The sequence below is a fragment of the Euphorbia lathyris genome, chromosome 2, assembly GCF_963576675.1.
Source record: "Euphorbia lathyris chromosome 2, ddEupLath1.1, whole genome shotgun sequence".
NCBI classification, from domain to species: Eukaryota; Viridiplantae; Streptophyta; class Magnoliopsida; order Malpighiales; family Euphorbiaceae; genus Euphorbia; species Euphorbia lathyris.
The window spans coordinates 29,716,567-29,788,385 of NC_088911.1; the positions used below are offsets into that span (position 1 = coordinate 29,716,567).

The 71,819-nt window shown below is 34.8% G+C and overlaps 6 protein-coding genes and 1 long non-coding RNA gene across 10 annotated transcripts; 3 read left to right on the forward strand and 4 right to left on the reverse strand.

Moving 5' to 3' along the window:
* Positions 1–11,185: 11,185 nt before the first annotated feature.
* Positions 11,186–14,066, forward strand: LOC136220429 (GDSL esterase/lipase At4g01130). Its single transcript, XM_066008247.1, has 5 exons — positions 11,186–11,432; positions 12,669–12,887; positions 12,972–13,132; positions 13,274–13,544; positions 13,679–14,066. Exons 1-5 carry the CDS (start codon positions 11,186–11,188, stop codon positions 13,945–13,947), a joined length of 1,167 nt encoding a protein of 388 aa, XP_065864319.1. The 3' UTR covers positions 13,948–14,066.
* A 1,973-nt stretch (positions 14,067–16,039) lies between these two features.
* Positions 16,040–17,329, reverse strand: LOC136220492 (uncharacterized). The gene has a single exon (XM_066008310.1). It carries the CDS (start codon positions 17,110–17,112, stop codon positions 16,201–16,203), a length of 912 nt encoding a protein of 303 aa, XP_065864382.1. The 5' UTR covers positions 17,113–17,329; the 3' UTR covers positions 16,040–16,200.
* Positions 17,330–20,270: 2,941 nt separating this feature from the next.
* On the reverse strand, positions 20,271–23,587 carry LOC136217598 (uncharacterized). 2 transcript variants are annotated; one of them, XR_010683504.1, is made up of 6 exons: positions 23,291–23,587; positions 22,264–22,804; positions 21,988–22,154; positions 21,780–21,910; positions 20,944–21,705; positions 20,271–20,691 (listed from the first exon to the last, which is right to left on the reverse strand). It is a non-coding gene; the product is annotated as an uncharacterized lncRNA (long non-coding RNA). The 2 variants fall into 2 exon arrangements; XR_010683503.1 differs by having other exon boundaries at positions 20,944–21,910.
* Positions 23,588–23,625: 38 nt separating this feature from the next.
* Positions 23,626–30,379, forward strand: LOC136217597 (GDSL esterase/lipase At4g01130-like). 3 transcript variants are annotated; one of them, XM_066004189.1, is made up of 6 exons: positions 23,626–23,929; positions 27,557–27,769; positions 29,010–29,228; positions 29,318–29,478; positions 29,624–29,894; positions 30,018–30,379. In XM_066004189.1, the coding sequence occupies exons 1-6, from the start codon at positions 23,767–23,769 to the stop codon at positions 30,284–30,286; spliced, it is 1,296 nt and encodes a 431-aa protein (XP_065860261.1). In that variant the 5' UTR covers positions 23,626–23,766; the 3' UTR covers positions 30,287–30,379. The 3 variants fall into 3 exon arrangements, with proteins under 3 accessions (XP_065860261.1, XP_065860263.1, XP_065860262.1); XM_066004191.1 differs by having other exon boundaries at positions 29,624–29,905; positions 30,018–30,157; XM_066004190.1 differs by lacking the exon at positions 27,557–27,769.
* Positions 30,380–37,689: 7,310 nt separating this feature from the next.
* Positions 37,690–40,108, forward strand: LOC136217599 (protein CURVATURE THYLAKOID 1A, chloroplastic). Its single transcript, XM_066004193.1, has 5 exons — positions 37,690–37,962; positions 38,945–39,036; positions 39,140–39,247; positions 39,337–39,408; positions 39,839–40,108. The coding sequence occupies exons 1-5, from the start codon at positions 37,788–37,790 to the stop codon at positions 39,905–39,907; spliced, it is 516 nt and encodes a 171-aa protein (XP_065860265.1). The 5' UTR covers positions 37,690–37,787; the 3' UTR covers positions 39,908–40,108.
* Positions 40,109–40,197: 89 nt separating this feature from the next.
* LOC136217600 (eukaryotic translation initiation factor 1A-like) lies at positions 40,198–40,897 on the reverse strand. The gene has a single exon (XM_066004194.1). It carries the CDS (start codon positions 40,794–40,796, stop codon positions 40,362–40,364), a length of 435 nt encoding a protein of 144 aa, XP_065860266.1. The 5' UTR covers positions 40,797–40,897; the 3' UTR covers positions 40,198–40,361.
* Positions 40,898–44,703: 3,806 nt separating this feature from the next.
* On the reverse strand, positions 44,704–49,806 carry LOC136217601 (BTB/POZ domain-containing protein POB1-like). Its single transcript, XM_066004195.1, has 6 exons — positions 49,341–49,806; positions 47,489–47,614; positions 46,845–46,966; positions 46,649–46,712; positions 46,138–46,417; positions 44,704–45,942 (listed from the first exon to the last, which is right to left on the reverse strand). Exons 1-6 carry the CDS (start codon positions 49,591–49,593, stop codon positions 45,129–45,131), a joined length of 1,659 nt encoding a protein of 552 aa, XP_065860267.1. The 5' UTR covers positions 49,594–49,806; the 3' UTR covers positions 44,704–45,128.
* Between the last annotated feature and the right edge of the window lie 22,013 nt (positions 49,807–71,819).

A 71,819-nucleotide genomic window follows, 5' to 3' on the forward strand; every position in this document is an offset into this window, starting at 1 on the left:
ACAAGGTTGATCACTCCCGATGGTTTTCTAATGGATTTGTAGACGCTGAGAAACCGTTCTGCGAATGGATCTCTAAAAATGGCTGGACCGAGCTATTTTCTATCCGAGAAGCCACCTACCCAGAAATGGTAAAGGAATTCTATGTCAATCTGAGAGCCGCTGATGATGACAGGGATTACATGGTCACAAAGGTCCAAGGGAAAGATATTTTTGTCAATCCTCCCTATCTCGCCAAATTGCTCAAGCTGACCAATAGCGGAGCCAAACTCAGAACCACCAACGACTACACTAAAATTGAATATCCCACTGAGTTTTGCAAACCTGCCGGTCATGTAGGGGAAATCGCTAGCACTTCCATGGGTCAGAATCAGAAGATGGCCCACTACATCTTGACTAACTTTCTCTTCCCCAAGGTCAACTCAACATCCTCAGCGTCAAACTTTGAACAATGCTTTATCTGGCATATGTTGACCTACAAACAAATCAACATGCCAGAATTTCTCATCAGTGCCTTCCAACGGAGTACTGGTACCCTCAGGTTAGGCTCACTAATTACCAAAATCCTAAAGGACTACCAAGTAAGCTTAGTAGAGGAAATCAATGTCTGGGGTACGGAGATTACAGCTGGAATACTGTTCAGTTTAGCCTTCGACCAGCCGATCGTGCCCAAAAAAGGTAAAGGGGCCGCAGTTGAAGAAGCACAAGATGTGCTAACCAAAAAGGGAAAGAAACATGCTGACCATACTCGGCAGGATAAAAAGAGGAAAGCTGACCAGGCAGCAAGGGACATTAATTCAGCTCCGAAGAAGCTACGAATTGTGTCAAGGGGAAAGAAAAATGAAGCTGAGCAAGGTCAGGAGGAACCTAAGTCAGCAGAAAAACAAAAGAGGCAAGTTGAGCCTGAGGAAGAAGAGAAAAAAGACACTCCTGAGTAGCCTCTGCGAAAGAAGAAGAAGCTTTCATCTGGGTTGAAACCTATAAATGCACCCCCTCTTGCCTCGATGATCTCTGAAGACTCACACTTTGTGAGAAGCCAATGAATTGATCTCGAGAAACCACCTACTAACCAAGAAGAAGAGTTGGGTAATCTAGGAGGTCAGCTTCACATAGAGGAAACAGCAGATGTTGAGCAACATGTAACAGTGGCCGCTGAGCAGGTTGAAGAACAAGTTGAGCCAATAGCAAAGGATCATGCTGACCTAGGGGTAAACTCATCTTCTGAATCTATTGACTCTATTCCTGCTGACCCCTCTCCTCCAAAGGCTAAGAGATTCAAACGGCTCAAGAAAAAGGCTCATAAATCTCCAGTCATTGACCTTCTGGATGATTCTCCTCTACGGGATCCCATCACTGATCTCTCTGACATGCAATTCAAATTCTTCTCCAATCCCACTGAGCCTTCTCCAAGGAAACTCCAGAAAAAGCAAGCCTCTGTTTCTTAAGTTGAGGAACAAGCCGACCCCAAGACTCCAGAAAATCCAATCCTTACCAAGCAAGTGCTTGAAGTTCTTGCTGGTCAAACCTCCGAGTCAGTGCAGGAAAAGTCTGCTCGAGTCAGCTTTGAAATTCCTCAATCTCCAACTCCAATTCCAGCTGACACTGAGCAAGTGAATAACTCTGCAGATCAACCTCTTCCAAATCCGTTAACACAGAACGCAAACCAGTCAACTCCTAATCTAAATAAAAGTCCAGCCGCTGACCTCACTGGCACATCTGCTTCTGGACAGCACTAAACACAAAGTGCTACTCATATTCCGGCATCTGGGCCACACAATGATGAATCCTACGCTTACTTGCATGCTACTGAGTCTGGACGCCGAATCATCGACTCAGCTCAAGCCCTACTTCAGGATATTCACCACTCCAATGCCGAAGCCAGTGGGTCTGATCATGTTGAGCCAACTCAACTCTCCTCTGTCACTCAGCTCTTGACTGAAATCAAAGGTCTCAAGGATATTCTGAGTGTCATGACTTCTCTCCAATCTCAACAACCCAAGCAGGAATCTATTGTAAAGCTGGCTGAACTCCAGCTGACCATGGTGAATCATATGAACTCTCTTTAGGGTCAAGTCAACAACCTGGCAGCTGTGAACTCAATGTATGCAACCTCTGCTGAGGTTCATCAACCTTTTACCCAGCTAAATGCTGAGCAGACCAGAACACGTGAGTTAATCTCCTCTTCTTCCCAGTGTTCCATTGAGCAAATAAGTGAAGCAGTCCGCCTACTCAACTTGAGTAAGGAAGAAATGGAAACTGACCAAGTCAAGACGAATGAACTTTTGCAATACTCCCAAGCCACCTTCAAGCATGTGCGCCACACGAATGCTCAATGTCAGTTCTATGATTCGGCCTTGCTCAAGATGTTTCATCAAGCTTATGCCATGTTGACTGACACTATGACCTAGGTAGGCAAATCCTAAGAATATATTTTGAGTATGCTCAGTGCCTCTATTAGGATTCCTGGTTCTGTCTTGGACGATGGTGTTCCTGTTTTCGATGGTCTAAGTGAAAGCACGAAAAGGCTTAAGGCGTATTCCGTGCGCTTAACTCGTGCTGCTGTCAACGATACTTTCATTCCTTCTCCGCCCGATGCTGGCAAAACGGGAGAGAAAGAACAAGCTGATAGAACTCAGCACCACTCAAGGGAAACATGAGACGCATCTGGTAGTCAGCAGAAACAAAAGGGAAAAGGCAAAGTTAATCCTGCCCAAGTCAACAGGAATAAATAGTTTGGCTAGATTTGCAAATTTCTTGGCTTGTAATTTTTCGTATCTGGAGTATTTTGTCCTGCTGACCATCAATATACTTATGCATCTCTTATTCAAAATTGACTAATCTTATGTGATGCTTACTTACGTATTATGCTTTATGCTGATCTGTCTTAATTGAACAAACAAACAAAAGAAAAAAGAATATACTCAGTACACACTAGACTTGATACATCTACTCTGATAATGTTTTCCCATAACTCTGATATCAAACTAACCATGTATCAAAACTAAGTCATAACATATTCCACACATTGACCTCTTATGAAAGCTGGCCTAGGCTCATCTGAATTAGATCTTGGAAGGTCTATAACTGAACTAAGTCAGTATAAGCATGCCTTAATTTTACTCAATTGAATCTTAGAAGGTTTAGAGTTAAGTTAAGTCAATAGATGCAACCCTTACGGGGGAGTAATTTCAGAAACATAAAAAGAATTTCAATCATGGGGAATCTCAATACTGAGTTCCATCAATTAAATATTTTGCCAACATCAAAATGGGGGAGTTTGTTGAAACACCTTTCCACATGATTTTGATTTGACAAAATTATTTAAGTTAATCCATGATTAAGGGACAATTAAATTTAAGTGCTTTGATTTAATTGTACTAATATGTTTGTTCAATGTTGAGTATAAATATAAATGCAAATGGAAATAAAAAGTAAGACAGGACGAAGTCAGCATGAGAATACAGCACAAGCTGAGTGGAGTGTAACTCAGCGTGACAGAAGATAAGTCATCTTCAGAACAGAAGCTTAAAGATCAAGCTAATCAACGAAGCTGAGTGGAATGGAACTCAGTATTAAAAGTAGAGAAGTCTTCTTGGGAACTATATCTTGTAGAACTAAGCTGACCATGAAAGCTGAGTAAAAGAGAACTCAGTATCTGAATTGGCAATAATCAAAGACAACGGCTATCAAAGTCAAGCTGAGTAATCCTCAGGACAGCGTGAATGATCCGTTTGCTAAAAGACAAGATCCGACAACTGTTTGCACCAATAATAGAAATCTTGGAATTACGCAAAAGCCAATTTTGACATGCATGGGTCAACTATTCGTTAGCTAAAAGACGAACTGGCGCAAGAAGACGAAACCTGTGAGAAAAAGACAAACCTGACGACTGCAGAATTCAGACGACAAGATTGGCCTGCAAATCTGAAGCTGACCAGAGCCTTGTCGCAAAAAGGAGCCATTTGGATTCAATGGACAAATCCAGAATTCAAATGAACAAGTCTTCAGAATACAGCTATAAAAGGACAAGTACACTTCTTGGATCTTTTGCCGATTATGAAAACAAAAAGAAAATAAGAGCATACATACAAAAGCACATCAATACAAGAAAGAGATCTTACACCAAATTTCTATTCCTGTGTAAATGCTAGAGTGATTTTCTTTGTAATCATCTAAAGTGTTCTTTGTCTGAAAAAGAACAATTTTGTATCAATCGTAGTATTGAGAGAGTGTGCTGAGTACTCAATGTTAAGTACTCAGTAGTAGAGAAATATAGGTGTTCGGTTATAGCACTTAGTAGGAGTTGAGTAGACGAATAGAGGACAGTACTCTTGCATATTCAACTGCCTTGTAAACGGTTTGCGCTCTACCTTTAAAGAGCTCAGTATTAGATTTAAAAAACCCGGAGGGATTCTGGGGACTTGACGTAGGCGGAGAGGCCGAACCAGGATAAGTCGTGCTGAGTAATTTCTAACTCTCTTTCAATATATATTTGTATGTGTTGCTTGCTATATTTACTCAGTATATAAATTGTTTAAGCTGACACTGAGTAAATCAGAGTGCTGAGTTGGAAGCTGACCGCAAAAGTGTCATTTCCCAACTCACAAGTAAAACAGTTCTAGTCAGTATCTGACTAAAGCCGTCTTACGCCTCACTCGGCCGCGCTGACCAAAGCTGAGTTGTGAAACTCAAAGAATTGAATTAAGTCAGCGTAATTAAAGCGAAAAAGTTACATTAGTTCCTAACCCCCCCTTGGAACTAATCACACGGGACCAACACTTATGTTTTTGCTTAACATACTAGTAAGTCCATCCTATTATTATAAGGTCCTTAAGTTTTATTTTAATCAACTCTTTAGTCCTTCAATGTGTTTTTGTAGATAAAAGTCCAAATTGCCCCTAGTTATTCACATAAAAAAACTTATTTTTTAATTTCAAATTTAATCGAAATAGTTTTAATAAAGTTTATGAAGTATATATATACCGAAATTTATGTAATTGTATATACTAATCATTAAAAATGTATTTTTATTCTCTTAATTTTTTTTAATATAATGTCTTTAAACTAGCATTAAATATTAATAAATTTTTTAAAAAATCATATTTTTTTTCATTTATAAAATTTATTAGAGATAAATAAAGATTACTTTTTACAATTTATATAGTTTTGCTCTTATTTTGATAATTTTTGAAATATTTTTCATTCGTTTTTTTAGTCAATAAAATTTAGGCTACTAAATTAAATTTCTATAATTATATAAAATTTAATAAATTAATTACTCAATATCGTAGAGATTATGCAGGAAAAAAATATTGTAGAGACTATGTAGGAAAAAATGAGAAACAAACATAAAATAAGAAAAATAGATGTTTTATTATTAAAATATAGAATAAAAAGTAATTTTGGTATTTTGAAATTTATTTGGTATAGTTTGACCATTGACTCAAACACAAGAACTAAAGAGTTGATGAAACTAAAAACTAAGAAACTATATAATTATTTCTAAAAACAGAAGGACTAACTAGTGTATTAAGTAAAAACTCAGAGACTTTATAATTATTTACCCTAAATTTTACACTTTATAAGGTGTCATTGAATTATTAGCTTTGTGTGTACCATGTCATTTGTTGTCCGGCGTTCAAAATATATGATAGCTAAAAGTATAAATTAAATTTGATGATTATTGATTATTTTATAGTTCAACATATAATTTCATAAATGCGTAGATTAAAAGTTTAAAAAGGAAAATGAATTATATAATTTAAGACAAATTAGAATAAATATATCCTATCTTTTCGGATAAAAGAAATATTGTAATGTTAAAATTATTTTACAAATTTTATTAATTAAAAATATACAACTCGTGCAATGCACGAGGTTTCTGCTAATTAAGTCTTTAAAGTTGATATAAATGGTCAAATTAACCCGTTTAAAGTATAAAATATTTTTATACCCGAACTATATGAAATTTACATTTTGATACCTGAAATCAATTTTTATACTTAAAACTATTATATTCTGCGCAACTGTAAAAGTCAGCACATTACTTTATGCATCAGTGTAGAATATCGATGTACAAATACTATTTTAAGGGGTTCGGTGAGATATTTTTGCTCAAAATTAATTGTTCATGGTCCGTATTTCTATTTCGAGGGATTTTTAGAAATTTTATTTGTTACTTCGGTTTTGACTTCTATTTATTTTTCTCACATTTTATCACTTAATCTAATTATTTTATTAGCAATTTTTTTTTTAAAAATAGTAGAATTAAAATTCTAAATTCAATTAATTATCTGAAATTTATTTTTACCAAAACGTTTTATGGATGCGCATAATAATTTTTAAGTATAAAAATAGATTTCAGGTATCAAAATATAGACATGATAAAGTTTCATTTTAGGGCTTTGATCATGGGTTAGTTTGACCTTTCACATCAACTTTGAACTCTGAATTGATACCAAAAATTGATTTGGGATAATTGACCATTAATGCGAACTTTAACGCGAAATTGTCAATGCATACAACAAATGAATTATATTTTTTAACAAACATAAATTTAACATGAACTCGTGTTCCCAGTATTCTGTAACTATATAATCAAATAAATTAATTAATATTAGAGGTATAAAAAAATAAGGTGAAAGTGGAAAAGACTTCTTATTGTTAATCAAACGTTAAAAAGACTACAAGAGTCTACAGGAATTTATTGAAAAGAATAAAACAGAAGACTCCTAAAATACTCGACCACTTAACATAAAAATCTATAGAATAAAAAGACTACATAGATATTTAGATAGATTTATTCAATAACTAAAAGACTTAATCTAAGGCAAAGAAATAACAACAACTCTAACAAATTAGATGCACTAATTTTCAACACTCCCCCTTAGTGCATGCTGACGATCAACAACACCTAAAGCATCATTGAAGCCTTCAAAATTCTTTATTGCTAAAGCCTTTGTAAATATGTCTATAATTTGATTGTGAGTAGAAATTCCTTGCAGCCCAATTTTTTGATTCAATACTTTCTCACGCACAAAGTGATGACAAACTTCAATATGCTTTGTTCTCCCATAGAAAAATAGATTTGAAGCAAGCTGGATAGCATTTTCACTGTCACAACATATCTGAACAACATAATCAACCTTATGAAAAATATCTTCCATCAAACATTTTAACCATACACACTCTTGTGCAACCAATGTTGCAGCCATATATTCTACTTCAGTACTTGATAAAGCAACAGTAGATTGCTTCTTACTGCACCATGAAACAACCGTTGAACCAAGACTAAAGCAATATCTAGAAGTTGAACGATGATCGACTGCATCACCTGCCCAATCCGCATCAGGAAAGTCTCTTAAGACAAACTTATTTCCTTTCTTATACAAGAGACCATAAGCAAGCGAACCCTTTATAATGCATGACTCCCTTAGCAGCTTATAAATGATAAGTTGTTGGATTCTGCATAAACTGGAAAATAACTCCTACAGAACATGCAATTTCTGGTCATGTGATTGTTAAGTAGATTAAACTACCAACCAGTTGTCGAAAACGTCTAGGATCTTTTATTAGCTTTTTTTCTTCTTTTTGTAACTTGAGATATGGCTCCATTAGAGTAGCTATTTCTCTTGTCTCCCCCATTCCAAAATGCCCTAAAAGATTTCTTGCGTACCGTCTTTGGCATATAAAATAGCCTTATCTGATTTCTCCACTTCTAACCCAACAAAACATCCAATCTCACCTAGATTTTTCATTTCAAAACGAGTTGCTAAGTCTTTTATCAAGCGAGAAATTTCAACTTTGTCATCTCTAGTAAGTATCATGTTATCCACATATAGTAAGACCAACAAATGCCTCGTTGATTCTAACTTCACAAATAAACTAGAGTCTGAATTAGCAACTTTAAAACTATAGGAGATGAAGTATTGAGCAACTTTACCATATCAAACATGTGGTGATTGTTTTAGGCCATATAATGCCTTCTTTAATCAATAAAATTGCAAGGGAAACTGCTTGGATTCCAATCTTTGGGTTGCTCTATGAACACCTCACAATCTAATTCTCTTTAAAGAAATGCATTCTTTACATCAAGTTGCCACAACATCCAGCTTTTAAAGGCATCAAGTGAAATAGTCGACCTCACTGTCACCATTTTTGCCACTAGACTGAAGGTCTCCTCATAATCCAATCCATAGCTTTGAGAAAAGCCACGAGCAACCAGACGAGCTTTGAATTTTTCAATGTTGCCATTTGATTTTCTCTTCAGTCGATAAACCCATTTGCAAGTGATCAGAGTGCAATTTTCAGGCTTAGGTACAAGCTCCCACGTCTCATTCTTCTTTAAAGCATCAAATTCTTTGTGCATTGTAGCTTCCCAATCTAGAATGCCCATTGCTTCTTCATAGCATGATGTCTCTTCTTTTGTTAATATTCCTGCAAATAAGCATGAAGTAACAGTACACATATTGAATTGCACATCATAATCTTTCAGGTGACTTGGTTGTTTTCTATCTCTTGTAGACTTCCTTACATCTTGTGCCTTATCTACTGATTTTGAACCTGTACTCTCTTCATTTGGAACCTCCAAAACTGCTTTAAGAAGTGTTTGTTGGCTTTCTTGATCACTTTCAAATATGACCTCTTCTATGTGATTTCTTTGAGCACCATAATAAGTTGATACCTCATAAAAAACAACATCCCGAAAAGTAGTAAACTTCCTTGTTTCAAGATCCATGCACCTCCATCCTTTCATATATGAATCATAACAAATAAAGATACACTTCTTTGCTTTTGGGTCAAGTTTGCTCCAGATAGATTGTGGAATGTGAACGTAGCAAACTGAACCAAAGACCCGAAAATAATTTACATTTGGTCTTACATTATATATAATCTCAAATGGAGATTTTGAAGTACCTGGCCATGGAGGTAGGTGATTTGTTACATGACACGCGCATTGTAAAGCTTCGGCCCAAAGCTCTCGAAGAAGATTCTTGTCATGTAACCATGCACGACTTACAGAAGCAAGATGAGCTAGTTTCTTTGAGAGACGCTATTCTGTTGAGGTGTATGTGGATATGTCATTTGCCTTAAGATATGCCATTTTTCTCATAGTACTGGAAGAAATAAGTTGACATGAATTCACCTCCATTGTCACTTCATAAAAATCTAATTTTCTTCCCAAACTATTTTTCTACCACATTTTTGAACTCCACAAACGTCGATAGTGCTTCACTCTTCTCTTTTAAGAACTTCACCCAAGTATTGTATACCTTGAGTAATCGTCTACTAACACCATGACATAACGATTTCCACTATAGCTTGGTGTTTTTATAGTCCCCATCAGATCAGTATGAATAAGCTCAAAATGGTAGTTCGCGATTTGATGAACTCTTAAAAGGAAGACGATGTGAATTTCCATATTGACAACCTTGACAGACCATATCTTCATGAATATTTTGTAGGTGGTATCACGTCAAGCAATTCCTTAAGGAGATTTGTTGTAGCAACTTATATCCTACATGGCCCAAACGAGCATAACACACCACTGCATTGTCTGTTTGGTTTGTCTTCTTCTTCTTCTATGCTTCTCCTATGGATATAACAAAGAGAAAGCCTTTCTTTTCACCAAAGAAAACAACATCAACTCCAATATCTTTAATATTTTCAAGAATTTCCACACCATTTGGGCCAAATAAAACATGATATACATCATTCAATCAAATATTTGCATTATCAGCACCAATCTTCACAATACCTTCTTAGACCACTGAATGTGTTGATTTCTTAGCTGTAACAACAACTCTTTCTCCATTATGTTGACGCAACTCAGAGAATAGTGAATCATTTCCGGTTATGTGATGTGAGCAACCATAATTGATGATCCATTCGGTATAATTTGCTGCAATTTCACTTAATTTTTTAGTAGTATTTTCTCTCCCTTCAATTACTTCATTTGTGAAGCATTACTCGCAATTGGGTTGGTCATCTTCTTCTTCATCACAAGTGTGCTTTAGAGAGCTTCACGCGAACATTTCTCTTAATATGCCCAAGCTTTCCCACATCTGTAACACTTAAAAGGTTTGTTACTTTGTGGGTTGTATTCATTTCCTTTCTTCTCATTTGTGCTGCCTTCAGAGAACTCTCCTTTGTAAAAAGAACATCATCACGTTTTGGATGGAGATTCTTAGCCATTTGTTTAGCTGAGGCCTCCTAGTTAGAGAGCAAGCTCTCTAATTCTTCAACCAATGGTTGTTTCTCCCATCCTTAAATGGATGTAACAAATGGCGTGTATTCCTTCTTTAAGCATCAAACGAGAAATCGTCGCAGCGGAGCATCACTAATTTTTTTCTTCAGCATCTAGCTCTGAAATTTCAGCACATATATTTTTGAGACGAAGGACATATTCTGAAATTCACATACCTTCCTACTTCAACATAGCCAATTCATTTTTTAAGAACTGTAATTTTGCTGTATCTTTCTTAGAAAATATTCTCTCAAGAATATCCCAACTAACATTATAAACATGATCAATAAAGTCCATGCTGATTGATGTTCGTAGAGAAAATAATGTCTTACCACACATGGTCTTCCACTTCCTCTGTAGCTCAGCATTCTCAGGAGTATCAGTTGAAATTTCATCAGCACCTGAAACACGATCCCAGAGATCTTGACCTTGGAGAAATTCTTACATACACATTCTCCAATACTTATAGTTTATTCCTACAAGTTTCTCCGTGTCATTTTGCATATTAGAATTGCTTCCTCCAACACTTTCCATTTTGAGATTCAAACTTCTCCAACAAGATCAACTTAATAGACAAAAAGAACGAACAAAAGAAAGAACCTCAGTGAGGCTCTGATATCATAATACAAAAAGAGATGAAAGTGAAAAAAGACTTCTTATTATTATTCAAACGTTAAAAAGACTACAAGAGGCTACTCAAATTTATAGAAAAGAATAAAACACAATACTCCTAAAAATACTCAATTACTTAACATAAAAATCTACATAATAAAAAAAACTACAGAGGTAGTTAAATAGACTTATTCAAATCTAATCCAAAGAAATAGCATCTAACAAATTAGATAAATTAAAATTGAAGAGGATAACTCAAAAAAAGACGGGCGTTTGTCAGCACATGCCTTCTTTTGTTTGTACTCTGTCTTCTTTTGCTTGTACAGAAAAATGTCTGTCTCTTTACCAAAATCGTTTAGTTTCGTAGCAATGATGACGATGATGATGATGACAATGTTAAGTGGAGTAAGTAATTCAAAGTGTGAATTTGAGGGAATTTTCAACTTCGGTGACTCAAATTCCGACACAGGTGGGTTTTGGGCAGCATTTCCGGCACAATCTGCTCCTTTTGGCATGACTTACTTCAATAAACCTACTGGTCGGGCTTCCGATGGCAGACTCTTTCTTGATTTCTTAGGTGATTATCCTCAGTCATCCTTTTTTATTTGGTATTAAGTTTAATTCAAACTGTTATTTTCAAAAGTTCATTCACTTGAGTTAATCTTTATAATATGAATATGATGTCTTATTAAACTACTGTCCTTTTATTAATTGATCAACCTAACTTTACTTATTTAGAATAAATTCTCAAATAATTTGAATTTTGATCACTTAGAAACACATAATTAAGGATAAACTTGAAATTTACTCCAAATTCGGAAGTATAAATATACTAAAACTTAATCGTTAATGTTTCCAGCTTATAGAAATTTTAAATTTAAGTAACATTGCATGGGGAAATTTGAATCTAGATAACATAACCTATTGGGTTTGTAAATGGGTCGAGTCGCTCAGGAGTTGTTCGGTATTTGACTCGATAAAAGTTCTATTGTATTCGATATGATTTATAAATAAGCGGAGCTTGAGCACGGTGAAACTTGGCTTGAAAGCTCGCGAGCATGCTCAATTATAACTTATAAGTTCATGAACAATCTCGATTATAATGTTTATAAATACACTTGTGAGCAAATTTGGTTCATTATTATTTGAATAATAATAATTTCATAGGTTTCAAAATTATGTAGTTTTGTATTAATTTTTTTTTTAAAGGGACATAATTCATAAGTTGTTCGTGAGTGAAATTTATGAACAGAATTAATAAGCTGCTCGCAAGTAAAGCTCGTGAACAAGTTTGCCAGCAATTCACAAACAAAAAGTTGAGGTCGAACTCGTCAGTTTTCTGATGAACCGAGTATGAGCAGATCTAGTCAGCTCTATTTCATCCCTACTTGGGTCCAAAAGTGAAAGCAGTGAGAACGGTGACCCCTGTATTTTCATTCTTGGGGGTATTGATTGCATCCTCATCGGATGAAAGGCTGGGCATTTTTCATCCGCCTTAGTCCACAGAAAATGGTGTCGTTTGATAAAATAATAATAATTAATCCAAACGCGTATGAAAAGTAATATTCACGTGGACTCTGATGACCAAATTGAATTTACACATTCACCATTAGATCTAGAATGATTAAAATCTTAGGCTGGAGGTTCAAACCATTAGTTTGCACTCCAAAAAGATGCAACATTTTATTAGTTCTTACGCCAGGAATATAACTGTATTTCATTCGAAAATATTGGAAGCAAATTTAAACCTTATCCGTAATATAAATTAATCGTTTTTAATTTTAAATAATTTAGATTTGTGTGCACTTGGCAGCTCAAGCTCTGGGATTTCCATTTCTAAGTCCATACCTGCAAGCAATTGGATCTGATTACAGACATGGAGTTAACTATGCAACATTAGCATCAACTGTTCTGCTACCAAATACTTCCCTATTTGTTACGGGAATCAGCCCATTTCCCCTTGCAATTCAAATCAATCAAATGAAGAATTTCAAAGTTAAGGTCCATAAATTTCACTCTACCAATCCAAATGGTAATACTCTTAACACTATTCTTAAATGAACAACCATTTTATAAACTACTTATATGCCTGCCTTGTTTGTTGCCCAATCATCAGGATGGGGTACTCATCTTCCTTCACCTCATATTTTTGCAAAATCAATCTACACATTTTACATTGGTCAGAATGATTTCACTTCCAATTTAGAAGCTATCGGTTTAACCGGTGTCCAAAAGTATCTGCCTCGAGTAGTTGCACAAATTGCTGCTTCTATAAAAGTGAGTACTAATGGATCCAAGATTCACTGAAAGGGGTACTCGAGCCCTCTGGATCCGTCACTACATTCAGATAACATAATTGATAAAACCCAGTTCAAGATTATGTTTTTTTTTGTTAAGGCTGATGGATGAAATTTGTAGGAGTTATATGGGTTAGGAGGTCGTACATTTCTGGTGCTGAATCTTGCACCAGTTGGGTGTTATCCAGCATTGTTGGAAGGGCTTTCTCACAAAAGTTCAGACATAGATTCCTTTGGCTGCCTAATTTCTTACAACAAAGCAGTATTAGGCTACAATAAAATGTTGAAGCAAGCTATAATAAAAGCTAGACTTTTACTTCCTCTTGCTTCCCTTATCTATGTGGATACTCATGCTGTTATGCTTCATCTCTTTCAACATCCATCTTCTCATGGTATGTAATGGGTAAATTATACCGATTGCCTCTGAATTTTGCTCTTACTTTCATTATGGTCCTTTAACTTTAAAATCAAACACTATCGCGCCTGAATTGTCTATGGTATAATGTGATTTACTTTGTGGGAGCAGGGCTGAAACATGGTCCTAAAGCATGTTGTGGAGAAGGAGGAGGTGTTCATAATTATAATCCTAAGGTTTACTGTGGAAATACGAAGATAATTAATGGAAGAAAAGTAAGAGCTATAGCCTGTGATGATCCTTACAATTACGTAAGTTGGGATGGAATCCATGCTACTGAAGCCGCAAATAAGATTATTGCATTGGCTATTCTCAATGGCTCTTTTTCCGATCCTCCATTTTCCTTTTATAAACACTGTCATCTCCACCCTATTCATTGATGTATGTATATATTATGTTCTAACTGTAATCAACAATGTAATTTTTGGAATTTTTTGTTTTGAGGTCATCAACGGTTATTTTGAGGTGTTAATTGAACTTTCTTGATTATAAGGTTAGAAAGTATAAAGTTGCGTAACTTTTATGTTATGTTTTGAAGCTTAGTGAAAATGAGTAAAATTCAATAACAATGGGTACATCCTATTTTAAATTCATTAGGATTTAATATCAATAATATTGATTGAGTTTGACTTTATTGGTAGGGTTTCTAGTTGCTTCAACTGTGTTTCATGTTTAGTGTTTAATTTGTATGATTTGTTTGGTTTGTTGTTTGATATTTCTAATAGTTAGTATATATAGTTGATTTCTCTTTCAAAACAGCTCATTTTTACTTTTTATTGTTTGAAACAAACTAGTAAAAATGAGCTACAAAGAAGTAGAACCAAATAGATACTCATTGCTCGTTTTGACTCTTCTTTTCATAACTTATTTTTGTTTTTTTCACTTTAAACTTTGGAGTAGAATTGTTTGGTTAGAATTGAGATGTAAATACTTTCTTATAGCTATTTTGGAAGAAAATATATATTTGGTTCAGTTGTTTATATTTGCTATTTATTGTTGTTAGTTGTTTGATGTTGCTCGTGGACGTTAGATAATTTTCTTTCTGTAATAGTTATAAACAATTGTTATTCTATTGTTTGTAAAGAAAAAACAAAAAAGAGAATCAAATAGACATGAAATCAGCTAACTCAACAAAAAAACATTAAATAGCTAATAACAATAAACAATAAATATGTATGGCGAAACAAAACATGTTTTTTTAAGACTTTGATTGGATGATGAACTTTGAAGGATAAAAACGAGAGACTTTATACTAGGCTAAGAGAGTTTCATGTCAAATGGAATGCGTCCTATGCACTTATTGACATGGGTATATACACATGTTAATAAGTGTATATGTGAGGTTCCATTTGACATGGAAATCTCCTAAGAAATTCCTAGGAAGGGAAGGGGTTTGCAATTATATTTGATATAATTGGAGATCCATGTTGTAAGGACACTACTAGTTAGTAGTGTTTTCGAGTTCCGTATCGATATCCATTTTCGTTTAAAAGCTATTTCGTTTATAAATAACATTTCTAGTTTTCATAACCGTTTTTTATATCCATACCGTGTGAGTCCAACATAGTTAGAGACAATTTCTACTCAAATCAAGCTTATATTAAGAATTGCAATTATTGAGTTGCAGGTGAGCATTGTCTTATATTTCAAGCCAATGAATGTCACATAGGCCAACTTGTTGTATGTACTAACATTCATATTAAATTCATCGGGATTTAAAACCAATAGTATTAATTGAGTTTGACTTAATTGATAAGGATTTCTAATTGCTTTAACTATGTTTGGTGTTCAATTTGTATAACTTGTTTGGTTCAGTTACCGTTATCTGTGTTACTAATAATTAATGAATTTAGTTGATTTTCCCTTTTTAATCTTCATCAAACACTTTATATCTACAATTTGTAATACATCACAAAAAATGAGCTACAAAAAGTAGAACATAGTACTCATTTGGTACTCTTTTTCATAACTTATTTTTGTTTTTTCACTTCAAACAGTAGAATAGAAATGTTCGGCTAGATTTGAGATATAAACTTATAGTTATTTTAGAAGGAAATAATCAGTGTGATTCCGTTGTTTATATCTACTATTTTTTGTTGTTAGTTATTCGTTGTTTGTTGTTACCGGTCGATGTTAGCTAATTTTCCTTCCGAAATAGCTATAAAGAATTGTTTTTCAATTTTGATCAAACACGTCTATCATATCCTTTGCATGAAAAACAAAAAGGAGAACCAAACAGACACAAAATCAGCTAACTACTACTAGCTACTAACAATAACAATAAACAATAAATATGCACAATTGAACCGGGCATGTTCTTCCCTTAGGCTTTGATTGGATGAAAGGTTTAGAGGGGTTAAGAATGGAAACATTTACTAGAGGGTCAAGCCCTTTATCCAATCAAAACCTTAGTGCATGCAGAAAAATCTGATAATATCTCAAACTGATTAATCTGATTTACTACCAAAAGAATGAATGCCACAATTATTTGAGCAAAAATAGAAATAAAAGTTAGTGAATTCTGTTGTATATCATTCCCTAAACATCACTGGTCAAACATTGAATTTCTTCACTTGTAAAATAACAATAAGAACTGAAGATGAATTAAGGAACAAATATATTCATTGCAAGTTTCAAATATTCTCATCATGTTCTAAAACAGGCTGAGTTCTGACCATTGAAGCACAAGGCATTTTACTAGCACCAACCCAAGTTGTATCAAAAGCCTCCCCTTTTTCAGATTCACCTTCCATTTTTCTAATTTTGTTTTGCCGAATCAATTGATAAATTGACACCAATATCATCACCACAAGAATTACTCCTACACAACAACTTACAATCACTATAATCGATTTTCTCCTTTTACTAATTCTTTTCTTTTTCCTACTTCCTACCTCTTCTTCATCCGGAACCACCACAGAAAAATGGCCATTACTTCCCGACGAACACTTATTTCCGTCGCCAATATTGCTCAATTGAATCAACCCCCCCTCCCCAAATTTCACACATTTTAACCCAGAAAAGTTCCCATCTTTTGGGGTAATTTCTGAAAACTGAACCAGAATTTGATGATTGATGACATTTAACTTCGTGTCATTGCCTAAAACGCTTAAATTCGTTGCATCATATGCCATAAATCCAATAACAGGAGCAGCTAAAGAATAACCAGGAACATTGTAAAATTGATCAGACAATTTTCCTAAATCCTGATATACAATTACGAACCTCTTCGCAAATGGAAATGGAAGAACCCCAGGTGGAATATAGAAAGAAGAGAAATTGGTTCCTTTTGCCCAGAAAGTAGCACTTCGTAATCTGATAACGGTGACTTGTATGCCGGAGAAATTCGTCGGCAGAGAAACATTCAATAAAGTCCCTGTAACAGACTTTTCTGTGAGGGTTTTGGCAGCGAAATCGCGAAATGTGGCATCTAAAGATGAAGAATTATTGTAAATTGATGAGGCATGGACAATAATTGTAAACAATAAAAAAATAATGGTGTTGATCAGAAAGTGCAAATTGTCTTTACACCCCATCAAGAACATCAGGATTCACATTGTTGTAATTAGATCATTATTAATTAGTGATCTAATTAACTAAGCAATGATTATAATTAAGCACATAAAGAATGGGTGTAAAGCATGTATTTGATAAGAAATCATACAAATTAGGAAGATAATTGAGCAGTTGAGTGTATGGAAAATGGTTTAGGTATAGAAGCCTAGGAAGAAGAGGCAAGGCAATAGTTATTTGGGAGCCATGTTAGACTGGCACCCAAAAGGGAGATGTACTTTTGAGTTGTTATTTTAATTTAATTATATATCTCCTTTTTCTCTTTCTAAGATTTTTTTTTTAATATTATGTGGCATATAGTTTCATACAGAGGAATAATAAAATAAATAAAATAAAAATTCAGTTGGAAATGGATGTAGGGATTAAAATGTGGAAGATGATGCGTGCATAGCTGAAAATTTTGGTAATTACTGAGTCAATGGAGGGGAAAGTCAAAATATTTGAGATCCAGTCAACTTTTTGGTCCGTCCAAATGGGTTTAGTTTAGAGGAAATTACACCAAACCTCAACTATCAATTTAATTTTACAATTAATACAGGTTTGTTTTTTAATTTTATCAATAAACTAATTTGTTCTAATTATTTTTTCAAAAACTAATAGTTTATTGTACTTTTGTCAAGCTGGTTGGTTAAACGTGGTTCAAATAATGTTTAAATTTTTATTAAAAAAAGTAATGTTTAAATTAATTTATTTTTTATACTGAATTTAATATTAAATAATTAAAACTCTCATAAATTCATAGTTTCACTATTTTTTTTCTTTATAGTTCTCTTCTTCTTTCTGCCAATTTTACTTTGCTTCTAAAAACGGTCTTCCTTTTATTCTTTTACTTCCCATCTAATTATTTGAGATGCAGGAAATATTTTCGGTTCTTCATACTCCCCTTTATTCAGTGGTTATTCATGTTCTACTCTAGAACATCAAAGAGCAAATATACAGTAAACTTATTGTTCCAACTGTAATTGATCTTGTATCTAGAACTGAATTCATATCTTGAAGGAAAAACGTTAGAAGCATGAAACACATAAAAAAGAATCTAACTCAAAATCTTAACATTCCTACAAAGTTTATGCGGGTACGAGAAGGATAATTTATTCTCACACGTTAAGATTCACTTCTTCCTATTTCCATTGCATTAAAAAGAATTCTACAGAAAATTGAATTTCATAAAAGCAAAAAGACAGAAAACCTATGAATTGCAACATCTTATTTGCTTATATGAATGCAAAATTTAAATAGTAGTTTGTAAAAAAGACAAGAATAAAAAAACAAGAATGGAAAATAAAAAACACAGCAAAAGAAAGAGAAAGTGAAAGTTGCAATTAATTGAATACGTGAATATTAAAAACCAATATTTTTTATTTTTACCAAAAGACACTACTCCACCTAAATCTAGGGACGTGGCTAAATTTAAGAAATGTGCCTTTGAGTGACAAGTACAATATGCTTTTACTTATCTTTGCCAATTTAAAATGCAATTTAACACTCATAACATATTTGTATATATTTATATCATATGCGACTTCTATGTAACTTACCCTTTAGTTTAGGGCTTTACCTACATAACTCCGGTTATGGCCGGCTAAAGAATTGAAACAAACAAAAATAAAAGGTTGGGGATTTAAGGTTCAATTGATTTCTTATGAAAACTAATAAGGATCAAATTGGACTTATTTTAAAAAAAATTGCATACCGTTGTAAAATATTATAAATTTAACCCTATTTTTTTAAAGTAAAATTGATTTTAGCTGTACGTTATCGAAAAATTGAAAAAACTCGTTTGATTGTTATTTAACTGTCACATTAGATCATCAAAATAAGTTTATCGATAAATAGAAACAGTTTCGTACATTTTTTTTTATTAGTTATTTGTAACTATATTAGTAACACAATAAACAATTTAGCTACTTTGAAAAAAATTTGTGATTAGTTTATATGTGGCGGAATTTTTTTTTTTTTTTTTTTTTTTGAAGATATATGTGGGAGACTTAGTTGTTAGCATTTTAGCCGATTTTTTTTATAACTTTGTTAGTAACATATTAAATATCTTAGGTATAATTGATGGAATATCAAATGTGACAGTTAAATAATAGTAAAATAAGTTTTTCCAAATTTTCGATAATGCATTGCTAAAATTGATATTGCTTGGAAATGTTATGTTAAATTTTGACTATTTTATGCGTTAAGGGTAAATTTGCACTTCACCAAAAATGTTAAGGTCAAATTTAAAGTTATTTTCCCAATCCTATTAGAACACGAAACAAGGCATAATAGGCGCACAATAGCAAGGGAAGTAACTGGGACAAGAAGGATACCATTTACGGGAGGTGGTTCTGAAACACTCATTCCTACAGTCAGTCATTTGAAGGGCGAGGATTAATGTGGAATGGAAGAAGAGCTGTGACAACAAATTCCCTATAAGTAGAAAGGGAAGAGAGGATTAGGATGCAGAAGGCAAAGAAGTAAAAATGTGAAAACTTTGTGAATAGTTATGGTAGTTAGATGATTGGATGTAATAGTTAATGTGCGTTTTTTTTATCATGCGTACTATTTTGACTAATTGGATATTATGGAATATTTTGAATTTTTTGTGGGTACTTTATGAATATTTTGGGGTTATGGAATTACAGTTTGGTGTTTTATGGATTTACAGTTTCGTCTATCAACATAAAGGTGTTAGAAGTATTATAAGTAATTGGATATGAATAGATAAAGTGGGTTTATTGGTGGTTTGGAATTATAGGTCTGAATTGTTGTTATTACATGTTATGGTATTGGTATTACAAGTCCTATTTAATGTTTTGGAATTACAGGTCCCAATTGTTAATGGTTTGGAATTACTGGTCATATTTACAGGTCCTATTTAAAGGTCTGAATTGTTATAGTTATAAGTTCTTAGTATTACATGTCCTATTTGTAGGTCTAAATTGTTGGTATTTAAGGTTCTTCTTGTTGGAATTACAGGTCCTATTTACAAGTCTAAATTACAGGTCTGAATGAATTACAAGTATTAATTACAAGACACAAACAACATAATACAATATTATGTTAATTATAGATAATCACATTTCACATCTTAAACAAATATATCGTATTAATACCACTGAAACATCACAATACAATAGTTCATTACAGGTTAACACCAAAATTTATTGGATTACACATTACATGAACACATGTTCACCAAAATACCATTAACTTAGTCCCCTAGGATATCACCGTAGCATTAACTTAATCCCCTAAGATACCAAAGTGCATGTTCATCCAATACCAAAATAAACAGATTTCACTTCATGAAGAATATGAGGAGGATCACATGCCATGTGATGATACGCAATACGATTAACATAAAGAACATCCGTGCTTTGGGTTTCATTTTAAGAACATTATACGTCTTTCCCTGAGAGACATTCTTCACACCCTTCGTTCTTTTCTTACCCTGAGTCGTGAAATGTGTTTTCACGAACCGTGAAGGTCTCTTTGCTCGCATCTCTTTAAGCGGCTTTCCACCTCGTCCCCTTAATTTGTGTTATTTAAGCTCATCCTAAATGCTAATAGACAATACAAAAACAACATTTTAAGCAATGAAAAAAACACAAGATACATAAAATCACAACTTTGGCTTGCCACCTTCTAAGCTATGGGTTTGCTACAAGCCGCAATACTAGAAAGCACAACTACGACATCTTCTGTATCATCACTCAGATTCATAATTTCATCATCCTTTGAAAACATAATAAACGAAAACAGTTTAAGTCATATATTTTTCAAGTAAATATTAGTAAAGAGTTTAAGTCATATACCTATATAAGAGTCATTTCTTCAAGCTTTTCTTCCACCCGTTCTCATTCAAGCTTCTCTTCTACCCAGTTTCCTTCAATCTTATCTTCCCTTCGGTTCTCTACTTCATTCTCTTCAATCTTCTCATGCCCCCAGTCCTTTACTTCATTCTCTTCAATCTTTTCTTCCCCATGGTCCTCTATAACATTCTCTTCATTTGGCTTTCCCATCACCTTTTTAATCATCTCTGCCATAGCTCTCTTATGCTCCTCCCTCAACAATCTCATCTCCCTCATATGCTCCTCCCTCAACTCTGCCATTTGTCTCATATACGCCTCACTCATCTCCCTCATCTTTCTCATTAACTCCACAGTCACTTCTGCCTTCAACTTCACAAAATGACTCTACATCCTTGCCATTTTCTCTTCTTCATTATTTGCTTCTTCACCCGCCCTAACATCTTCATTCTTCTTAGACTTCTTCTCTCTTATACTCTTCTCCTCCTCATCTTCTGCATCTTCATATCCTTCGACTTCTGGAACCTCATCTCCTCCGCATCCTTCTATCTCCTCCTCGGCCTCTCCCTCCTCCTCTTCATCCCTCTCCTTAGCCTCTCGCACCCCTTCCTCTCCTTCTCCCTGCCCCTCCTCAATCTCCTTATAATAATCGAATAGTACCTCAAGATCTATAGCAACCCCGTCTATATAATCCTTTCATGACTTATACCATTTGCACGCTTCTTCAATTGGCTCAACAACAAGTGCATCTTTTGGCACGTCGGATCACTGAAAAACACAAAACCGAAAACAAAAAATCGATAAACGCAAAATAGATAAACATCAGATACCATATTACTTACATTAAAAATGTCTGATGCTTCTTTAAAAGTTGGATTATAGAAGTTATCTATATACTTAGACGAGGGAGCACGCTTTTTTCTTTCCTCATATAGAATTTACGAGGCGCAATCCATACCTCAAGTATCCACACCTATAAAACATGTCAATTCAATTCAAATGCAACAGAAATCTAACATCAAGTAGATCAAATAAATATATGAAGCATACCTGAAAGGCTTGCGCTAGACCAACTAGCTGATATAGAATGACCTTATCAATCTTACCCTTGTTGAACGCCTCAAATTTCTCCTTTCCGCTCTTAGTAGACACAGCCCATTGCAACGTCTTATATGTCTCCCCCAAGCAAACACACCCCATGGAAACTCATTAAACACCTTCAAAAATCAGTGAGGCCGATGATATTAGGATCAAACGAATGATTAGGATCGATGGTGAAAACGAGCCTAATTATAAGATACAACATAGCCATGAAGACTGCATTACCATTTTCTTCAAGGCTCCAATCTTTGCTTTCGAAGGTAGCTTATATTTGTTTGTGTGTTAAGACCCGACTGTAAGATACAACATAGCCATGAAGACTGCATTACCATTTTCTTAATTAGTATGCCTTCTTTAAGTTACTCACTCGCTTCATAATTGGTGTCGGATCACCAAATCTCAACCCGGTTATGAGACCTAATTCAAAATCACCAAATTTCAATTTAATTCCTTTGACGTTAAACCACATATCCCTATGCTTTGGATTTGGTGGAGCAATCTCTCAAATAATGATCTCATGGTATAGAGGATTCGATAACGTGCACACCTCCATATCCACCAAATGCCCAAAACAAGGTTTTCTAAACATCTCCATTTGCTATTTAGTTAATTTAGTCTTCACCATCTTCATCACATCCCAATCACCCTTCACTGTGATTGATATCTTTGTGTTCAAGCTATAAGGATACTTGAACTTGATGCCTTTCTTACTATTATCAACTGACACTCTCTTCCTCTTCTTTGAATCAACCTTAGATGGATCAAGCTTCAATAAAATGTAGCTTAGTTTAGGCAAATAATGCTAAAAAACTGCTTCACAGATTACATGGTTACTTTGTGGTTGTTCAGAACCGCGAAGCATTTTCCTTCGCTATTGCTCAAAACCGCGAATCAGGAGCGAAACTACGAAGTCGCAAATCACTATAGCTTCACAGTTTTGAACAACTACGAAGGGAAATAAAACTTCGTAAGTATGCGTTTCCTTCGCAGTTTTGGCTCAGCCGTAATGATTTTGCTTCGTAGTTTGACCAAAACCGCGAAGGAAACTCATATTTGCGAAGTAATTTTCTGGACAAAATTAACTCTTCACTATCATTTCCAACTATTTTTAAGTCCCATTTCGCAGAATATAGCTATAAACTAAACGAAAAAACACAATTATACTCTAAACTATAAACCAAGATTGCAAAAACATAAAAAATGAGAACACAAAATCGTAAACCAAATGAAATTGCAAAAATACAATACATACTTATCTTATTGTCGTTTCTTGTCATTGAAATCGAAGAGAAAAAACATAGAAAAAAGTAAACGAAAAAATTGAAAGCACTTCGAATTCGCACAAAGCCAAACACTTCAAGTTCACAGGTAAAGAGAGGAAGAAAGAAGAAAAATTATCCGAGTGCTAGTGGATAGTGTAACTCAAATATAGATTGGGGTACAAAGGATCGAAATCCTAAAGTTTGGGCGGCAATCGATATTCGAGAGGAAGAAAGCGCGCCTCAAACGTGGATTGTAGATACGGAATCAACCAATGAGAAGTCTTAAAAGATCCACGTGTCATTAGAAGAATGAGAGTCAGACAAAATGGATAATAAACAAATAAATTACTTGAACAAACAAAATAATAAATAAAATTAAACTAAAAAAAGGTGAGCAAAAAGCTCTGGGATTCAAAGAGAAAGGATAGAAGCAGAGCTTTTGGTGAGCCACACATAAAATATCCTAATGGCAGCGACCGTTTATGCGGCGGCAGCAACCTCTTCCATGGCGGCAACCGCTTCCGCCTTTATTCCACCTGCCAACAGAACCATCCGCTGCTCTTCCTCTTCCTTGCCGTACCTTCCACCTTGCTCCACATCTTTCAGCTCTTCCATCAAACAATTCTCAGGTACTTTCTCTTCTCTTTCTTTCTCAACAATGTTGAATTTATGCGACACTAATTCTACTCGTCAATTAGAATAATAATTAATTGAGCAGAAATTGATTGTTACTATAAATTTATTATTATTATTATTTATTATAATTATAATTATTTATTATTGTTATTATTTTTATATATATAAAAGTGCATACATCATTTTATAGATACGAAAACATCAAATACAATAAAAAAAAATAAAAAATAAAAAATAAAAAATAAAACCTTAAATAAGTACGGCAGAATCCATAAAGGTAAAAAAAAAGTGACTACAAAAAACAAAATAAACCATTAAAATACAGATAAAACAAATAGTAGATGAAAGAGCCTATATGGCCCAAACGAGCGTGCCACACCATTACATTGTCTGTTTGGCTTGTCTTCTTCTTCTATGCTTCTCCTATTGACATAACAAAGAAAGAGCCTTTCTTTTCACCAAAGGAAACAACATCAGCTCCAATATTTTTAATATTTTCAAGATTTTCCACACCATTTGGGCCAAATAAAACATGATATACATCATTCAATCAAATATTTGCATTATCAGCACCAATCTTCACAATACCTTCTTAGACCACTGAATGTGTTGAGTTCTCAGCTATAACAACAACTCTTTCTCCATTAGGTTGATGCAACTTAGAGAACAGTGAATCATTTCCAGTTACGTGATGTGAGCAACCAGAATCGATGATCCAATCGGTATTATTTGCTACAATTTCACTTAATTTTTTAGCACTATTCTCTCTCCCTTCAATTACTTCAATGAAGCACTGCTCACAATTGGGTTGGTCATCTTCTTCTTCATCACAAGTGTGCTTTAGAGAGCTTCAAGAGAACATTTTGTAGTAATTAACAATTAAGAGTTTGGAACCAACACTAAACTTCTATTGAACTTCAGGAAATTTATACAGAATTACAAACATCAGTTACAACTGACGTCCAGAACTTCTCCTGAACATAAGCAATAACTGAATAACTTCTCCCAAATTCAAATAATTAAATGAAACATTATCTGCTAATAAATTAACTAAGGCATATTTCCAACAAACTCCTCCTTGCCTTAGTATTTACAAACACCCAACTTGTTTCAAAGTTTGTTTTGATGATGTACTTTCCAATCACCATTCTAAAATTGGAGCACTTCTCTCCAAATGCTTCATATTGATGTACTTTCCCATCAATTTGCTTCATATTGGTGCACATCTTACCAATTTCAAAACAATGTTTCTTCTTCTTCGGCAACATGTGTCAACTTGACACTTTCTTCAGACTTGGTTCTACAATTCTTTTGAATATGTCCAAGCCTTTTGCACTTGTAACACTGAGGCTTCCCTTTGTACCAGCAATCGTCTTCATGGTGACCGGACTTGCTACAGATAGCACATTTGGACTGAGCTTTTCCTTTTGAAGATGAACCCTTTGCCATATAAGTACCTTCAACTACTTGTTGGGTTCCTTGTTTTCTAAAACTTCTTCTTTGCTCTTGTGCATGTAGAGCATTGATTAATTCAGACTAGGAAATTTGACTCATATCTCTGGAATCTTCCAGAGATGAAATTTTTGCCTCAAATCTTTCAGGCAAACTTACAAGCACCTTCTCTACAATCCGGCTATCGGGCAGATCTTCTCCCATCAATCGGATTTTATTTATCACCGTCATTAGTTTATCAGAAAACTCTTGTAGAGTCTCCTTTTCTTCCATTCTCAAAATCTCGAAATCTCTTTTAAGATTTAACAATTGCATTCTTCTTGTTCTATCATTGCCATGATAGAGACCCTTCAAAGTATCCCAAGCTTGCTTAGCAGTTTCACAGCCCATAATTCTTGGAAAAATGGACTCAGCAACACCGGCATGGATTTGAGACAAGGCTCTTGGACCTTTCGTTTCTTCATCTTCATGAGCTCGAATTTGATTAAGTGTCGGATTATTTCCAAGAGGTTGTATTTCCCTCTCTGTTTCAACCCACTGCCATAAGCCAGTACCTTTCAAGTGGGTTTTCATTTTGATTGCCCAAACTTGATAATTTTCTCCATCAAAGATTGGAGGTGAAAGATTTGATGGATTATTTGTTACCATCTTTCTTCCTCTCACTCACAAGTCCCTCAAGAAAATTTGCTCTGATACCAATTTGTAGTAATTAACAATTAAGAGTTCGGAACCAACACTAAACTTCTATTGAACTTCAAGAAATTTATACAGAATTACAAACATCAGTTACAACTGACTTCCAGAACTTCTCCTGAACATAAGCAATAACTGAATAACTTCTCCCAAATTCAAATAATTAAATGAAACATTATGTGCTAATAAATTAACTAAGGCATATTTCCAACACATTTTTCTCAATATGCCCAAGCTTTCCCACACCTGTAATACTTAAAAGGTTTGTTACTTTGTGGGCTGTATTCATTTCCGTTCTTCTCATTTGTGCCGCCTTCCGAGAACTTCTCCTTTGTAAAAAGAACATCGTCATGTTCTGGATGGAAATTCTTAGCCATTTGTTTAGCTAAGGCCTCCTGGTTAGAGAGTAAGCGCTCTAATTCTTCAACCAATGGTTGTTTCTCCCATCCTTGAATGGATGTAACAAATGGCGTGTATTCCTTCTTTAAGCCTCGAACGAGAAATCGTTGCAGCCGAGCATCACTAATTTTTTCTTCAGCATCTAGCTTTGAAATTTCAGCACATATATTTTTGAGACGAAGGACATATTCTGAAATTCACATACCTTCCTACTTCAACATAGCCAATTCATTTTCTAAGAACTGTAATTTTGCTGTATTTTTCTTAGAAAATATTCTCTCAAGAATATCCCAACTAACATCACGAACATGATCAATAAAGTCCATGTTGATTGATGTTCGTAGAGAAAATAATGTCTTACCGCATTTGATCTTCCACTTCCTCCGTAGCTCAGCATTCTCAGGAGTGTCAGCTGGAATTCTATCAGCACCTGAAACAAGATCCCAGAGATCTTGACTTTAGAGAAATGTCTCCATACACATTCTCCAATACTTATAGTTTGTTCCTACAAGTTTCTTCATGCCATTTTGCGTATTAGAATTGCTTCCTCCAAAATTTTCCATTTTGAGATTCAAACTTCTCCAACAAGATGAACTTGATAAACAAAAAGAATGAACAAAAGAGAGAACCTCACTGAGGCTCTAATACCATATAACAAAAAGAGATGAAAGTGAAAAAAAATTTCTTATTATTATTCAAACGTTAAAAAGACTACAAGATGCTGCTCAAATTTATAGAAAAGAATAAAACACAATACTCCTAAAAATACTCAATTACTTAACATAATAATCTACGTAAAAAAACTACAGAGATATTTAAATAGACTTATTCAAATCTAAGCCAAAGAAATAGCATCTAACAAATTAGATAAATTAAAACTGAAGATGAGAACTCGAAAAAAGACTGGCGTTTGTCGGCACATAGCTTCTGGGTTTGTTGGCACGTAGCTCCTAGGTTAATAGGCTCATTTCGGCTTTGAATGGTTGATGATGAGGCCTCACTTTCACTACATCATAATACTCTAAGAACATGCTTATGTTATCTTTTGTTTGTACTCTGTCCTCTTCTTCTCGTAGTAATGATGACGACGATGATGGTGATGATTGTAATATGTGGATTAAGTGACTCCAAGTGTGAATTTGAGGGAATTTTCAACTTCGGCGACTCTAATTCCGACACAGGTGGGTTTTGGGCAGCGTTTCCGGCACAATCTGCTCCTTTTGGCATGACTTACTTCAACAAACCTACTGGCCGGGCTACCGATGGACGACTCGTTCTTGATTTCTTAGGTGATTATGTCCTCTCCTCACTCATCTTTTTTTTTATTTGGTATTAATTTTAATTCAAACTGTTATTTTTTACAAATTCATTCACTTGAATTAATCTTTATAATATGATGTCATACCGAACTGAACTACTGTCCTTTTAGTAATCAATCAACCTAAACTTTATTTATTTGGAATAAATTCTCAAATCATTTGAATTTTGATCACTTAGAAACACATATGATAAAGTTGAAATTTACTCCAAATTCAAAAGTATAAATATGTAAAAAATGGTAAAACTTAATCGTTAGTTTCCAACTTATAGAAATTTTGAATTTAAATAACATTACATGTGGAAATTTGAGTCTAAATAATATAACCTAGAGCGTTGTAAATGAGCCGAATCGTTCATGAGTTGTTTGGTATTCGACTCGATAAAAGTTCAATATTCAGTATGATATAAATGAGCCGAGCTTGAGCATGGTGAAACCTTGTTCGAAAGTTCGCGAGCATGTTCGGTTATAAGTTCAAGAACAAACTTGATTGTAATGTTTATAAACACACTTATATAGCAAACTTCATTCCATTATTATTTTAATAATAATACTTTTTATAAAGGGGAAAATTGAAAACAACATAATTTTATAGGTTTCAAACCTATATAGTTTTATATTAAAGAAAAATCAAAGGAACATAACTAATAAGTTGTTCGCAAGTCGCAAGTGAAGTTCATGGACATAATTAATGAGTTGCTCGCATGTAAAACTCGTGAACAAGCTCACAAGCAACTCACAAACAAAAAGTTGAGTTCAAACTCGTCAATTTTTTGATGAACAGTGCAAGAGCAAGACGAAGCTCAGCTCAACTCTATTTCAGCCCTACTTGGGGCCATATTTTCATTCTTGGGGGTATTGGTTGCATCCTCATCAGATGATAGGCTGGGCATTTTTCATCCGCCCTAGTCCACACAAAATGGTGTCGTTCTAGTCTAGATAGGGACAAAAAATAATAATTAATCCAAATCCGTATGGACAGTAATATTCACATGCATCCTGATGATCAAGTTGAATTTACTCATTGACCATTAGATTTAGACTGATTAAAATCCTAGGGTAGAGATTCAAACCATTGGTTTGCAAACGCAACATTTTATTAGTTCTTACGCTAGGAATATATTTGTATTTCCTTCAAAAAAATATTAGAAGCAAATTTAAATTAATCGTTTTTAATTTAAAATAATTTAGATTTGTGTGTGCTTTGGCAGCTCAAGCTCTGGGATTTCCATTTCTAAGTCCATACCTGCAAACAATTGGTTCTGATTACAGACATGGAGTTAACTATGCAACATTAGCATCAACTGTGCTGTTACCAAATACTTCCCTATTCGTTACTGGCATCAGCCCATTTTCCCTTGCCATTCAAATCAATCAAATGAAGAATTTCAAAGTTAAGGTCCATGAATTTCACTCCACCAATCCAAATGGTAATACTCTTAACACTATTCTTAAATGAACAGCCATTTTATACACTACACTACTTATATGCCTGTCTTGTTTGTTGCCCAATCATCAGGATGGGGTACTCATCTTCCTTCACCTCATATTTTTGCAAAATCAATCTACACATTTTACATTGGTCAAAATGATTTCACTTCCAATTTAGAAGCTATCGGTATAACCGGTGTCCAAAAGTATCTGCCTCAAGTAGTTGCACAAATTGCCGCTTCTATAAAAGTGAGTACTAACGTTCACTGAAAGAGGTACGAAGTACTAAGCCCCATGCGCCCCCTGGACCCGTCGCTACATTCAGTCAACATAATTGATAAAACCCAGTTCAAGATTATGTTTTTTTGTTAAGTCTGATGGATGAATTTTGCAGGAGTTATATGGGTTAGGAGGTCGTACATTTCTGGTGCTGAATCTTGCACCAGTTGGGTGTTATCCAGCATTGTTGGAAGGGCTTTCTCATAAAAGTTCAGACATAGATTCCTTTGGCTGCCTAATTTCTTACAACAAAGCAGTATTAGGCTACAATAAAATGTTGAAGCAAGCTATAATAGAAACTAGACGTTTACTTCCTCTTGCTTCCCTTATCTATGTGGATACTCATGCTGTTATGCTTCATCTCTTTCAACATCCATCTTCTCATGGTATGTAACGGGTAAATTATACTGATTGCCTCTGAATTTTGCTCTTACTTTCATTATGGTTCTTGAACTTTAAAATCGAACAGTATTGTATATAGTATAATGTGATTTACTTTGTGGGAGCAGGGCTGAAACATGGTCCTAAAGCATGTTGTGGAGAAGGAGGAGGTGTTCATAATTATAATCCTAAGGTTTACTGTGGAAATACGAAGATGATTAATGGAAGGAAAGTAAGAGCTACAGCCTGTGATGATCCTTACAATTACGTAAGTTGGGATGGAATCCATGCTACTGAAGCAGCAAACAAGATTATTGCATTGGCTATTCTTAATGGCTCTTTTTCCGATCCTCCTTTTTCCTTTCATAAACATTGTCATCTCCACCCTATTCATTGATATATGTATATATTATGTTCTAACTGTAATCAACAATGTAATTTTTGGATTTGTTTTTTTGTTTTAAGGTCATCAGTTATTTTGAGACGTGAATCTTTAATTGTCATAATGTTAGAAAGTATAAAATTAAATGACTTTTATATTACGTCTTAAAGTTTAGTGGTTATACCGTGAAAATAAGTAAAATTCAATGATAATGGGTACTCCCCATTTTAAATTCATTAGGATTTAATATCAATAATATTAATTTAGTTTGACTTGATTGGTAACGTTTCTAGTTGCTTCAACTGTGTTTAGTGTTTAATTTGTATGACTTGTTTAGTTTGTTGTTGTTTGCTAAGAAAACTCAAGGATGCCAGAGGAGATCGTTTTTTTAAAAGCGTATCAATAATAATCCGGACGTCGGACTCAATGCAGATACGGGTGAATAAAAATCATTGGCTAGTTTAAGACCCTCCATTATAGTCCATAGCTCCGCCGCTTCAATGTTTGCACACGAATTGATTGGCAATCCAACAGATGCAGGTACTTATCCCTCCTCATTCCTTGCTATTACCCCGACCCTTGCGATCAATCCATTTTCTCCATAAGAAAGCATCAAAAATATTAATCTAATCATTTTGAATCTATATAATTATATAAAAGTTCAACTTCTAAAAAAAAAAAATAATAATACATTAATATTTTGGCAATTTGTCAAGAATATAATTTTTTTTTAAATGTCATATCTTATTTAATATCACCATTAATTATCCTAATGTTTATCTTCTATGTAATTTACATTAAATTTTTTATAGAATATTTATTACGTAATTAGTACTACTTAATTATGAGGAAACGATCATGGGGTTTACCGAAAGATCCCCTTGGGATAATGAACTCGGATCTATCAATAGATAAATTACCTATTATAGCACAAATCTATTAAATAACAGTGGAAGAAATTGACTCTAGCTTCGTATCACCGATCTGAGAGAATGCTATACCAGATGAGTAATCACCGTTGTTCCATGAACTAAGAACGCACACCAAGAACAGAGAAGAGCGGCGGCTTCAGAGTGTGGAGAGGAATTGCCTTTTACAGTATTCTTAATCTATGTGTATTATGAAGTAGGGTGCTAGGTTTAGCCACCTAAAAACCTAATCCTACCTAACCGTAACTGATTAGGTTACAGGCAAGTTATATATGGCCCGTTTATTCCATTTAATCCTACAAATTAGCTAAATAATATTATATACATACAGTGTAATACGCAGGTTTTGAAATAGTATTGTACTCTAAAAGCTTCGTATATTTGTAGGTTGATTCATGATATTAGTTATTTCAGGAAAAAATTACAATATTTCCATTGCACTACACTTTATCAACTAATCGATATGTCACTAGTACTAGGGCTGAGCGTAGATCTCGGAGATTCTGTAACCGGACTGAATACCCGAAAAAAGAGATCCAGAATTGGATTGAACCGTTGATTTTTTTTATAGGACCGAACTGAATTGTACCATTGACTTAATTAGGTACAATTTTTGAGATTTTCAAATTCCTAATATTACCGAGTAAATATGTTGGAGATTCTAGAACCGGACTGAATATCCGAAAAAAAAAATCTAGAACCAGATTGAACCGTTGATTTTTTTCGTTAGGACCGAACCGAATTATACCATTGACTTTAGTAGATAAAGTTCGAGATCTTCAAATCTCCGAATTGTACCGAACCGTTCTCACCCTAACGAGTAGTTATTTCAGAAAGAGCTTTTAGATGAAGAGAAATAGTGCTTTGAGCTAGTTTGCTTTTAGCCTATGAGCAATAAAGGCATTTCCTCATCTATACTATATATAATAGCGGAAGCAGAGAGAATTTATAAGAAGTGTTTTATAGCCTTTTTAGCTTAGTTGGCATCGTAGGAGCAAACAGAATAAATTATTATTTTTTTGAAAAAATAAAATAAATGAGTTAATGAGCTTTTATTATCTCTATATCATAAGTACTATATTAACACATTATTTATTGTCAATTATTAACTCATTAATTAAAGTAATAAAAGAAAGTATGAGTTGCAAGAAGATAAAAAAATACTAAGCGAAGGAAATTCAAAAATCACAAATAAACCTATATATAAAGCATGATATATAGTATTCCGTCATTATATTCATTGGCCACCGAAAATCAAAGATCTCCTTTAATTTTGATTATGTATTAGTTTTGTTCTTAATTTTATAATTTTGTTCTTACTTCAAATAATATAGTATTATAATTTTTTTCTTACTTATTAAGAGATTTAGATTTATTTAAGAGTGGTTTCCATTGATAAATTATAGGGTAAATTCCAAAAAAAAACCCATGTGGTTTGATATTGTTCCAAAAAAACCCTTGTGGTTTGTTATTACAAAAAAAAGGACTGTGGTTTGCGCCGTTACCCGAAAAACGGAAAATGGCTTAACACCGTTAAAGTGCTGACGTGGCACAGGGGTAAAACGGGAAAATCGAATTTCTTTTTATTTTTTTATTTTTTCCCTCTTCTCTCTCCTCCTTTTTCCTTCTCCCTCTTCTTCTTCCTTCTTCTTCTTCTCCTCCTCCTTCTTCTTCTTATCCACTGACTTGGTTTTGGATTCTGCAATTGGTACCAATATCCAGTCTGGTAAAACTAGTATTCACTCAAGCGTTCAATTAAAACGAGACTTAGCTCATAAAAACACGAGATTCAATCATGAAACGGAGCCACCTGAGATGAAGCTGGCGCTTAAGATTAGTTGCGCAAATGCACTATGGAAATTATCTAAAGCAAGTCTTTCAAATATCAAGAAAATTACAGAGACGAAATGGTTGCTTTGTTTAGCAAAGTTAATAGAGAAAGAAAAGGGGGAACTTCAATTCAATTGCTTGATGGCAGTAATGGAGATTACAACAATGGCAGAGTCTAACACAGAACTCAGACGTGCAGCTTTCGGGACTCGGCGACAGGAATGTGAAAGTGGCACAGAAACAGCAATTGCTTTGGTGAAATTTGTAAGTCCAGAGAATTTCAATTGCTCTGTACATTCCAAAGCAATAATAGAGTTTGATGGAGTTCCACATTTGATAAGATTGGTAAGAAATGGTGATGCAGCTGAGATGTATGGTGTGATATTACTTAAAATCTGGAAATTTTCCAGATTTCTTCGAGTAAGGGAAATTTGTAGAAGAGTAAGGGAAATTTGTAGAAGAAGAAGAAGAAGAAGAAGAAGAAGAAGAAGAAGAAGAAGAAGAAGAAGAAGAAGAAGAAGAAGAAGAAGAAGAAGAAGAAGAAGAAGAAGAAGAAGAAGAAGAAGAAATTCGATTTTCCCGTTTTAACCTTGTGCCACGTCAGCACTTTAACGGTGTTAAGCCATTTTCCGTTTTTCGGGTAACGACACAAACCACAGTCCTTTTTTTTTGTAATAACAAACCACAAGGGTTTTTTTGGAACAACATCAAACCACAGAGGTTTTTTTTGGAATTTACCCTAAATTATATTAATAGCATTTTTTCAAGAATTTAGAGAATTTAGATTTTGATATCTCCAATTGAAGAAATCAGATGAAAATAGAAGAAGCATAGACACCTGAAATCGGGGAAAACAAATGTGTCAGAAATCACAGGAAATCGTTATATTTCCGAAGGTAATTATTCGATTTTTTCATGTGTAGTAGTTATTTTGTTTTCAATTGTGTTGTTTCACACCTCTCGCTGCCTTATCTATGTTTTCTTTTTTTCAAAATGACTAAATAAAGATTTGTATATTTTCATTTTTTTAATGTGTAATTGTTTCGATTGTTAACTCTAACTAAAATATGGATTTTTGGCTTTATATGAACTCAATTGTTAGGTTTAATTGGAAATTAATTTTCCAAATTCAGAACCTGGTTAAGTCCACTCATTTTTTTAATTTGGGTTTATCTAACTCATATGAATTAAATTTTTTATTTTTATGCAGTTTTGGTACGAACAGATATAAAATTTCACATAATAGTTGTTTATTGAAGTTGGAGACATATTGACAAAAATAATTAAAGAGGTATTGAAATATTATACTTACAATGAAATTTATTTCAATTATAAATCATGTTTTGTCATGATTACCATTCTAAGTTTCTTTGTAATTTTCAGTGATGCATTCTATATCTATATTTATATATAATAATGGAAGCATAGATAAATTAATTAGGAGAGTTTTAGATGCTTTTTTATTAATTGTCAAAATAGTAATAAAAGAAAATTATAAATATTATATCTAACCTAATATATATTTAATAGGTATAATAAGATAACTTACAAAATATTCCAACGAAAAAAATTATATGACGATAAAAAAAATATAAGGATCCATTCAAATTCCATTCATTTAACTTTAATAAATAGCATTAAAACCAATATTACTGAAAAAAATATATATTTATATTTAATAGATATAATAAAATAACTTAGAAAATATCGCAACGAAAAAAATTATATAACGACAAAAAATATATAAGGATCCATTCAAATTCTCTTTATTTAACTTTAATAAATATCATTAAACCCAACGTAATTGGAATTTATTTTATAACACATTGATAATAAAAAATATGTAAGATCCATTCAAATTCCATTCATTTAACTTTAATAAATAGCATTAAAACCAATAGAACTAAAAAATTATAGCACATTTAATTTTTTGTTGTAATAATTAACACAATATTTAAACCTACAAGCTACTATATAAACCAAATAAAATTTAAAAAGAAAGACATGCTTATTTCAAATTCATGGATTTATCAAAGATTTTTAAAAGCACGAGAAAAAGAATTTTAAAGTGTAGTAAATGTTTTAAAATTACAAGATTATATAAAAAAGTATTATACAAGAACGGAAAGGAATGACCCTTGCAAACATGTCAACATGGTCAATAGATTATGACTTCAACAACTTTTAAAACCTATTATCAAGCAATTATAAAGATATGTATGTTAATTTATTTACAATTTGTAAACTTAAATTATTTTAAAACAAAATATTAATATTACTACATATAAATATAAATGATATAAAATTTTAAAAATATTAAAATGTTATATAAAAAATTATCCACCTGCGCAACGCGCGGGCATAATACTAGCTGGTCATTATAATAGCAGCATTAGGCATCCTTCTTCACACGAGTCATTTTTCACGTGGTGATATGCATCCTTTTTTTTTTTTTTATTGATGGAATATTGCTCCATGAGTATAATAGAAATTCTCATTATTTCGTATTAGTTAATAACTGTATTACTTATTAGCTAATTTGTACTACCAGATTTTATAGAAGACACTGGATCTTCAGGTCAGTTTCAACACAAAAATTGACATGTTTTTTCAGGGGCGGAACCAAGGGGGTTAGGGGCTCGAGCCCCGGCAGGCGGTCGGAGAATTGAGAATTTTTTTTTAGTAATAGGTTCTGGTAATATTTTGGAGAGAATTATATTGACTCTATTTAGTATTATTTCAATGTTTAAAGGTAGACGGGATGGTTAAGGATGTTTACTTCTATTTGAAAGGTCCTATGTTTGACTCTCTTCAACCTCATTTTTTTTAAAAAAGTTTTGATTTATTTTTCAATGATTATAAAAACATGTTACCATTATTAATTAATTTAAATAGACTTTATTTTTATTTTGATAACACTTTTGAATTCATTTTTAATATATCTTTACCATATTTAATATTCATTTTTATTATGTCTTTACCATTAAAAAAAAGTAAACATGTTTAATTTTCTACTAGTTCAATGCTAGTTTCTAAAAAAAATGATAACATTTTTACAGTTTTAATGCGTTGGAGGCTAAAAAAATTTTGCCCAGCCCTAACGGGCTGGACTTTAAAAATTTACCGTCAACCGAACAATTAATTTCGATTTTTTTTTTACGTTTTGAAATTTTTTTACTGATATGTTTGAGCCCCGGATCATCCGGGATCCTAGTTCTGCCACTGTGTTTTTCCATATCAATAATAAAACCCAAATGAATTGGAAAAGCCAAATAAGTTGAAGTTCCTTGAACTCTGTGAATTATAGTTTAAATAAGGTTAATATATTATTTGCCCTTTCAACTTTCAAAATATCTCAATAGTTCTTTTTCAACTTGTTTAAATTACAGCAAATTAATCTATCGGTTGCAAAGAAATAAACTGAATGCGGAAAGTGTGTCGCATGAACCTTGGAAAGTCAAATGAAACTGACATATAAGCAACATGTTGGATTTGAACTGGCACTAGAAAAAATGGATGAATTAATATTTTTTCCACCGTGAAATCTAATATCTACTGTTACTTGAACATAATTTTTAATGGTCATCGCTTCACTTCACTTGTATCAACTCTTTCTCTCCCGATGTACCGGACTTTTAAAACACCGCCAAAAATGAACCATGCTTTTACATAATTTACAAAGTTAGGAGTTTCATGATGAAAAAATAATAATTAATCCATTTTGTTTTTATATACGTGTCATCAGTCCAAGTTTGATATGTCATTTACATGTAAATCGTACTTTTTTAAGGCACGTATAGTTTATTTCTTTGTAACCGAAAGATTAATTAACTAGTATGTTTTAAGCAAATGAAAAGGATTATTAAAATATTTAAGCAAGTTGAAGGAATAAACTATTACTCTCTCTATTCTCTTATATATGTAATTCTAGTAAATTAGTTTTTTTTCAAATATAAATTATTCTAGGATTCCAAGAACTTATAATTTAGTTTTTTGATTCAAATATTAAATTTTTTATATTGATATATATATTTTTTAATATTCCAATGTTTGTTCTCCAATAATAACATAAGAGATAAAAAAATTTTAATTAACCGATATATTTCTTAATTTATATGAAATACCATAGAATAACTTTATAAAAGAATGAAAAAAATGTTTTAAATTTTATTATTTATTTAAATTATTTTTATTAATTATATTTTTTTATTTTTTATTTTTATAATTTATTTATTAATTAATTTAAAACATCTTTATCAATTATTTTATAATTTATTTATTTATATTAGACATTTTAAACATAATAACAAACAGATTTGCTTTCAAAAAAAAAAAACAAACAAATAATCAACTAACATCAGCAACTTTCAATAAGTCGATCAAATTTATTTACCCTAACTTTTAAATAATTAATGCTTATAAAATATTAGGCCTATTGACGTGGCATCTCTTTAATGGATAGTGTAACTCAAATATAGATTGGGGGTACAGAGGATCGAAATCCTAAGTTTGGGAAGAAAGCGCGCCTCAACGTGGATTGTAGATAGGGAACCAGCCAATCAGAAGTCTTAAAAGATCCACGTGTCATTAGAAGAATGAGAGTCAGACACTCAGCAGAAAATGGATAATAAACAAATAATTTCTTGAACAACAAAACAATAAATAAAATTAAACCAAAAAAAGGTGAGCAAAAAGCTCTGGGATTCAAAGAGAGGATAGAAGCAGAGCTTTTGGTGAGCCACACATAAAATATCCTAATGGCAGCGACCGTTTATGCGGCGGCAGCAACCTCTTCCATGGCGGCCACCGCTTCCGCCTTCATTCCACCTGCTAACAGAACCATCCGCTGCTCTTCCTCTTCCTCTTCCTCTTCCTTGCCGTACCTTCCACCTCGCTCCACATCTTTCAGCTCTTCCATCAAACAATTTTCAGGTACTTTCTCTTCTCTTTCTTTCTCAACAATGTTGAATTTATGCGACACTAATTCTACTCGTGAATTAGAATAATAATTAATTGAATAGAAATTGATTGTTACTAGAATTTTAGGTAAATTTGTTGATTGACAATGATTGGTTAGTTTGCAAGTAGAAAATGGCTTTAAATTGAATACTATTTTCTATTGGAGTTCCTCGATGTGATTCATTCAGCATATTCGGTTCAATGTTCTTTGCAGGAGTTAGGGTTTTATTATTTTTTTTTGTTACTAATTTCATATTGCTAGTATACATGGCTAGAGATCGACTATGAAATTGTTTATATAGCTACAAAAACAGTTAGTACCAAAACTGATTCCATCTGCATTGGATCAACACGGTTACACGGGAACCCCTCTTCAGCAGGGTAAATCGCGTTTCATGTCCGTTTCAGAAACAGAAACGAGTATAACACATTTCCAGGCATGTTTCAGTAGATACTGAAAATAGGAAATGTGTTTCCTCATTTCAAGCGGCAAACACAATTCAATTCCAATTTTGATTATGATTATGATTCTACCTAATTGAGACTTGCTCTTTAGCTAAAACTTCTTAATTCATGATAATTTCTATTCCACACTTTCTCACTGTTTTAATCTCTGTAAAGTATAAGTACCAGTATTTTTATACTTTTGTTATTTATAAATATATCCCTATATTTTTAATTTTTACACGTGCCCCACCTTTCTGTTTCCCATGTTGTTTTAGAAATAAAGTTTTCTGTGTGTTTCCGTTTCCGTTTCCATGCAACATAGTTATTCAGTAAATCCAGTTACTGGTTTCTCATATTTCTGGGAGTTTGATGCATAGCATAGAAGATTCAACTGCATATAATTTCTTTGCATAATACCTAAGCATTAGTAATGATCAATAGCTGCTGTTGTTGTGTTCAAGTTGAAAATTAGCCTAATTTAACTAGGCTTCATGGCTGTTTAAAATAGTGTCTCGCAGGCTGGCCTTGAAGATTAAAGCTACAGATGAGACATCCAGTTCAGTTGATACCAGTGAGATTTTCACAGACTTGAAGGCAAAGGTAAGAAGAAAAAAGCACAAAAACTAGCCACATAATTGCTTTCGGAATGAACCTATTTTCTGTGATTGAACTAAGAACGACTTGCATTGGCTACTATTACTAGTGGGATGCAGTTGAAAACAAGTCCACAGTAATTGTCTATGGAGGTGGTGCAGTAGTTGCAGTTTGGTTGTCGTCAATTCTTGTGGGAGCTATTAACTCAGTACCTCTGGTGGGTTACTTAATCTTGAAACAAATGTAGTTATGAAAGGTTTTCAGCGTTTGTAGCCTTTCTAATTTCTCATTTTCCTTGTTTATCAGCTTCCTAAGGTCATGGAATTGGTTGGACTTGGATACACTGGATGGTTCGTATACAGATACCTCCTCTTCAAGGTGAGAAAGATGCATATTGCAACTGCTTTAGCCTTTAGTTTAGCCTCTGATGCAAGTGTTTGGTGTCAAATTAGCAGGCATTTTAACTAATCTTGAAGCGGTTACGAGTTTTTAATCAGTTCATTATGCATTGACAACTTCATATTAAATCTCTCAAAATGCCAAATACCATTTTATAATAACAAAGGTCGATTCCTACACGTAATTTTAAGTTTCTATAAATATACCTAAATAGTTTTATTGTAAACTATTTATTGGTATCTAAGATTTTGCTAGTCAATCTATGAATCTAGAACCCAACAATCAGATACACTTAATTATAAAAAAAAATCTGCTTTTTATGTCATAGATCATTGCTTTCAGTAGAAATGAGATTAAAAATCTGTTGTTAGTCTATTGCTAACAAATAAAGTATGTACTTGGTGATCAGTCAAGCAGAAAAGAACTAGCCACAGATATTGAAGCACTGAAGAAGAAGATTGCCGGAACCACTGAATAAATTCTCAACATTGAGCAATTAAGTTGTCATCTTTAAATTTCAGTATGCTCCAAGACACGATTGGGTATCTTCTTGTAATTTATATTAGGTCCTTTTCTTTCTAATATATTTTCCCAGTCCATCATTGTATTAATAAATACGGATAAGTAAAATTCATGTGTATGCACAGACAAATCTTGCTCATACCATTATTATTTTTTACTTCCTTTTCTTACAAGCACAGAAACCATGGATTGTATTCTGTATATTCATTCAAACTTCCAGATAAAAACTAAATAACAGCAACAACACAAGGGTTAAAAATTACTAAATTCATGAAATCTAGCTCATACCATTACTGGTTTTCCAACCATGTGTATAAAACTTCTGTGTATTCAAGAGCAACAGCTAGAAATTAAACTATCCAATACTAGAAAATTAAAGAAGCAAAAGATAATGATACTATTCAGAGTTATTAGATCTTATCGATATCTTCGTCCTCGAATTCGATATAATCCTCAGCATCGGCATCAACGTCGTCATCGGCTACAACAAGACCTTCGTTCAACCTAATGTTATCAGGAAGTTCATTATAAGCCTTCAAGAGCCTGGCCTCATCAGGCATGTATTTGAGAATGACGTCAGCTTTATCATCCTGATAATCCCTAAGTCCGAGGAGGATGATATCACCGGTGTTGATCCAAACTTTCTTGTGCATCTTACCACGGATGTGACAGAGGCGCTTGGTGCCGTCAATGCAGGAGGCTTCACAGCGGCCGTTTCCAAGCATACGGAGAACCTGAGCGTATTCCTGACCGTCTTCTTTGAATATGAGCTCTCGCTTCTCGTCGTCGGCCTCGTTCTTCCCTCTCTTACGATTCTTACCTCCCTTTCCCTTGTTCTTCGGCATCTCTCAAACCCTAACTTTTGATTTTATATATCTGGACTGGACTTGATCGCTCTTGCTTTGCTTGATTGTGTTTCTTCGATAAGTTTCTCCATTTATTTGTTTATTTATATAACGGCGTTTAAGTTTTATTCAATTTGGATTTGGATTACGGTGAGGCGGTGAAGGGGTTTGTAATTGTGTGACACGGAAAATAAAAGTGCATATACAGTTTTACCCTTCTATTTCTTTCCTACTCAGGAAATTGGCCGACGTCGACGTGCCAGCCACACAACAACCTTTCTCTTTTTCCTTTTGTTAATGTTTCTATTCCTAGCGGAAAAACTAACGACTGTTTGGTGTTTTTACTTAGTTTTTTATTTAAAAGCTAGAGTTTTAAGTGTCTGGTTTATAACATCGTAACGGAGGAAAAAAGCTATTATAATCTTAGGGCTTGATTGGATGTGGGTTTAGAGGGGTTAGTAAGGGAAGGGTTAGTAAGGGTTGATAGAAACCTTTGCTTGGGAGGGGGAAGAGTTAGTAAGGATTGATAGAAACTCTTGCTTGGAAGGGGGAAGGGTTAGTAAGGATTTTTACAAACTTATATTTGGAACACAAAAAAAATTAGAAGAGTAAGGTAATGGAGGGGTTTTGAAAGGTTTTTTTTTAAGAAATTCCATTTAATTTTCAACCCACCAATTCGGTGGGTTTTGAAGGGTTAGAAATTACCCTTCCTCCCCCTTTTTACCTTTCTCTACCCTTCTCTATCTTTCCCTACCCTTCCTTTATTTACCCTTCCCTACTCTTCCTTTATTTACCCTTCCATACTCTTCATCCAATCAAGTCCTTAAGCTTGTAATGCGGAATGCGCAAATATAATGGGAAAAGAGTGAGAGAGAGTTTTAAATCATTGCAGGAGAGTGCGTATGTAATGGGGGAAGAGTGGGAGAGAGGATCTAAGCAACAGTTACTGGACCAGCGGTGAATAGAACATTAACCTAAGAAACATTATAGAACTGACCAATACATTTAATCAATTAACATCACTTATATATTTATTAATTGTTTAATATTAATAATTTCTTACTTGGTGGTATAATTTTCTTTTAACTTTTCTAGGTATTACTTCAAAAATATAATAGAAATTCTTGCAATTATGGATCTTTTACGGTTTCAGTAATAACACAATTTTATTACGCTTTTTTTTCAATTCACATGTCAGTAGTGTTCACATGGTACATAATTGGTTTTTTGGTTTTAATGTTTAAAAAATTATTAGTTATGATATTGTAAACACAAAATTTGCCTATAATAATGTTAGTACCTGAAATTATATAATTTCGTCCACGAGTAGGTCCGTAAATTTCATATCATAATTCAATCAACTATTTCTTTTTCAAGAAAAAGTTAAAAAAAATGTGGTTTCATATATTTGTAAATAGGAAAATGTAGCATTTTTCTTTTTTTCTTTTTTACAAAAAATGGCTATGAATTTTACAAAATTAGTAAACAAATTAATTTGATTAGTAATTTTAATTTTTTAATGATGTGATATATTAATTTAGATGAGATGATATATTCGCTTGTTGATTTTGTTTACATGACATAATGAAATATATATATATATATATTTTATATGAACGTTAAATGTTGATTTGATGATGTGGTATATTGAGTTGATGATGGTATTAGTTAAATTTCTTTTCTTTTTTTCTAACTTTTGCAAAAAAGAATTAATAATAATAATAATAAGGCATAATGCTCCCCCAACCCTTTTAACTTGTCCAAATTAATCATTTTATCCCCAACTCATTGAATGTTCTATTTATCTCATTAACTCCATAAAAATGGTATTTCTCACCCCTTTAACTTGTCCAAATTGATCATTTTACACCCTCTAAATCATTGAACATCTTATTTACCTTCTTAACTCCATAAAAGTGGTATTTCTCACCCCTTATGATCCTACGTGGCAGTAACTTTTTTGTGTGGCATGAAGTGCTTGGATGTGGAAAATTGGACACTAACGGTAACAAAAAAAAGATTATAAGTGTCTCATCCCCGTCCACATCCCCATCCCGATCCCCGAATGGCCTCAATAGGGATCCCCGACTAAATACCCAAATAAAAAGGACGGCCCGATGTATTACGCGTCCCCGCTAAGCGAGGGTCAGGGGAGAGGTCCCACCACAATGGTGTATAAGGGACAAGTCTTCTCCTGCCAATTTTTTTGACAAGAGACCGCTTCTACCACTCGAACCTATGACCTCTCGGTCACACGACAACGACATTTACCCTAATATTACAAAAAAAAAACTAAAAAATATATATTACTCCCTCCATTCCCTTATATAAGTCATTCTAGCAAATTAGTTTTTTCCCCAAATATAAGTCATTCTAAGATTCCAAGAACTTTTAATTTAGTTTTTTGGTCCAAATATTAAATTTTTTGTATGGATACATGTGTTTTTTAATATTCCAATGCTTATTTCCCAATAGTGACATGAGAGACATTTTTTTTAGTTAACAAATATATTTCTTAATTTGTGTGAAATAAGGGAATGGAGGGAGTATTCGTTTATTTTGAACTTGTTTTTATTTTACGCTTTGACTTTTTGTTTGTAATTGTTTAGTTATTTTTCTATATCTAGCAATTTATGACTTTATATGTCCATAGAATAGTAGTTTATGACTTTAAAAAGTATATATATACTACGAATTGATGTTTTACAAGAAAAAAGTAAAAAGTTTAAAAACTTAAACGGGGATAGGGATTCCCCACGGAGTGGGGATGGTAGCCAAATTTTCCCGATTTGTAATTTGGAGATGGGAACAGAGATTCCCCGATAGACCAGTGGTCAGGGATGGTTAATGCAATCCCCAACCTGGCTTGCCCAGCCCCATTTACAGCCCTTGGAATTAGGAAGGAAATAGGAATTAGGGATTTGGATGTTAGATTTTAAGGATTTTTATAAAAAAATTTGATACCGTTAGTGCCCAATTTTCCATATCCACGCGCTTCATGTCTTTGTTGCACACACACACAAAGTTACTGCCACATAGGATCATAATAGGTGATGAATACCATTTTTTATGGAATTAAAGAGGTAAATAGAACATTTAATGAGTTTAGGCAACAACTAGCAAACACTCAATTGGGCAACAAATATTTTATAGCTACTTCAAATAACCTTTATTAAATATATAAACCATAATATAATTTGAAACTCTCGCAGAAACTAGCAAACACTCAATTGGGCAACAAATATTTTATAGCTACTTCAAATAACTTTTATTAAATATATAAACCATAAACTCCAATCAACATCAAAATACGTGTTCAGGTGTCAATAGTAATTAGCAACATTATGCGCGAAGAAACAATAAACTAGCACGGAGATTACATTAACCATCTTCGATCAGTGATCTATTGGGAATTCTCTGTCCCCGTCTCCGAATTACAAATGGAAAAAATTTAGCTACCATCCCTACAGGCAATCCCCATCCCCACCCCGTTCAAGTTTTTAATTTTTTACTTTTTACTTTTAAAACATCAATTTGTATAGTATATAATTTTTTTAAAATCATAAACTACCATTACAGAGATATATAAAATCATAAACTACTAGGTATAGAAAAATTAACTAAACAATTACAAACAAAGATTCAAAGCATAAAATAAAAATATATCCAAAATAAATTAATAATAAATATTTTTTTAGTTTTTTTTTCTATATTCAGGTATTTAGTCGGGAATACCCATTAGAGACATTCGGAAACGGGGATGGAACACTTATAACCATCCCCGCCCCGTCCCCAACTGCCAAGACAATATACAAAGCATCCCCGCCCATGGATCAATTTTGAACTCTACCAATCATTTCATTTGGCCTAAATATCAAATTAATCCTGTACCGAAGGAAGCTGATAGTTTGATGTTATAAATTCTAAAATATTATTATTGGAGGCATTGATTCTGTCTTACCATATGCAGATCATAATAACTGCATTTTCAAGATGGAACAAAAGGATTTAGAAAGTCATTGCAGGGTGCAAAACAACTTCAACCCAGTTACAAATTTCACCAAATTAGAGAAATTTCGCGATAATATAACAATGGGCAAAAGCACAACTTTAAATAAATCAAGGCTTTCTGGTCTTCGATTTGTGCCATTTTAACATAAACTGGTCAGAACAGAATACCTTCTTCCCCCTCCCCTCCCCCAAGGGTCCAACCACATTTACATTGCCCCCATGTGTCATCCCGGAAATGAGTCAAATTCCTATTTTCAACCAAAAACTCTACGTTGCCATCGCATCACATTTCATGCCAGTTCAAGTACAGGAGGAGAACAATCACTGCCTAATAGTCAGCTCAGCTCTAAGATGTAGGACACCATTTATGAAGTAGAGACTATCTTCTGCCATGAAGGAAGTCCATGGTATCGCAAATAAGTTTCGGTAACCAACTGCCTTTCCCCCGGTGAATGTGTAGTTCCCCTTGTATTTACTTACGAATTCCTCCGTAGGCTTTGATCTGGCTGCAAATTCATAATCCACAGCAAAGCTCACATTCCCCTTCTCCTGCATCCCCAAAAACAACCCAAAACAATGGAAAGAACTTTGCTGGTCCATGTTGCAATGCGCTGACAAGAAGAATCCTTGTCCTCCCAGGTGGAATGCCTGAGAATACACTCGTCCAGATGGAAACAAGTTCGTACATTCTTCCCGCTTCAAGTCCAAGTATACCACACACTGCTGCCTTGGCAACTCGAATTCTACCACCTTAACTGGCCGATACTTGTATGCTCGCTCCACAAAACGACGATTCAATGATGCAGTCTCCTCTGCTGCAAGGGATCTTTGCCTGTGTGGAGCCTCAGCCTTGAAAAAGAGGGCCTCGAGAACAAGCTTGGATGCAACTTCGTGATCAAAGTCATGACATGTTAAAACCTTCTTCAGCTTCCTGCAAGTCATGTATGGGAAGCGAATGAAACGTGCTAGGCGCCCACCTAGGACTTCTTTGCGATCCTCCAGTTTGGGGTATTGAACTCTAGCCCACTTCAACACAAAGTCATATACAGCATCTTCTGAAGCAACCTGCAGGTCGTCACTGGAGAAAATTGCCTCAACTCCAGCCAGGGGCAAGGACATTACCTCTTCTTGAAACCTTGTCAATTTCAAAACAACAATTAATATTAGTTTGAACTGCTCTCATTTGGCTATTTCAACACGTGAAGAAAATTAGATAAGCATACAGATGAAACCACCTATAGTTTCTGTACAAAAAGTAAATTGCATTATCTTGCAAGTACAGCATGAAGAATGTGTTAGTGAAAACTGCAAAATAATACATGATGCTTACTTGCTCATGTCCCTATAACGAGATGCAAGGTATTGCTTTGCAGCATCAGTCAATGGTTGGACCGCGTCTCCCATTAATACGCTAGAAGGAAGCTCTAGATAAAGCAAAGCAGATTCTGGTGTCATAGGCATATTACGCAACTGCCGGCTGCAATATCTCATGCAAGAAGCAACCTCAAATTTATCAGCAGCCATCAGCACATCAAGCAAGCCAGGAGCTGTATTAGTAGATAAGGAATTGCTATACATAAAATTCAGAAGCTCCATGAGCGCAGCTTCCTCTGTTCACCAAGAAAAAGGAAAAGCATAGAAAGTTGTAAGAGAGAAGTCCAAACAACAGTCGTTCTACCATACAGATCTAAGACCAATGATTTATCATGACCAAATTACAATATCAAACTACTGAAATATGAAGAAAAATAAAATGAATGCAGAAGCAGAAGGAAGAGAAAAGATCAAACAACTAAAAAAAATATTAACTAAAAATACATAGACAATGGTGTAACAGGTACCAGAAGCATTGATCCGTAATGTCACATGACGCTGCTCTGACTCCCTCATTCCATTTGAGAAGAGCTGGTTCAAGGAAAACACACATAAGATAAAAATTACATAAAACCAAAAAAAGTTTTAACCAATCAAAAATATATAACATGGACTCTTTCAAAACACGCATAAAACTACTCTTTTCAAAAGAAGGATAATCACCTTGTAGAAAAATGGACTCTTTGCGGCTAAAATAGGAGAGCTGATATGTAAAGTTTTAACTCTCACAACTGTAGAACAATCCATGCTCCAGGGCGACTCACTACCATCTGCAGCTTCATCTCCTGCAAGAGCATTAAGTAAACTTAGTCAATGTACAGCTCAATGGGAAAAAGATAACATTGATCACATCAATAGACATTTGACAACATCAATTTAAATCAATGATGGCCACTTCAGACAAGTAATAATATAACAGCCAGGTCATCAATAACATGGGGCATCCTCTTCATCTGTTCAACCAGCGATTAGTTGTTTTCCACAACAATTATCCTTTTCCATAACATATGGTATGGTGATTTTGTTCTTTAGCTTTGCTCATTTTCATTGAGTTACTTTGCAGGAAAAGACAATATATAATATGTGAAAACAGTTTAGTGATGCTTTTAATACTACCATCTGCCTTGTTCTTTCAATCACATAATTTTATATATCAATGACAATTTCTGAGATTTTCCTTTGGATTATATTAAAGCAAATCCCCCTTGCAATGCAGTTCCCTTGAAAACCAACAGAAACTAAGACCACATGCAATAAACAAGTACAACTTCAAATGCAAACACTAGGTTCAAGTCCCAAGTCACTACCTGAAGGCAACTCCTCGATCATTGCCTCTCCTTCCTCATCTTGATTTTCACACCCTACACAATCATCCATATCGGATTGGTTACAACTCAAAATCTGCTCCTCCGCACCTAAAGAGACCTCTGCAACTGAATTTATATTGTGAACGTTAGTAACTTAGCCACTATTAAGGCCTGAAACAAGATACAAGAACTACAACTAGCATCCACGGAGGGAATTATGGACATGCATTATCTAAGAAGATCATATGTCCAATTTTGAAGGTGTATCTGTGTGTTAGGAAATCAATAACATACTATCACAAAATAAAGAGACATGAAAGTAAGAAAAACAGAAGTATCTTCTAACAAATAACATTAGATGAGAGAAGGTGGAACCACTGTAATAGAGTCAACGAGAAAAGAAGAGCACCAAGATATCTATAACGCCATAAACATCCACATACAGAAATAGAAATAGAAATATAATAGATTTTTGTATCCAAGAGCTAAGATACAGATGTGTTCGGTTAAAAAAAAAAAAGAATACACTATATTCAACACTAACAACCCCATGTCCGAATCATAATACTTCAAGCTATCTATACAAGTACCTAATCAAAATTTAACTCTATAACTACATTTTTATATGCTCTTTGCAGTCAAAAGAGTGATAATTTAATCCTGTGGTTTTGCAACCATATAAAGATTTCTCTAGCACAACAAATAAAAAAAATGAAAAGGAAGCCAGTAACACAATGCAGCTATAATTAGTAGCCCAGAATAAAGATATGAAATTATAGGCCCCATTTATTGCTCAAGACATAAGTAGTGTAATATATGAACCCATGGACTGAAGCAGAAATAAGTCAAATGACAACCCAATCCGATGAGATCAATTGACTAAGCTGATATCTTCTGAACACAATATAGGACAGCAGCTAAATTTGCTAAATTACTTGCAGTAAGACAGATAAAGGGGGGGAAGGGGGGGAAGGGTGGGGGGGAAATCTCTTCTGCACAACTAATATTAGAGAAACAATCTTCAATGGAATTTTGACAAATATCCTTGTTTGGTAGGAGGTTAATGGAGGTAAATGGGAGTAATGGAATGTAAAATATAACATTAACCTTGTTTGTTTGGGAGTTTTTTTTGGAGAGCAAACAAAGGTTAATGAAAGTTAAACTTTTACTTCCTTTAACCTCCAAACTCTAACCTCCAAATTGGGGGGTTAATGGAAATAACTGAAATTTCATTAAAAAAAATTTGTATCTGTAGAATAAATTTTAAACTTTCCTTCCTAAACTCCAAAAAGAAGTTAAACTTTTAACTCTAGTTTACATTCTATAAGCTCCCAAATTTCATTTCCATCCCTTCCCTTTCCTTTCCATTCTTTAACTCTCACTTATCCTCCAAACTCCCAAACAAAACTCCAAAATCATAACTTGTAATAAGTACTCCCAAATTTCCTTTCCATCCCTTCCCTTCCCTTTCCTTTACTTTCCTTTCCATTACATTCTTTAACTCTCACCTCCGTTATCCTCCAAACTCCCAAACAAAACTCCAAAATCATAACTTGTTAAGTACTCCAGATAAGTTCTAGGCAATTCTTATGCTAGGACTATGAGAAGAAACTTAAAATAATAATAAGTGTCGACCCTTGTAGTATTTTCATTCTGTTAGCTTCTAAACCAGGAACCTAATAAAATAGTAGGCTAGAGAGACTGCTGTTTTCAAATTCGTTTCATATTTTAACCAATACTCAAGCAAAGCTAAAAGAAACAGCCAAAACAAAATCTTGAACATCAATTTCTTGACATAACATAAAAAATTCAAAGCAACCAAACAAAATCTGGAAAGGAAAAGAAGACGAACCGTTATCCTTTTTAATATCTTCTCTCCTCCTCTTACGGTGCCTAGCCCAATCGGCAATACTAGTACATCCCTCGCCATCAGACCTATTATCCGGCAAGTCATCCATAATCTCGATCCGCAGAACCCGGTCGGAGAAATTACTATCGTTAAAGGCGAATCCGAAATCTCCATCGGAACAAGAAGAACGGCCACGAGAATAAAGCGGGTCCATCTCGGTACTAGGGTCGAATAGATCCGTGTTTGAACCTTTCATCGATTCTTATAGGAATGACAAAAAGACGAGATGAAACCCTAAAAAAAATCCGATAACCTGGAGGAGTTATCTGAGAGCTAAAGAGAGCTAGCTCTCTTTGATTGTGCTCTTGGGAGGGAGGGAAAAGGGGAAGTATGTTTCCAATTTTCAGTTCGCAGACATAAAACCTAAATCAATTTAAAGGAAAAAGCCTAACTGTTTCTTCCAATTTGAGGTATATTATGCCTCAAATCTAGTCAGTTGTCCCGTATTTTTGAATTTTAAATTGTCGTTTTGATCGGTTTTTAATGTCGTTTCTTTTTGTCTAATCATTTTATATTCGTTCAATTTCTTACTAATGAGAGAAGGGAAATATAGAAGGATTCAACTCAACTAGATCCTAATAACCAAAAATACAGTTTATTTGATTTTATTAAATAAATAAATAGCCAACTAATCTTAGGCATTGATTGGCCTAAATTTGACTACTACGTGTTATTGGATGTCAAATTTTGAATTGAATTAATAAAAGACATCATGACCTAAATATTAGTCTGGATGACCCAAAAATAAAACTAACATATAATTTGATTTAAGATTTTTTCTTTAAATCATCTAATAAAAAAAACTTCATTTTCATTCTACCTAATTTACATTTTACTTAGTGATATATAGTAGGTCTTCTAATAATAATAATAATAATAATAATAATAATAATAATAATAATAATAATAATAGATAGTGGTGAAGGCAAAGATAACCCGGAGTTTCGAAGCTCGAGCCCTTGCTCAGGTTGAACTTTGGGGAGAGTATACCTCCGTCAGAAAATTGTCTTCTCTATCATCTTTCATTGTCAAGTGCACCGAGAAAAAAAGTATCTTAGTGTATTCCTAACGGGCTAGGTATTTTCTTTTTTTAAATTAGCCCTAGTCAAAACGATGTCTAGGGGTGGCAACGGGGCGATTCGGTGGCGGTTTTGCATCCTCCATTCCATCTACCTTTAACCAATAAAATATTACTACATAGAGTCTATATAAACTAATATTCGGAGGGGCGAAACTATTCGTTACCATGGTTGTTCCGGCGGCCGGAGGGGCTCGGGCCCCCCAGGCCCACCACTGTCTCCGCCCTTATCTTTATTTAATAACATCTGTAATTATGAGAACCATTACACAACGGTTAATAACCATCAAGAAGTTATTTATTAAACATGACTCTTCACCTGCTTCCCCATCAATGTTAAAGGTTACAAGCCTATATAAATACATATATCCCAAGGAGTATTAGGTATGCTCTCTAATCCTTATTTTCATATTCTTGAGATTATTCTAGAATGATCACTAACTTTGGTATCAGAGTATCCCCCGTCGATCCCAACGACACCTCATAGGAGGAGATTCTGGCCAGGGAAAATTCTACGAGTTATCAATTAGTGCGGTGAGTGTGGATCTCTAACAAACAAAAGATCACAAAATCTTGATTGTATAGAGTTTCACAAAGAACAAAAAAAAATGAAGTCAATGGAATAGAAATCCCAACCTCAAACCTTGGCTCAATCAATACAAATAACTCTATCCAAAGATAGGGTTCTCTATAGATTGGTGGGAAGGAGTTACCTACATTGAATCCGGAATTTTATGATAAACCAGATAAGTTTCTTCCCATTTTTTGTTCCATTTTAATTAAAGAAATTTGAAGTTCACTACCCTTATGAAATGTTATGAATATAATATATGTTATTATTATAAATCTAATAAACTGTGAACGATAAAGTCATAGAAACAGATCTTCATTAAATCTTGTATGCACAATATGCTTCATATTTTTATGCATAACAAGTGTATTAGGCTATTATCGTTGAATTATAAAAAAATGCATGTATAAGACCCTTAATTTTGGAGTTCTATAAAAAAAAAAATCATCCATTCAAGGTGATATTGTCATTTGATATTGAATAACATAAAGGGGCTCGGGTAATTTCAGATGATCTAGGTCTGGTCAGTCTTTTGAATGAACATGCATATAATTATTAGAAGAAATTATATAAAAAAAATCATTTAGTTTTTTTTGTACAATTTACCATCATCTATTTATGGCTTTTACTATATATGGTATTTTTAATTTAAAATATCAGAAATTCATGTTTTTACTTATTATTTTGTCAAACAGTTATTTCATCCATTTTTTTTATAGGGATGGATCTATTCATATAAAATTATTTGACATTGTTAGAATTTCTTTTACCAACATAAGAGACTTATAAATATTGAGTCTATTTGTGATTATCTTGTTTATTAAGGTCATTATGGGTCGATGAATTACCAAATAAAAAAGTGCAAGTGTCAATTTCGAATGAGAACATTAATTTATGCAAAGTTCTTAGGATATACATGAGAGTTCCTTAGAGATTGTTTGGATGATGGTATTTGAAGGTAGGTGATAGTGAATTTTGAGTAATTTTCCTTACACCCAAATTGGAGGAGAAACATGGTACATGTCTTTTTCTTCCAAAATTATTCTTTGTCTTTTATTTTATTTATATAAATGAAGGATATAAGAGTAATTTTATAATAACTAGATTATTAAACCACCACTTACCTTACTTTAATTGCACTTCATCCAAACGAGGCTTTAATGATCTTTGAATGTCATTAATGCATGGATGCACAATGTTGATCGCAAGTAAATAACAACTATGTAAAATATCTTACACAATATAAAATGTCATAACTTTTATGATGTTTTTTTTTTTAAAACTTTTATGATGTTTAAAATAAATATTCTATCTTGGATAATAATACGCATTGAAATACAAAAAGTCATTATTTTTAAACCAATGTCATTATGGTTATTTATTAAGAATTCATTATGAAAATAATATTTATGAGAAATAGCAATCTTTATGATTATAACTGTTATATGTGGTATTACTAAAACAAGCACGATTAAAATTCTATTATGAATTTATTTGTCATATAATATTTACTCGGTTTTATCCTTTGACTAAGTTCATTTTAGAGTCAGGAACCAACGTGAAGGAATTACTAAGTTGATTCCAAGATGAACTAAAAATTCTATAAAAAAGACATTGCATCATACTTGATATTTGCCAAAATGGCCAATGCAAACAAAGTCCTCCATGAAGTCTGTTCCATGGATCAAGCCATTGATCCCCAAGCTAAGTAAATATAGCTTTTATGCCTTACCACAATCTTTTAATAATGGACAGGGTATGCTCTACTTCTAGAGTTGTTTCAGTACTTACCTATAAGTACAAGGGAATTGCTAATAATGCAACCAACGCCAAACACTAGCATAAAAAATAAAGCTCAATCCAAAGAAGTGTACACTCGGAGCCACTTCAAAAAAATTCTTTTGCTATGTCATTAGCCAAAAAGGAGTTAGAGCAAATCTAGATAAAATCTGATGTGGCTAATGCAAAATATAGCGAACGAAGGAAAAAGCCCAACGAGGCGAATGCCTAGATGGCAAAAAGATAAAAGCCCTACGAGGTAAATGACGAAAAGAGTAAATAAAGCCTATCGAATGGCGAGCGGCGCAAAGAACGCCGAGAAACGACGCAAAGAACGCCTAGATAAAGCCCATTGAATGACGAATGGCACAAAGAACGCCTAGATAAAGATACAATTGGCGAATCTTTCTCCTCAAAGAAATGAAGAAAATAAAGCCTGAAATGGTAAAAATGACAAATGAAAAGTGAAATTTTCATAAAAAATAAATAATGAAGGCTCATCTTCATCAAAAGTAATGGAGGCTCGTCTTCATAAAAAATAATGAAGCCTCATCTTCATAAAAAATGATGAAATATTGTCTTCATCAAATGTAATGAAGCCCCATCTTCATAAAAAAATAATGAAGTCTTGTTTTCATCAAAAGCAATGAAGCATCGTCTTCATCAAAGAAATGAAGTCTCACCTTCATAAAAAATAATGAAGCCTCGTCTTCATCAAAGCAATGAAGCCACGTCTTTATCAAAGATAATAAAGTCTTGTCTTCATCAAAAGCAATGAAGCATCGTCTTCATCAAAGATAATGAAGTCTCATCTTTATCAAAGATAATGAAGCCTCGTTTTTATAAAAAACAATGAAGCATCGTCTTCATCAAAAGTAATGAAGCCTCGTCTTCATCAAAAATAATGAAGCCTCGTCTTTATAAAAAATGATGAAGTCTCGCCTTCACCAAACCTCGTCTTCATAAAAAATAATGAAGCCTCGTCTTTATAAAAAATGATGAAGTCTCGCCTTCACCAAAACAAAGTAAAGACACTTTGGAAATATATTTAATAAAAAAGCATTAAATGCAAGCCAAGCTTTAGACATTCCTAAAGAGCTTTTTTAGACTTTTAAGTGGGGCTTCTGATAACAATTCAAATTATTCTAGAACAAGGAATAAGGAAAAATTAATAAAAATAAAGACAAAACTGTTATTCCTTATAGAAAAGGGATTAATGCTGATTAATGCATGATTTATATAGAATTAATGATAATTAATGCAGGATTGAATATATAATAATGAAGAAAATAAATGAGTTTCTAGTATTATGTCATGTCATGTGGACCATGACGAGACCCGCCATTGTCCTCAAGGAAATCATACATACGCCTCAACAGTTCTAAAGAATACTAAAAGGCACATTTATAACCATCCATAAATGAAAATAAATACAATTAAATGACAATTAATTTCCATTAAAGAGAATAAAGATTTGACTGTTAGAATACTCCAACTCTGAAATATTTGAGAATGAATGTTGTGATTAATAGAGAATTGATAGCAATTAAAGATGAGTAATGATACGATTGTTTATCTAAGTTTTTATTTGATAACATCTCTGAGAACCGTTACGCAACGGTTAACATCACTTTTCACCTGAACTGTGGTTGGAAAATTCAAGAATAATGACATAGGATTCCATTATAAAATTGCAATATTCATTGGTCAGAAAAAGAATATCCAAATGTAGAGCCCCCAAATGGAATAGAAGCTAGATAGGAATCCTTATAAATAAATAATCAAGAAATACAAAGAAGATAACAAGATTCTGTGCAGCACTAATAATTTTAAAATATGCAAAAATTATTTCAAAAAATGTATTATGATATCAGCAGATATTTAGAGATATTAAAAATTAATTTTGGAGATTGCGTAGTGAATATATAATAATATAATATACTAATAGTCACCCTATTCCTGTCCTATATAAAGAGGGTACCCTATATTACCATATTTTCACACAACAGCAGCAATATTTAATTGGGGTGGAGTAAACATGGGGGCTTCCTAACCCCATGGCTGAAAGGAAATGGAACAAGTACGGCTGCTAGTTCATGGATACCCTTGGCCTGCGTATGATAGCAGGGTGCTGCGCAGGTTAAGGGTTTGCATGTCCTTGGAGACGTCTTTCCCTTTCATATTTTTGGTATTGGGGTGAAGGGAGCTCTCATGACTCTTTTCTTCATTTTATTTTTGTTTATTTATTTATCAGAGCGGGTTCACTGAATTCCGTTCCTCTCTAATCGTTCCTTTTGTTTTACAGCTTACTTGTAGAAAGACACAAATGGAACTTCAGAACAAAAGTTATCACACTTTTTCTTATCAAGCGATACAGAATTGACTATCCAGAATTCACAGATAGAGATGCTTCAATTAAAAAAATTGAAACTTTATATACATGTTTAATAGAGTTTTCCGACGATCAGTTGATGCTTAAGTTTTCTTCCGACCCTCCTAGATTTGTTTGTGGGATGACACTATGTCATATGTTATAAATTTAAAGTTTTCTTCTCTTGAGGGCAATTTAATAATATGTTTTTGAAGCTTAGAATCTAAACATCTATGTAATTACGTATTTTTTAAGAGTGTGTTTGATACGAGGAAAAAAAAAAGAGAATTTTTACAATGGACCGGGTATAATGGATCCGACCAATGAAAAAAACAACATATCAATTTATTGGGATATGATTGGTGTAAAGAAAAAATCGTATAAAATGTCATGTTTCTATTGATAAATCTAATGGATCGGAACTACAATATAATTTTTCTTGAAAAAATGAAAGAAAAAAAGCAATTTCATTTTTTTAAAATTTTAATTTTGTATAATTACTATATTTTTATTGGTAAAGTGTTATGATTATAATAGATTTTTTTTCTCAACATAACCTAATTAAAAAATGTCCAAATCCCTATATATGTATGTTTATGACCCCTTCCTTTCTTGCTCTACTTAATTCCCTCGAGATAAACACACCCAATCTAGAATTTATTTTTAATGAATAAATAATTACTCATTCCATATACTGAAAAACCTAAAAGCAAAAATAAAATTTTCAGTTGCTTCCTCCCATTTTATTTTAAATACTATATCAAGTAAGGAGAAAATTGTAGGCTTAATGCTTCTCCAGCCCCTTAACTTATCCAAATTGGTCATTTTACCCCTTCAACTCATTGAATGTCCTATTTACCCTATTAACTCCATAAAAATGGTATTTCTCACCCCTTAACTTGTCCAAATTTGTCATTTTACCCCTTCTCAACTCATCGAATATCCTATTTACCCCCTTAACTCCATAAAAGTCGTATTTCTCACCATTTATGATCCTATTTACCATCTTAACTCCATAAAAATGGTATTTCTTATCCCTTTATAGTAGTAAAAAAAGTTGAAAAGAGAAAGAACGAATAAAAAATACAAATAACAAGAACATTAATATAAACAAGTTAAATACATTATATATAGGGATAATGTACCAAAATAAGCCAATGATTTTTGGGGAAGTATCAATTTAGGTTCCACTTACAAAATAGCATAAATATAGGTTTAACGTTTAAAAAAAGTTATCAATTTAGGCTTCGATAACGGATTGTAAGGGGTGAAAAATACCACTTTTATGGAGTTAAGGGGGTAAATAGAACATTTTATGAGTTGGGGGGATAAATGGACAAGTTGAGGGGGTGAGAAATACCACTTTTATAAAGTTAAGGGGGTAAATAGGACATTCGATGAATTGAGGGGGTAAAATGACCAATTTGGACAAGTTAAGGGGGCTGGGGAAGCATTAGGCCAAAATTGTATTATAATTTCAGTTCATTGCACTTTATCATTTAAAATGTAGGAGATGTTTGGTTGCTCCTTTTCATGCGCTTTTTTTCCTTTTCAATTCAAAATGGAGAGTTTTAGGTGTTTGGTTAATGACATCCTGTTTGCCTTTTACATCTGAAAAGCAGTATTAGTTGTTTGGTTAGTGATCTCCTGTTTGTCTTTTACATCCGAAAAACAGCTTTTTACAAAAGTAGAGAATCTCTACTTTTTGGAAAAACAGCTTTTTCCAACAGCAAACAGCAAACTGTAACAGCAACAGCAACAACAAACTGTAACAGGAAACGACAAACAGTAGGTAAAACAAACGAACCCGTAATCAATTTTGGGGCGCTGGTATTGGCCGCGGTCTCAATTGTTAAAGATTACGTTTATAAATAATTATTATTCTATCTAAATTAATAGTAATCATACATAAGAAAAAAAGATAAAGTGTAAAAATACCCCTAATATTAATCAAGGTTGTAAAAGACGCTAGGCGTAGTCGGACGGACAGTGCCCTCAGGAATTAATCGGGGATTCATCAGATTTGTATTTTTTATACTTTTTATTTGTTAATCAACAAATTATTATATAAATTCAATTAAAATGTGTCTTATACTATCTAAAAATAATAATATAAAATTATTTAATATAGAAAAACATGTATATTTGTAACATATATCTTTAAAAATATACAAACATCAACATTTCAACAAAAATATCATTGAAACAACTTAAAATTGAATTATAATAAACCAAAAAAAAAAATTCACAAATGCTTTTGTTCATTATCGCTTAGACGGTACCTAGGCGGCGTCGAGGCGGCCTAGGCGGAGGCAAGACGGCTAAAAATCACCTAGGAGTCAATAAAACGCCTAGAGCGACTAATTGGAGAAAATCATGGAGGATTTTCAATTTTGAGCGCCTAGACGGGGCCTAGGCGGTCCAGTCCAAAAGCAATTTTACCATTAATATCTAAAATGGTGCAACTTTATTCCTACTGTTGACAGTTAAGAGCAATTTTATGCATAGTGTTGGCAAGTTGGATCTATTTCAGAAATAATTCATCAAATTGTCTTCTCCGTTATTAATCTTATCATCTACACTTCACATGTGCGTCATTTTATCACTCATTTGTAACAGATTACAAAATATAAATAGCCGTGAAATAAAAAAAAATTATTTTGTGTTCTATATGAGTTTGACAAAAAAAAAATCCAAATATTTCGTCGAAATTAAAAACATTAATCTTGAGTTCTATTATTAAATCATAAAAATGTAAAAATTGTTTTTTTAGAACCAACTAATATGCAATTGTGCAAAATAAGAAAAAAAATATGTGTTTTGTAATAATGTATGAAATTGACACAACTAGCTAACATTAAGAGTAAAATTTCTCTTGGTTGTTTCTAACTGTCAATGTTAGGAGGGTACTTTTGCACTTTATCCCGAAAAAAAGAATGTAGTTAACTAAAATATAATCGAAAATCGACAAGAATAGCACATACTTTCATTTTTTTCAATTACCATCTCGCAACAACAATCAAACAATAAGGGGTCTCCAAAATTTATTTGATAAATTATCTTTATGTAAAGTAAAAAAAACTTTGTGGGTTGCCCGATTTGCAAACATAACCTCACAGTTTAAAAAATTACAAACAAAGATTTTTGGTGTGTGCAAATTGCAATTACATGATGTATGTTAATAATTCGGTAAAATAATAATTACTGTTAGTTAATTTGTAAAACAAGACTTTTTAATTTCTCCAAATCACTCCTTTTGGGATAAGATAAATAACCATGACAACAATGGAATCTTGATCAATGGTAAAGAGATTATTATGTCAGTAAAATGTAAAGTTTATGGCTTTAATGTTCTTTTTGAAATTCATGGACCATAATGAAAGTAAGTGCGAAGTAAGCGCCATGAGTGGAATATTAATTGATTAATGTTTACTATTGTTAGCGATATTTTCGAAATATGCTAATTTCAACCTTGTCACGTGTGGTTAGGGTGCGGGCGTGCCAGAGAAATTATTTCTCAATTATGAAAAACGGTTACGTTTGTGAAATTGTGCGCCGAAGACATGAATTCTAAATCGAAGCGATTGGCGAGGGACGCAAGGATTGAAAAAATCCCCCTTGGGTCTCTAGCGCCGTTATAGAAACTTTGCTAGATTGATTATTTTTATTTAAGCTAAGCGTACGAATTGAGGACGGAAAATTAAAGGAAATTAAAGTGTGAAATTGACACGAGATTTTGGGGAAAATGGTATTTATTGATATGAACGAGTGTTTGAATACATGTGTTCAAAGTAAGCATTAAAATGAAATGAATTACAATTGAGAAATCTCTATATTAAACATATAGGTAATCAATTGAATTAGAATAAACAAATCAATACAAAGAATTGAAATGCGATAAAATAAATTAAAATTCAACAACAAACTCGGAGCCACAATAGCTATCTCGGATTGATGTTGAATTTTGGTGTTGGTGTGAGGTCCTCGGAGAGCTGCAGCCGGTCGGGCCCGTACGGTATGTGATCTTTGGCAATGTCGAAACGTGTGGTAAGCAAATGGGGCAGATTAATCTTTAACTTTGGGAGGCTCGTTTGGATGTTTAGAAATACGGAATCGGATGAGTAAATAGTCTAAATTGAACTTCGGAATGTCAGGAACAAACTTTTATAAGGGGTCTAAGGCTAAAACGAACTTTAAAAGGGCGAAATTGAGAGTTGAAAACAACCGGACGAATCTGGAAAATTCTGGAAACAGAGTATCTAAAAGAATTTGAGCTGAAAAGATCGGCTTGTAAATAGAGTTTCTGAATAAGGAATTAGGAAAATAAATATACTAGATCGAACTTTAGGACGTCAGGAACAACTTTGTTGAAGGGATTGGAAGCAAAAAATGACTTTAAATGGACGGAATTAGGCTTTGAAAATAAATGGACGAATCTGGAAAATTAATTTGGAAACAGAGTTCTAGCTAAGAATTGAACAAATTAAGAGATTGGGAATGCTAAAGTGAATTGAAAAGACTTGGAAAGAGGCTATTGGAACTGAATTAAGGCTAAAGGGGAGCTAAAGAAGGAATTGAAGCTAAGAAAAATGAAGAACGAAAGGAAGAACTTGAAGAACTAAGAACAAAAGAAACTAGAGACTAAGCATTAGAGCTTTGAGAGGGGGTTTTATGTGTTGAATGAGTGTTTTTTATGAAGGGGAGGGGGTCTATTTATAGTTTTTTGGAGTGGCATTTTGGTAATTATTTGGTGGTATTTTGGTAATTATTGGTCAACTACCCCTTATTTTTCTCTCTAACCTTGCCCACTACCTTGCCACATCATCAACTTCCTCAACTTCCTCCAACTATCACTAACTTCCACTAACTTCCATGCCACATCACCCCACCACCTTGTGGTTAGAGAAGATCTTAAGGTTTGGACCAAGATGTGGGGGTGGGGCTAAGCTTGTAGGCTAGCCCGTGGCTGTGTCCGGATGCGTTCTGAGAAATCGGTGACCGACAACGGGCTCCGGGCGAGAAATCGCCTCTAGTTCGCCGAGAGAAAGAACACGCCCCGCGTAAGTCTAGCTACGCCCTGCGTAGTGCGGCTCCTGAACTTGGTGCGTCTTGTCGATGATGTTTACGCATGGCTGATAGGGGTCAAAAACCCCTATCTTTGGGTACGGTTTTAGGACGGTTTTTAGGTTTATTTGGCTAATAAGCGAGCAATTCTCGCATTTAAATGCTTTTGTGTGAGTTAGTTAGAAATTGGAAACATTCTATTTACTTTTCGTCGTTTAGGCTCGTTTTGTGATCAATTTAGGCAAATACGACCGAAATGACATGCATATTAGAATTCCGTTATCTTTTGAAGCTAATTGGTCCGTCAAAAGTCGCACCAAACGAAGCGTTTGCTCAAAATAAGCGATTGACGGATCAATTTGGCTTTTGGACTAATGTCTTCTGGAGTTTTTATGCGTGTGCAGGTGTAAGTTCGGACGAAAAAGGGTTTGGAAGTCATCCGGCACGGATCGAGCGCGCTTCGGGCGAAAACGCTCGGCGAGCAGGCCCCCCGGGCCATTTCTGCTCACCGAGCAGGCCCCTGGTGGCCTGCTCGCCGAGCAGGCCCCTGGTGGCCTGCTCGCCGAGCAGGCCGCCAGAGGCCTGCTCGGCGAGCAAGGGCTGCTCGTCGCAATCCTGCTCGGTGAGCAGACCTGCGGGAATTGGTCAAAAAGACCAATTCCGCCCCCACGAAGCCACGTTCGGCCCCACATCTTCCTACACCAACAAGGACACGAAATTAGGTCAAAACGAGACCCGAGACGCGGCTATAAATAGGAATTTCCAATTGTAAATTAGAAATCTTTTGTTTTTGTAATTAGCTTAGCTTCCACCTTGAGAAATCCTCTCCACCTCCTCCATAACCTTCAAACCTCCATTGAAGACACCTCCGAAGCTCCGTTCACCGAGGATTACTCAAGCTCCATCCTTAAATCCTAGAAAGACGCCTGCATTGGTAGACAGGTTCCCTGAAAGGGATTTTTCTTCTTTTATATTCTGTCTAGCCTCTGATACATGCTATGAATTCTAGGTTTATTGTAACTTCGTGACAATTCCTTCATCTTTGATATATAATATAGATGTTGTTTATTCAACTGTTTTGATGTTTTAATCTTTGTCTTACGCTTTGTCTGATTGGTTTAACTCATTCGATAATCCCAAAATTAGGTTGGCACATATTGCGAGCTGAATCTGACCTAGTCAGTGCCTATAGGATTGACGACCCTATAGAAGATTAAGCCCAAATTACTGAGCCTTAGAGCTAGTTTCAGCCTTACAAGGGAATCACGAACTAGGGACTTTAGGAGGATAGGTCGGGTTAATCGCCTTGGACATAAGCGACTTAGTTTCAATTCAATTGCTTAAACACTCTATCATTGTTATCATCGTATTCCTTCATGTTCATTCAGTTAATTGCTTTGGTAAAAGATCAATTAGGGGTAGAGTAATTTAGTTAGGCTTAGAATAACTTAGCTAGAATTAGATAACTTAATTAGAATTAGTGTAATTCAACCTAGGAGTAGATTAATTAAACAAAATCAACTCAAACCCCTTAAGCCTAGATAACATCCGAGACTTAGTAATTCGGTACTTGCAGAAATAAATCCTGTGGACGATAACCTGGACTTAAACCCAGAAATTTATTACTTGATAACGACGGGGTACACTTATCCCTTAGTGAGTTCCCATCTCTAACCCAGGTGGGGACGCATCAAGTTTTTGGCGCCGTTGCCGGGGATTTATTTCTTCTGCAATATCGAACCAAAGGTTGATTTGTTAGTTTAGGCATTCATTGTGAATATCTTTGTTTATATCGTTTATACTTGTTGATATATGATTTCTTTATACGTTTCTATACTTGTTCATATCTGTACACTGTTACTTATCAACTTTTGTGCTAGAACTTCACTTTTTCTCAGCATTCTTTGATCAATGAATTGGCAAGAAAAAGTCGAGTCGCAAGCTCAAAAGTTTACTATCCCATCAAGACAATACATTCATACCCTGGAGAATGAGGCTCCCAATCCCTCCATGGCCGACTTAAATGAGAAAATGGATATCTTGATGGCAAATCTGAGCCTCAACACCAATGAAAGTGTAAGTTTTGTGGGTAATCACCAAAGGTATAATTCTAACCCCAATTCTTACAGCTTTTATGGTAGACCTCAACACTCAAATCTGTCCTACGGGAACCCTAAAATATTGAGGCCTCCAAATAGGTTTGTTAATGAGCACAGGGAAAATGAATTGGGAATGTTCCCTTACGAACAAGCAAGCCAAGTTCCTCCACAACCCTCTAGCTCACGAGATGAGGTGCTGTCCCTTTTGAAAGGAATATCAGCCCGACTTACAATCAACGAGGAGGTTTGCAAGGACTTGAGCAACCAACTGGCTCAAATAAACCAAGAGATGCAAAAGCAATCCCGAGATGCTCTCCCAAGCATAAAGGAAAACATAGAAATCCCACAAAGGGAATCAGCTCAAGCCATCTCTTTGAGGAATGACAAAAAGGTAGAACCAAGTCCACTATCACATGCATCACTCGAGGTAAGTGAAGAACCGGAAGCGGTAAGCAACCCCGGTTCAAAATCTGAAATTCTAAATCATGTGGTAGAGATAAAAGATCAAATCAAAACTTGTGTATCTCAAGTACCTTTTCCTCAAACATTAGAAAAGTTTAGGTTTCTTTCATGCTCAGAAGTTTTCATTCTCTTCGACCTACCAAGAGAATCCAAAAGGGAGCAAACCAAACTTTTTCATAATATGTTTAAATTCGGCCTCCTGCTTTCATTAAACTTATTAGAGGCTCTTAATCCGTTTTGTAGGTACGGATTATTTATTCAGGAATTTGAATTCCTAACGCGAGTAGAAGCATACACCTAGGCGGGAATTTTATGTCGAGCTCACCGACTATAACGTAGCGCTTCTTGGGAGGCAACCCAAGTTTTAATAAAACTTTTCAGGTTTGTTTTATTTAGATTATACATTAATCTCTTAGTTTAGTCTTTTTAGTTTTCTTTTACGTTTTTTAAGTGTTCGTTTAAAAAAAATAATAATAATAAATAAATAAATATTTTTTTTAGTTGTTTAGTTTTTTTTTTTTTTTTTTTTTTTTATTTTTTTATTTGTTTTTTTTAAAGTTTTCAGGTTTAAAAAAAAAAAAAAAAAATTGGCCCCAGGAGGCCCAGCTCGCCGAGCTGGGCACTGCTCGCCGCGCGCTGGGCACTGTGCCCAGCCTGCCGCTGGGCGCTGGCGCCCAGCCTGCCGCTGGGCACTACGCCCAGCCCGCCGCTGGGCACTGCACCAGCCTGCCGCTGGCCGCGATAAGGAATTTTTTTTCGAGATTTTTTTTTTTAAAAAATCCCGAATGAAGCTGAAATAAATAAATAAAAAATTTACCACCGCAAATCGTCAAGCTTTTGCGATTGCGATAAAATCCGTAAGTTTTCTTCTCCACCCTAACTTTTTACACTCGTACTTCATGATTTATGATGCAATGTTGGAACTTATTGCATAATTTTAGTGTGAGGAGGAGGGGTAGACAAACTTACAAAAATTGTATAAATTTTTAATTTTCGTTGCGTCGTGTCTAGTTTAGGTTTGCGTTTTGGTGTTTTATTTTTGCTTTATTTATGTTTTTGCATGTTTAGGACCTAAAACCGTGAACCTCCTTCGAATCTAAACTTCGTTATTTATCTTTGAGGGCTGAGAACCGAATCTAAAATTGCATGATAACTAGTTTAGGCGTAGGACACAACTCTTATATCTGTAAAAGCATGAGCTACAGTTTGCATTTAGACCCTACTTTTGAAGAAATGCTAAAATCATTACTTAGGTAGATAACTTAAGAATTGAAGGCATGTGATATTAAACTTGAGTTTGGGGAAAACTAGTAAACACAAAATTGAAACCCAAAGAATTGTGAGCTGAATTTGAGCCTAAGAGCGAACATCAAAAAGCTCTTTTTCTTGACATTTTTGTGTGAATGCTTTGACTTGTGGAAGATTACAGATTTTGCACCTAATACTGTGTTGAACCTACATGCAATGATTTGAGATGATAAACGATGAATCAGCCTCATTAGAATTAACCTTTTTCTTTACCTTATTTTTTTCTTTTTCATCCACTCTAGGAAGCCCCTTTGAGCCGACATTTTTTTGTAGTTTGTAGATCTTTCTTTCGTTCTAACCCGTTTTTGCGAACCACAACTTGGTTCGCTACTTAACCTTCGTTTTTGCAAAGCTCGAACTGAGCCTTTGTTTTCTTGTAGCGCTTTATCTTTGTTTATGGCATTACAGTAGCAAGCCAAAAGGCTAAGAAGTGAATGAGCATCACTATCCCAAAAAGAAAAAAAAGGGAGAGAAAAACAGAAAAAAGAAAAGAAAAGAGACGAACAAAAGGGAAAACAAAACTTCATTCCCCAGTTCCTAAAAATAAAAAACGTCTCAAGAAAACATCCCAAAAGAAAAAATAAGGGATGAATAAAAAGCTCAGTCACTTCATATTTGCTAAAGCCATTTTAACTTTGTTTATTGTAGCGCTAGAACTTTTAACCCTTGTTGTACCTTTAACCCTCTAACCACATTACAACCCCAATTAGAGGCTGTTTTTGATATCATCGGAGTCATGTAGCATAGTAGAGGAACTCGGATGAACGTGCAAAATCAATGTAATCCTAAGCAAGAACATAAGCCGAGAGTAAACACTTTAGCCACCAAAATTGTGTGAATGAGTGAACTACCTATGGTGAGGTGTTTTACTTAGCGATCCCCTTAAACTCGTTTAATTGAACATGTGTCCATTTGCTTAAAACTATGACCTATGATAATTGAAATGCGGCTTTTGGATATCGTGTCTCTACTTTGTATTTCCGATTGCATGTAATTACAGATGCTCGAAATTGTGTCAAGCACCTAATCAAACTGGGAAGTTTTCTAGCTTGCTTGTGATGGCGGGTTTAGTTTTTTAGTTTACTTGGGGACAAGTAAAGTTTTAAGTGCGAGGAGGTTTGATAGGGGTCAAAAACCCCTATCTTTGGGTACGGTTTTAGGACGGTTTTTAGGTTTATTTGGCTAATAAGCGAGCAATTCTCGCATTTAAATGCTTTTGTGTGAGTTAGTTAGAAATTGGAAACATTCTATTTACTTTTCGTCGTTTAGGCTCGTTTTGTGATCAATTTAGGCAAATACGGCCGAAATGACATGCATATTAGAATTCCGTTATCTTTTGAAGCTAATTGGTCCGTCAAAAGTCGCACCAAACGAAGCGTTTGCTCAAAATAAGCGATTGACGGATCAATTTGGCTTTTGGACTAATGTCTTCTGGAGTTTTTATGCGTGTGCAGGTGTAAGTTCGGACGAAAAAGGGTTTGGAAGTCATCCGGCACGGATCGAGCGCGCTTCGGACGAAAATGCTCGGCGAGCAGGGCCCCCCGGGCCATTTCTGCTCGCCGAGCAGGCCACCAGGCGCCTGCTCGGCGAGCAGGGGCTGCTCGTCGCAATCCTGCTCGGCGAGCAGCCTTTCCTGCTCGGCGAGCAGACCTGCGGGAATTGGTCAAAAAGACCAATTCCGCCCCCACGAAGCCACGTTCGGCCCCACATCTTCCTACACCAACAAGGACACGAAATTAGGTCAAAACGAGACCCGAGACGCGGCTATAAATAGGAATTTCCAATTGTAAATTAGAAATCTTTTGTTTTTATAATTAGCTTAGCTTCCACCTTGAGAAATCCTCTCCACCTCCTCCATAACCTTCAAACCTCCATTGAAGACACCTCCGAAGCTCCGTTCACCGAGGATTACTCAAGCTCCATCCTTAAATCCTAGAAAGACGCCTGCATTGGTAGACAGGTTCCCTGAAAGGGGTTTTTCTTCTTTTATATTCTGTCTAGCCTCTGATACATGCTGTGAATTCTAGGTTTATTGTAACTTCGTGACAATTCCTTCATCTTTGATATATAATATAGATTTTGTTTATTCAACTGTTTTGATGTTTTAATCTTTGTCTTACGCTTTGTCTGATTGGTTTAACTCATTCGATAATCCCAAAATTAGGTTGGCACATATTGCGAGCTGAATCTGACCTAGTCAGTGCCTATAGGATTGACGACCCTATAGAAGATTAAGCCCAAATTACTGAGCCTTAGAGCTAGTTTCGGCCTTACAAGGGAATCACGAACTAGGGACTTTAGGAGGATAGGTCGGGTTAATCGCCTTGGGCATAAGCGACTTAGTTTCAATTCAATTGCTTAAACACTCTATCATTGTTATCATCGTATTCCTTCATGTTCATTCAGTTAATTGCTTTGGTAAAAGATCATTAGGGGTAGAGTAATTTAGTTAGGCTTAGAATAACTTAGCTAGAATTAGATAACTTAATTAGAATTAGTGTAATTCAACCTAGGAGTAGATTAATTAAACAAAACCAACTCAAACCCCTTAAGCCTAGATAACATCCGAGACTTAGTAATTCGGTACTTGCAGAAATAAATCCTGTGGAGGATAACCTGGACTTAAACCCAGAAATTTATTACTTGATAACGACGGGGTACACTTATCCCTTAGTGAGTTCCCATCTCTAACCCAGGTGGGGACGCATCAATGGCGTATAGGAAGGTACGTCCCGCGTAAAGGAGTTTCTGAAGTGGAACGTCTTCGGATGCGTGGTATGCGCCCTGCGTATGTAAATGCACACCTCGCGTGTTTGTGCTTCTGATCCTGGAGCGCCTTATTACTAAAGTTTACGCGTGATGTCTCTGATGTTAAGTTCCGCGTAGGAAGGCACGCCCCGCGTATGAGAAGGTACGTCTCGCGTGTTTGTGCTTCTGATCCTGGAGCGCCTTGTTGATGCGTTTTACGCATGGCGTATAGCGAGGTACGCCCCGCGTAGTGGAGTCTCTGAAGCGGAACGTTTTCGGATGCGTGGTATACGCCCCGCGTATAGGAAGGTACGTCCCGCGTGTTTGAGGTGAGTTTACGAATGTATTTTTATTTTTATTTTATTATTTTCTAGATAAAATACAAACTATATCCTAAAATCGAAACCCAAGTATTCTATATACATAAAATAAAATTTATTTTATTTTGGGCCAACAATTGCCCCCCCTCTTTTGTGCATAAATAAAATAGCAAAAATAAAATTTATGCATAAAAGAAGTTTTATTAAATATCTTTTTCTTTTTTTTTTATTTATTGTTATCAAGATAATAGAGAAAGAATCCTGCAGGATTTTTAGAATTCGAATTCCTAGGAACTCTCTATCTCAATCAATCTACAACTCTTCTTCCTCTTTTGTTATTTTTGTTTCTGCCATTTTCTTTTTCCAAAGCTCAACAAGCATTCAGAATCAAGCTCTCAATCTTTTCAAACATGGGTATGCGAACTATTTTCCTTCTCTATTTTCTTTCTTTGTTGATTTTCTTTTGCTTTTGTATATGTATAATTATATTCATTGAAAAGCTGATAAATTGAATTGGAATTCAATGTAAGAATTTTAGAACTACCACATGTGAGTGAGATTGTATTGCTGAAATTTTGTATCTGTCTGTCTCAGCTGCGTGTTCATATTCTGACACCATTCGTGTTGATTCTCGTTTAGGCATAACACTTGGCTTGCAGGAGGTAATTTTCAATGAATTTTGCAATTTCCTGATCATGTATTTGAAGGTAGCATCCATAGGCTTTAATTGATCGTGTTTATACTTCAATTTCAGGATAGTGTCTTTACTATTAGTCCTGTTGCTGCGAATAACTCCCTTTGGGCCCCTTATCCCATGAGTAGTTCTAACGAGTTGGCTCTTCATAGGAAAACTTATCAATTCCCTGCAAGTAAGAAAGGGCTGATATTCCCTCGCTGTTACATTGGATGGAATGACCTTGTAGATCGCTTAGAGCCGAGATATGCGAGTGTTTGGGACCAAGTTGGCATTAGGGATTTTGTTCGTTTGACCCGTCATGAAATTACTCCTTGTGTGAATGTACTGGAGGGGGTGCTGAATTATTGGTCGCCTGTATGTAACTCGTTGATCCTTCCGTTGGGTCCCATGTCTATCACTTTACGTGATGTAGTTGCTTTGACGGGGTTGCCTATTATCGGGGAGGAAGTCCCGAGTTGTGTCGAGACAAATGCGTTCCCTGAAGTGAAGGCTATCTTATCAAAAGAGGCCGGTACGTATGTCCAAATGATCAGAAGGAAATTGGACAAGAGAGAGTTGGATGATGAGGATCATGTGCATTTTCTGTGGATGATGCTCATCAATTATATCTTTGAGCCGTTAGGCCTCATACCTACTGCAGAAATATTGATCATCGCTAAGGCTCTAGCTTCGGGCCGCCGTTTAGCTCTTGGCACCATGTTGTTGGCCTCAACATTCCACCGCCTAGCTCTTACTGTCGAGGATAGACCATTCATAAAACCTATAGGTGGTTTGTGGCTGTTGCAGCTGTGGCTTTTTATCTATTTCCCTCATTTGGCCACCGTATCGCCAATGGAGACTTCGGGGCATCTTGGCGTGGACCTTTGCTACAGCTCTTCGAGTTTGGCTGTTAGTATGGTTGTGAGATTTCTTCGTACTTTAGTGCCATCTACTCATAACAAGTTGTTTCTTTTTTGGGAAAAAGATAACTCGTGTCTACCATCATGGGCTCTCTCTTACTTGTCTGCTGCCCCCCTTGAAGGTGCTGAATGGTGGATGACGGTATGTGCGACACGTCGGTTACACTATGGGGTGAACCGAACCAGAATCTCTTGATCATCAAACCCTGGTTTGACCTTATATGCGCCTTGTCTTTGGGCACGTCAGTTAGGCTTTTTCCAATCTATCCCGGGGCAACTCCCATTTCCTACCTCTTCTCAGCGGTGTGGGGCCAGTGATGAAGATATAGCCGCTGCAGTTCTGGATGCAGGATATGATCAAGGACCACTTCTTCTTGGATCGGATCAACCTTCGTTTGATGCTTGGTGGGAGACCATTTTTCAGCATTGCATCCCACCTGTTGGTAAGTTCTTTTGCTTTATTTAGTTATATATTTTTTATTTTATATTATTGCTTTTTTGTTTTATATATATTTTATTTATGAACCATGCTTGAGATAAATTGTTTAAATTGATTGATTGGGTTGCTGAAATATGGCAGGAATCAGCTCTTGTGCGTCCTTTGTTGGTCCTCGTCGGTCTTAAAGCTGATAATCCTTTTGCCGGCTTGGATTTTTCATTTTTGAAAGGACCGTCTACTGCCGCAGCTGATTCATCCTTGCCTAGTGATGACTCGTTGAGTGACGCTCGTGCCAATCTTAGTAAGCTCATCGCTTCTCCTCTTGACTCCTGGACTCCCACCCGTATTGAAAGGGCAATGACTGATTTTGATCTCATGATGGGTGCGTGTGCTCATCCTTTCAAGACTGAGCCGTTGAAATCCGCCAAGAACCATGTGTTGTTTTGCTATTAGTCCTACGTTACTGAGAAAGACGTGGCAGCGGGTCTTGCCTCTCGGGTTAGATCAAACATGGCGGAGCTTGAGTCCTATAGCAAGAAATTTAATGCTTTGGTTGACGCTGAAGAAGCGGATAGGCAACGGTTAGCCAAAATTGCGGCTGTAGAGGAGCGTCTTGTGGTATTGGAGAAGGAGGTGGCTGAAGCTCGAGTGTATAAAGAGGAAATGGTTAGAGCCAGTTCCGGGTTTAGAGCTTGTTTCCCGCGGATGGAGGAAGAGCTGGGCCGTGAGAAAGATCGATTGGCCAATCATTATGACGAGATGCTGGAATGGCACCGACAGAGCGAGCAACACAAAGAGGCTGCCTCCAAACTTTGTGAATCTTGGGCGAAATACCCAAAGCCTGATTTTTGTTTGTTTCCGTGAGGTACGTTCACGGGTTGCCTGTACTTTCCTTCTTTGTTCTGAGTTTGTGACCATGTACGCTCATTCTTTCATTTATTTATTTATGTAGCACAAATGGCCATTGTTTTATGAGCTAATTGTCGCCTGATCATTTGCTAATTTATCTATTTTTATGTCCTAAACATATGGTACATGTGAAATAATCGAAAATGCATAAGATACAAGGAGAAACGCAGGCATTAGTTGAAAATTGAAATGATTTATTGGTTAAGTTCCTACGTTAATTACATCCCACATATTTCGAAAAAACATTTCTCCAAATACTTACCGTTAGTGCTGAGATAGACAGCACGCCCCGCGTAAGTCTGGCTACGCCCCGTGTGTAGGAGCCTCTGATCCTGGAGCGTCTCGTTGATGATGATTACGTGTGGCGTCTCTGGTGTTACGTCGCGCGTAGTCGAGCCTCAGGAGTATGATTTCTACGCGTGTCTGATCTACACCCTGCATATAGGAGGAGCGCTCAGCGTGTTTTGAGCTTCGAGCTGTTGTAGACACCGAGTCGGAGGACCTGTGACGAAAACCTGTAAACAAGACGGTCGAAGCGGTTGATTCCGGAAGTTTTAAAACAAAAATATATAATAAGAAAAAAAAAGTTAATGTGAGTCGCGGTCGTCAAGTGGACGGCTCGCGAGTGCTCATCGACGTGGTGCGAGCGTCTAGCGGCAGCCGATGCGTGTCCGACGACAGTTGGACGCACGCCCGACAGCGCGGGGCGCACGCTCGACGTCCGTTGGGCGCGCACGCCCGGCAGCGCGGAGCGCGCGCTCGACGACCGTGGAGCGCGCGCGCCCGACAGCGCGTGGCGCACGCCCGATGGCCGTTGGGCGAACGCGCCCGGCAGCCGCTGGGCGAGCGTCCAGCGACGTTGGGCGGACGCCCAACGACCGTTGGGCGAACGCCCAACGTCAGTTGGGCGCGCGCCTAACTGAAGTTGGGCGTACGCCCAACCGGCTTTGGGCGACGCCCAATTTTCTTCGGGCGTCGCTCAAAGTTTCTGGGGATCCGTTGCCTATATAAGGCACGGATCCCCATGCATTTGAGAGGGGATTTTGGAGAGCTTCTCACACTAGAACATTTTCTAGAGAGAGAAAGTTGATTTTCTTGGGAGAAAACATTTTTTTTCCTAAAAATTGAAAATCTCCAAAAAGTTAAATATTTTATCAAAAACATAAAAAACACCGGAAAATCACAACTCGTGGAATCGACCGACTTCGACTGTCAGATACCGAACTTGAGGTATTATCCGAGGACTAGACTCGTTTTATTTTATTTTATTTATTTATTTATTTTTATGTTATAATTTTATTTATTTAGTTATTTATTTATTTATCACATTTTATTTAATTTTTCGTATTTATTTAATTTTCGTCTCGTATTAGACAAACGTTCGGTTTTGTTTTAAAATAAAAACCTCGTTTTAATATCCCAATACGAACCGTGATCCGATTCAAAGGTAGTTCGGGTATTAAAAACGTTGTAATTATAAGTTTTAAAAAAATATTTCAAAATAACGTTTCAAAATAAAAATGTCGTTTTAGGAACTTCCGTTATAGACTATGATCCATTTTTGGTAGTTCGGAAGTCCAAAACGATAGAATAGATCTAATCTAAGGCTTTTGAATAAATCTGGAAATAGTTGGAGCAGTTCTGTAATTTTCCGTTTTCTGTCACTAAAGGCTGTTTA

Bases quoted from the DNA above. Each gene is read 5' to 3' on its own strand.
- LOC136217599 (XM_066004193.1), top strand. From the start codon at position 37,788: ATGGCAGCGACCGTTTATGCGGCGGCAGCAACCTCTTCCATGGCGGCC. The intron at 39,248-39,336 runs GTGGGTTACTTA...CTTGTTTATCAG, and splicing joins CTATTAACTCAGTACCTCTG to CTTCCTAAGGTCATGGAATT. The intron at 39,409-39,838 runs GTGAGAAAGATG...CTTGGTGATCAG, and splicing joins ACAGATACCTCCTCTTCAAG to TCAAGCAGAAAAGAACTAGC.
- LOC136217601 (XM_066004195.1), bottom strand. From the start codon at position 49,593: ATGAAAGGTTCAAACACGGATCTATTCGACCCTAGTACCGAGATGGAC. The intron at 47,615-49,340 runs GTTCGTCTTCTT...ATATAAATTCAG, and splicing joins AGATATTAAAAAGGATAACG to TTGCAGAGGTCTCTTTAGGT. The intron at 45,943-46,137 runs GTAAGCATCATG...GAAATTGACAAG, and splicing joins CGTTATAGGGACATGAGCAA to GTTTCAAGAAGAGGTAATGT.
- LOC136217600 (XM_066004194.1), bottom strand. From the start codon at position 40,796: ATGCCGAAGAACAAGGGAAAGGGAGGTAAGAATCGTAAGAGAGGGAAG.
- LOC136217597 (XM_066004189.1), top strand. From the start codon at position 23,767: ATGGCAGCGACCGTTTATGCGGCGGCAGCAACCTCTTCCATGGCGGCA. The intron at 29,229-29,317 runs GTAATACTCTTA...CCCAATCATCAG, and splicing joins TCACTCCACCAATCCAAATG to GATGGGGTACTCATCTTCCT. The intron at 29,479-29,623 runs GTGAGTACTAAC...TGAATTTTGCAG, and splicing joins AAATTGCCGCTTCTATAAAA to GAGTTATATGGGTTAGGAGG.
- LOC136220429 (XM_066008247.1), top strand. From the start codon at position 11,186: ATGTCTGTCTCTTTACCAAAATCGTTTAGTTTCGTAGCAATGATGACG. The intron at 12,888-12,971 runs GTAATACTCTTA...CCCAATCATCAG, and splicing joins TCACTCTACCAATCCAAATG to GATGGGGTACTCATCTTCCT. The intron at 13,133-13,273 runs GTGAGTACTAAT...TGAAATTTGTAG, and splicing joins AAATTGCTGCTTCTATAAAA to GAGTTATATGGGTTAGGAGG.
- LOC136220492 (XM_066008310.1), bottom strand. From the start codon at position 17,112: ATGTTCTTGATGGGGTGTAAAGACAATTTGCACTTTCTGATCAACACC.